Source organism: Cygnus atratus, chromosome 9 (assembly GCF_013377495.2).
Source record: "Cygnus atratus isolate AKBS03 ecotype Queensland, Australia chromosome 9, CAtr_DNAZoo_HiC_assembly, whole genome shotgun sequence".
In the NCBI taxonomy this organism is placed as follows: domain Eukaryota; kingdom Metazoa; phylum Chordata; class Aves; order Anseriformes; family Anatidae; genus Cygnus; species Cygnus atratus.
In genome coordinates this window covers 14,275,716-14,347,804 of record NC_066370.1, presented here as the reverse complement: position 1 = coordinate 14,347,804, position 72,089 = coordinate 14,275,716, and the positions used below count along the sequence as shown (strand labels likewise).

The 72,089-nt window shown below is 46.5% G+C and overlaps 1 protein-coding gene across 1 annotated transcript; it reads right to left on the bottom strand.

Annotated features, from left to right (window-relative positions):
* Positions 1–14,827: 14,827 nt before the first annotated feature.
* MB21D2 (Mab-21 domain containing 2) lies at positions 14,828–71,738 on the bottom strand. The gene is made up of 2 exons (XM_035545052.2): positions 71,528–71,738; positions 14,828–18,496 (listed from the first exon to the last, which is right to left on the bottom strand). The coding sequence occupies exons 1-2, from the start codon at positions 71,736–71,738 to the stop codon at positions 17,232–17,234; spliced, it is 1,476 nt and encodes a 491-aa protein (XP_035400945.1). The 3' UTR covers positions 14,828–17,231.
* Between the last annotated feature and the right edge of the window lie 351 nt (positions 71,739–72,089).

Genomic DNA, 72,089 nt, shown 5'->3' with positions numbered 1-72,089 from the left:
CAAATGAGATGTAAAGGGAGGAGAGGAAGGGCCCAGAGACAGGCTGATGTGGGACACTTGCACAAATTTAGATTGAAAAGGGCCAAAGCACAGCATCTTCCAGGGGACTTTGTGGAAGACAGTCTAGAGAGGGAAGGGAAGAGCTGAGGAGTGTCCCAGGCAGCACAAGTAGGACATCAGGAGACAGAAGGGCTGGCTCTGATGAAGGCATTTAGCAAGTCAAGGTGCAGAGACAGGCTGTATTTAGAGAAACATGTGGGGGCTTGAACAGCAAGCTTGTTTGGTAAGGAAGCGCTGCCAGAAGAGAGGGTGGGCTGAAGGGGAAGAATAACAGCATGGATAGGAATAGATACAGGGAGTCTGGGAAATGGGAGAGGGTGCCTGCGCTCATATCCAGGAGACAGGGAGGAGAAAGGAGAGCACATCATCTTGCATGTCTTAAAAGCAGAAGAGATTTTGGTCAGAAAAAGAAATGAAGGCAGAGGAAGGAGGTTTGGAGTGACTCAAGGTGGCAGGAAGCCAGCTGCAGCTGAATCCCATGCCAGCAAGCAAACTGGAGAAGGAAAACTATTTAGTCAGCAAGGTGGCAGAACTGGAAAAGTTTAGCGCATTTAGCATGGCAGTGGAGTTTGAAACCCTCTGAGTAACAGAAGCAGAGGAAGCCAAGGCTGGAATGAACCAGGACTGGGCTTCAACAGGCTCCACACTGCACTGGGGTGAGAAAGCGAGAGGGTCAGCGGGAAGGGTGACCAGCAGGAGCAACCAAGAGGACAGACAGCAAACAGAAGAGATGCAACATCAAGGCTGGGAGCAGCATAAACACTGAATGATGGCACATGCAGTAAACTGGCAGCAGAAAAAAAAAAAGTAGAAAGAGCAAGTGGGAAAGCAACAGGGTTGTTTTCCAGAGGGATGTTTTCCTGCCAGCACCAAGAAAGCACAAACTGGCAAACAGTTCCAAAACAAAAGCATTTGCTGGAAACACCTACTGCCCAATCCTGAAAATTGACTGTGTCATGAACATCCAAGCACCAGAAGTGCAGCAACACAGCACTCAGGGTGCCACCTCCTGGGGCCAGCAGCAGGCAGGGGTCACACTAAACTGAACCCCCCTGGCCCTGGTGCTTCAGGCTGCGAGGCAGCCCTGCAGGCTGGGAGCTGCAGCTAAAACACCTCCCCAGCTCCCGGCCGCAGCCTCCCACAGGCACCGTAATCCTGGCACCTGCACGCAGGCACCAGCCGTGCTCACCACATGGAGGAAAGCTCTCATCTCCCTGCCCAGCACCCAGCCGTGCCATCACCACCTGATACTCCTCTCCCTTCCTGCAGCACCCACCCTCTCCCTTGGTTTTTCATTCCTCCTTTTTTCAGGTTTTCTGCTCAGCCCTGCGCTGGAGCAGGCTCCCTCCCCAGACAAGGCTGAGCACTCGCCCTGTCTCGCTGGTGTCCCCTGCTTCCTCCAGCACCAAGGCACAGGGGGCACACACCGCCCCTGCTCAGCCGCCTGGAAGTGCCCACGAAATGCCATCACTCCGTGCCTGCAGCCTCCCGAGGCCACGCGAGGCTGTGTACGTACCTCTGCCCTCTCCTGGCTGGAACAAGAAATGGCGAGCTCGGTTTTTTCTCCGTCCCCTGCACTGCAAACCCTTCTCTGAAAGCCGACGTTCACACTGTAGGCTTACTTTAACCATCCCTGCAAAATTGTGGGCCTGTACAGGGTATATATTTTATGCCTCCAGGCATATTAGCATTGCCCAGATGCCTTCCTAACAGATCACATATGCACCGTGGTAAGAGCCCTACTTAAATTGTGACACAAGGAGTACAGAAAGCAGCTTGCACTCAGCTAGGCATGGAGCAGCTCCAAGTGCACCCATTATTCTCTAGCCAGCATTTTACAGCAAGCATCCCAAATCCTAAGGCACCACCGATCATTCTGGACTAAGACTATGCTCGACTGCTAGGGCCAGGCAGAGCATGAGAGCACACATGGAGAAAATTGCTTCTGCAGTCCCTTTAGTGGCTCTTATTCCCACATGCATATTTTCAGGTGGGCCACATAAGGTTTTAATCCATTTTGGGCTTGGGGAAGCTGGCTGCATTGGATACCTTTTTTTTTTCCCAGGACCTTAGCATGCCAGGTGCTCCAGGTGTGAAGCCATCCCAATCACTGTCTTTTGCAATTAAAAACCAGCACAAACAGTCTCTCTTCAGGCACTTCTACAAACATGTGCCTAAGCAGCTCCATTCCCAATCCCCACCAGGAGAACCTTGCCAGAACTGGGATCAGGACAGGGAGCACACCACCCAGCCCTCCCCCAGAAGGGGGTCTCCTTGCCTGCTGCTCTCTGACAGGCAGGTTAACACCATCCGCTCTTCTTGCTGGGTTGGATCATTCTCTGCTGTTCCAGTTCATTTAAACCAGCATCACATACTCATCCCCTCTCACGCACACTCGATGAGAACTCAGAAATCAGATACAGGAATCTGTCTCACCCGAGCCACTCCATAGCGGACTTCCCACCTATGAATGGTGAAAAAACAACAGGAGGCTCCAGCTGTGATGTCAGTGGCCACACAGGTACATTCACTTAAATGCATTACAGATATCACTGCAAACAGAGCCCCAAGTGCTACAGATGCACAAAGGGGACAATCACCCACTATTCCTGCCTGATCCTGGCCTCACAATCCCCATCCTGATTAAATTACTGAGGCCAGGATTATCAGCAAGATAATCAGATGCTCTGTCTAATCCAGATAACTCAGCCTTACTGGGTCTCACTGCACAGGATTTCACTGACCACCCAGCCAGGGCATCCCAAAGCATGACATCTCATTTCCACCACTTTGAGGACTCAGACATCCACAGGACTAGTGCATAAGGGAAGGCTAAGGAAAGAATTCCCAAATTCAGTCAAATGCTGTAGTTTGCTTAACTTCTGTGGCTCTGAGAGCTCCCTGGCCCAGCACAGTCAGGGCAGAATCTCCACTTTGTTTTTTTGATAAAGCCTCAAGATCTCAATGCATTTGCCAGGAGCAGGGAGGTGCAGCTTTGCCCATTCCAGACAGCATTTTTGGTCGAGATAACCCCCCTCTAAGGTTTCCATTTTCTTGGCCTTAACCTTGCCAAACAATGCTTGTGCTTATAGAAGCCATGAGACCACCTTGAGAGAAAGATCCTGGAGAGGGGACAAGATCTAGAAGTGAGGATTATTCTGCTCTTGGAGAACTTCAATGTCTGGACAAAGGCAAAAGACTTTCAAAATTCTATGCTCACCCCTGCCCCTCTTCAGCTGAGACCTTCCTTCCCATGTTTCTACAAGTTCATCACCCTGGAACAAGAGCTAGGAGCTCCGCGATGCTCTGAGAAGGAAGTCCAGCTTCAGGCACCTGAACCTCAGCTAGCAGCTGCATTGCACAGCAAGCAGGGCTTTGTTCGATAACAAAATGGCATGGATAGGGCGCAAAGACAGAAAATGTACCTGATCTTTCACCAAGCCCTGCATTGTCCTCAGACAGCATTAGAGGGTATTTTAAAATCTCTTCTGCAGACCTGCACAGACTGAACTCTGGCTCTGCTTGAAAAATGAATCACTTGGAGGCTTTCATCACCTTATCAAAGTCCCTAGCGGCCCCTGCCTGCCCTCCCATGAAGGGTTTGATCTCCTTTTAGGAGGAGGATAAAGCTGTCCTTGAGCAAAGCTGCTTTTCAGAGAGCCATTGTGCTGTTTTCATGAGAACATCAGACACCTCCAGGTGTCCCTCAAACACGTATCTATCAATAGTTGCAGCTCAGATTTTTTCCAAGCAGCTCACAGAAAATAGACCGTAGGCATCTGACTTCTGTGAATCGCATTTCTAATGTGCCCTTCAAACAGAATAGACGTCTAGATTACATTTCTGATGCTGCATAACTACGTGGGTCCAGCTTATCTCCAATTACAAGGGCGAACAGGAAGAAGAGGACTGGGAAGGAAGAAGTTGAGCTGAGAACAGATGAAAATGTTGCTGGCTGCCATCAGTTCGCACACACTGCCAAAAGCAAGGTCATGCAATACTATCTTTCTGCATTGTTAAAATCTCAAAGGCAAAATGGCACTATCATTGCAAGGGTATAAATGGCTGCATGAAACAATCTTATCTCCCACCAGAGACAATGGATTGTTACCTGAGATAACCAAATCCTTCAGCAGTGATGAAAATTCACCAGATCAAGAGCATCGATGCTGTTTTAGCCCATCTCCATGTGGAAATCAACAGCCTTCATTCACTAAGCTTCAGGGAAAGGAAATAGGAACAGCAGCTGGCTGGAGTCAGACACTGAGAACTGAGGTGTTCATTTTTGTAGTGAAACTGTTCATCGTGCATTTATACACAGTGGGTATAAAAAGATCATATCAAAAAGCATCCTTGTCATTAGATTTTCAGATTCATCCAGCAGCTGGAATCCAGAGCAGCTCCCTTTCTCTGACCTGTAACAGAACCTAGTAAGACATATCCATAAGGAAGGTTAAAAACTCACACAAAAGTGTCTAGATGCAGTTGCTAGAATCTGATAGGAAAAGGGGGACAGGAGGAAAAAGGGGTTAGCTTTTCTTTTCATACTCAGTCACGGAAACTTTGAAGTTGAGAGTTCTGATTTCTGCCTGTTTTCACTGATATGCTGCTAATCAGGCTGTGCAGAGAGCAACAAAAATGCATCTGCCACCTGTGGCGCAGAGACCTGCCTAAAATTCTTATTTCAGGACTGACAAAACCAGCCGCCTTAGCCCCTGGTGGATTTACTTCTTTGGGCTCAGTGAAGATAGATGGTGCAATCATATCCCTCAGCTATGTTCACAGGTGAGTGGAGATGGAACAACATAACAATGGGATGGAAATTGTGGTCTAAACACCTTCTCAAGAGCAGGACATTAGCTTAAAAATAATGACACAAGCTGGAAAAAATTGCTTTTCTAGGCTATTTTTCTTTCTTTGGAAAGGTGGAGAAATGACGTGGCATAGCACAGGAAGGAAGAAAGATATTAAAGTGCAATAAGCACAATCATTGTGTTGATACACTGGAGAACACCTTGTTGCACAGTTTATGCTTTTAACAAGCCAGAAACTTTGTGGAGGCAATGAGGACTTTGAAAACAGAGTCTGTGACACTCAGGTGTTAACATTAACAAAAACACAACACACCTGTGCTTTGCTGAGGACTCTCACACTGTTCAGGTCAATGAAATCATTACTGCAAGCATTTCAGGCAGGGATAATCCAGAAGGAACAGTCAGTGCCCAGCACACCGGGGCTCTGGAAACTTGGCATTTGCCATACAGCACGAGGTATCTCCCCCTCCCCCCCTTTGTCCCACCATGGGACAACATTAGTGGAGGTAAAGCAAAGACATTATTGTTAACTTGCACTGCTTTTGTGAGAGCTCATGAGACTGAACTCAGATGCCTCTGGACAATTGTGGGAAGACGAAAACATTTCTCCACTCATATCTAGCTCCATGTTTTATCACAGACCACAAATTACAGTATATTTCTTTTTAACTCACAATTTCAACAAGTGACCTGTTAGGGAACTAGTGACAGAAGCATCTCCCCTCCCTGCCAGCTGTGCTTAGCCAGGACAGCATCACAGCCCTCCCTGCAAGGTGCACGATGCACACAGCAGGGATAACCCTGCATACGCTGGCAGCCCAAAATGTGATCTGGTGGCAGAACTGTCAGTGCCATGAAGCATCCAAGCTGAACCAGCCTCCCTGTATTGCACCTCTGACACCTCACATCACACCATTCCCCACCACGCATCTACAGCATAGGTCTGCTGCTGCTGAGCAGCAATTGAGCTTGCTGAGAATAATTGTGAACTTAAAGATCCTGGACTGAAAAGAGATATTTCTCTTTGCAGGGGAAGGATAGTCTTCTGCTTAGCAGCTTAACTAATCTGTGCTTGGCTGTTCTTTGAGATTCAATGGCAAGTCCTCTCACAGTCCAGCAAGAAGAAACCTGGCATTATTCAGTGCTCATCTTTTTTTGTTGTTTGCTACAGCACATTTTTCTGCTCAGAGTCTTATTTGCAATTCTGCAGATGTCTCCAGGATCACGCACAAGGAGACCAACTCAGGTTCCCCCATCTTCACTTACTCAGGCATACACAGAGCTCAGCTCTGTTCTCACAAGCCCAGGCTCACCTGCCACCACCCACCAGCATGCAGACTACATGCTCCTGAGGTGAGGTTTAACTAAGCTGCTGCATTAGCTTGCTCAGGAGAGTTCAGCTGCTCTCCTGAGCAGGGCAACTGCCTGGCTTCACAGCAGGACCCCTTCAAGGCTTCCAGTGCTTCAGCCCACCACACCCAGCAACACAGCACGGGGGCTCTTCTGATGTACCCCTGTACCCAAGCTGGGTTCAGGTGAGCACCCCATGAGACAGATACAAAGCAGATGGTCTACAAGGCTCAGCAGGCTCATGCTCCTCAACTTCTAATGGAAATGAATGCCCTCTTCCTTGCAATTAATCACATAAGCCAAGGAACCATTTCTCCTTCCCTCCATGATGCTTTGCAAGGGTTTAAGACCACCAAGAAATACCTGCTGGTAACTCAGTTTGTTAGTAATAGTACCAAGTAAACTCAACAGTGGTCCAAGATATGTCCTTTCTTTACAGTCTGACCACATTCTTCCCCACAGATGAAGACGTGCAGTTGTTACTGGCTGAGGCACTATTATCACACAAGGAACAATCACCTTCAGACATCTTAAGCCCAGCAGCGTTTCCAAGGCTTCAACACCAAGCAAATCTCCCCTGCTGCTGATTTATTACGTTGGCCCTTTCACAGTGAAAGACCAGGCAGCAGCACACTTGCTACTTCCAATACCCCTAAGGCTGGCTCTGGCTCTCCAGGCCCACCAGCTCCAGGCACACACCAACAAGCTCTGGCCTTTCCTCATACTCGCTCACAAGTTTGCTTCCAGCTTTGTTAAAATCTCCTGTTGACAAAATAATTGAAGGGAAAGGGGAGAACGATCACCCACATCCTTTGAGATGACAATTTCCACCACATCACAGTTTGGGGTTCAGCCTTATCACGACCGCAGTGCCTACCCAAATCTCCTCAGGAGACCAGGCCCAGAATGCAGGGCCCACTCCTTATTTCGTACACAGATTCACATTAATCCCACTTTAAAGCCCACTTACTTCTCAGTCCATCGCTAGCTTTCCTCTACCTGCAGGACCCACTGTTCCTTGGAGCAGAAACCCAGCAGGGTAACCTTCATAGGGCATCCCTTCCTCCTTTATAACCTTGCGCCACCAAATGGCCGCTAACACAGATCCTCCTCACCTGGGCTGCTGCACCCAGGTGGCTGTGCCCCCGGTATGAACCTTCTGCAGCTGCTGCATGTGTGTGACGAAGGGTTACTGGGCAGAAGGGAATAAGACAGCTAAGGGATTTTCTCCTGTTCCACTTCTTTGTGCCTTATGGAGGGGAAGGAGCCAGTACTGCTGTGAAGCTCAGCCACTGCTGTCGTTACTCCAGCTTGCAGATGGAGTAAGAATGGATCCCAGACCCTTGGGGCCTGTCATAACATTGTTCTCCCTCTGTGCTTCAGCTGTGTGTTCAGAGCTAATGAATTGGCTTTTAACACGAGCAAATTCCAGGTCTGGCCACTGGTAACCCTGAGTTCACACAGGTCCTGTTAATCTGCTACGAGCAGCAGGTGCTCAGCTACTGGGGCAGGCAGGGCCCAGGTTCAGGATGAGCAGGGGGTCAGCAAGTTACAGTGTCAGGCTGAGCACGGGGTGCCCAGAAGCTATACAGAAGGATTTAATGCCCCTGCATGAGTCCAGCCCATGATTTGGATCAGGGCACATGTGCCTGCTCCAGTGCGTGTCAGGGTAGGAGTCGGTAAGCACTAAGCAGCTGGGGGTGACAACCCACTGGCTGTATCACAGTGTGCCCACCTGCACTTGGGAGTGTGCACAACCCACACTTGTCCCAAAAAGAGTGTTATTTTGCTAATTTGGCTGCTGCTACCATCTCCAGTTTCTGCAACTCTTTTTTTTTTTTTTTTCCTTAAGATATGCAAACCATGAGAAAACAACAGGAAATGCTGGCAATCATTTAGCAAATTGAGCAGTCAATCTTATTTCTTTGCTCACTTGAGCAGGCGTGCTCTCTGGTGAGTATTAGTGTTTGCATAAGGAACATTAGAGCTGCACTTAGCAGTTTCAGCCACTGCAGTTCCCGCTATTGATTGCTACCATTCAAGCCCAGCTCTAATGCATGTCAGCAGACATAAGCTAGGAGGCAGCTATGTCCCCACTGGGAGCAATGATATATTATCGCTCTCTTCAAATGAACCTGGAGAAATTCTATATATATTTAACAGAAATTCCTGGCTCTACCTGACTGCTAGGGAATTTCAGTGGCTGCAGTAGTACAAATCAACATAACGTGTGAGGAGAATGAAAATCGAGTACTAAAAGTGAGTTATGCATACAGGAGATTATTCTACAAACAAATTCATGAATTCTACCCCACCCACTCCCCCCATCCCCCTCTTCTTTGAATTCAGGCTGGCAAACGTGGACATTTGCTGAAGTCCTGTGTGTAAAAGCAGAAATCTTCCCTATCGTCACCCTGGCCATCGAAATGTTTGATCTTGCCAGGCACGTGAAAGGACAAGGCCACAGGCAGACAACAGCAGGCTATTTCCAGTAAGAACTGGGCGCCTGCAGCGCTGCTGTGAGGCTTTGTTCCTATTTAGATTTGTAAGCAGAGTGGATATTTCCAAGCTGGAGAATGTTGTGCAGTCGAGAGATACCTGAGCTGGCGCTAAAAGAGCTCTTCCCAGAAACAGAAGCTGCATGTGGTCTAATTAGTGCTGCTGAAGGGAAAAGCAGATCAGCGTGCATGGAGAGTGGCAGCAGCAGAGCCACCCTGGCTGCTGGTCCTGCATGGAGCTGTGCTGTGTGGGCACACCGGCTCTTTCTCCAGCAGGGACCGCGCTTGCTGGGAAGATGCACTCAGTGTTACTTGGGAGGCAGCTCGCTGGATGTGGTTAGCTGAGGTCTTCGTGATAAATAAATCCCACCCCCGGTCACAAATAAACTGCAGAAATTCATAACCCCCCGAGCTTTGTGCAAAGATATGTTTAGGACTTTAAGCCATGTGCAGCTGTATAGCCGGAGTTTTTCATGCCTGAAATAAAAGCAGTTGACAGGATTGGGCCACTGGGACAGCCAGGCTCCAAGCGGACACAATCACCCAGACGTCTCCTCTACTCTGCTCCCAGTGCCTCCAGGGCACAGCTGAGACCGTTCTGTGCATGCTGGTGCACAAAGACACGGCAGGGCAGGAAGGGCAAACCAGGCAGGACCTCCTCTACAGACACCATAAAGACCCCCTGGCACATCATATGGGAATTGCCTAACGTGCCTTGTCCTCGCACTGCTGCACTGCACTGTCTTCCTGGCTTTTTTAGGCGCAAGAACTGAGGTGGGAAACATCTCCTGCAGAGCTTCTCTAATCAGAACTTCCAAGACATTGATATAGCAAGAAACTGTAAGACTAAAAGCTTATGAAGTTCATTTTCCCTCTCAGCTTTGCCCTGTGGAAGGACTGTCCGCAATGCACTGGCTTTTAAATGGTTTGAGTTTTTCCAAGGGAAAGAAGGCATTTTTGAGATTGTATTTTTTTAAACATCCACAGCTGTGTGGGCTTATATCAGACTGCAGGCAAGAGACCTGCACTGTGTCTTGAGGGAGGAAGTGACAAGACCTGAGCTGATTCTCAGCCTTCAAGGCACAGCCTGTTTTCCGCGAAACCCAGCTGCTCCCATCTGTGCTGTGCAGCTCTCAGGATGATTGCAGGGATGGGCAAAATAATCCTCGTTACTCTGGTTTGCACCGTTCCAGCACTGCCCAGGCATGCGCAGGTCTGGGCTTCCTACAGTCTTTTGTCTCCTGCAATAGGGTCCAAACTCACACAGCTCCTCCAAGACAGAGCCATGGTGTCCCCACTGCAGTAAGAAGCAGAAGAGGAAAGCTCCGGGAACACAGGAGGGGTGTAAAGGTAACAGCTAGGAACCTGGCTGGACTTCATGTGTGGAGGAGCCTGTGTCTGCTCCACAGAGCTCTGCTTGCTCTCTTCCTGTACTGATTTCTTTTATTTATTAACAAATACACTTCTCTGGGCTAGGAAACAGCCCACGTGATAAGTCATGTTCCCCCGATGGGAATCCAGCCTGGACGAACACCCATGTCTGTAATGGCCCAGCACTGGGCATTATTCACCCATAAAGCAGCTCCCATCAGCATCCACTGTCCTACTCCTTTTCCCAGTGATTTCAGAGGAAGATGCAGATTCCTTTCAACCACAGAGCACTGAAGAGGAAAAACAGGCTGCTGGCTTATTTTGATCACACCTCTCTTTTCCAGAAAGCACCAAAACATTCTTCCCTCCACGCAGTTCCACTGCTGGGTTTCCACCTGCTGGGTGAGCTGCAAAGGGAACAGCCCAGAGGACTGACTGGGTTGTCCTCGTAGCTTGCTTTTCTTTTGAGAGCGTGATTTCTGTGTGTGCTGGACCAGCATGCCTGGCAGCCCTGCGCAGCGCTGTGCATCAGAAGAGCAAGCCAGCACCTCTGAATTATGAACTCACATGAACTTGTACTTCTCTTCCTTTTCTGCACAGTCACCATGACGCTCGCCACTCCATGAATAAGCTGGAGAGCCAGATGACACAGACGATGAGGTTGGTGTAGACGATTATAACAAAAAATGACAATGCATTTATCCAGCTCCTCTGAGCAGCATTTTATTTCCTTTTAATTCATTATTGTGTAGCAGAACACCTCTGGAGAGTCTATTTAAAGATGTTTTGAAGGGGAGCATGGGGCAGGCTGGGTGCAATAGGGAGGGACCAGTTGGGCAGCGTTTGCTTTCCATCCCTCCTTGATGGCTGGGTTTCACACTCTCTATATTCAGCGTGGATTTTGATGCTGAGTAGAGCTGTGCCTTGGGTAAAGAACAACTGAAGAACTAACCTCATACTACTGACCTGGTAACATACACCTTGGTGGACTTATGGGTCCTTTAGTCACAATGGGCTGATGGTGTTTCAGGACCCTGTGGTTCAGTTTCTACACTTCCCTTTAACTGATGGTCTTGTGCTTTTACTGGAGGCCTTCTGTAACAACTTCACACCATTGCTCCTTCCATTTCTGTTAGTAGCAGAGACAACATTTGTGGAGCTAGCTAAAATATTTAGCAATTTAACATCTAAATATACTCAGAGCTGTCCAGGGGTTAAAGACATCACTTACAGATGCCAGTTTTGCCACCAGTGGTTAACAAAATAATGTAATGAATATAACACTGTGCACATTGATCGAGAATAGACAAAAACATTGGCAAACAGAGGGAACCTCAGAGGAAAGCTAAAAGGAGGTTGCAGGTTTGGGCGTTTTTGCACATGTACTGCACAGCACGGGAGGCAGAGGGGAAACACAGCCCTCACAGAGACATTGTTCCTGGTCCTCGTTCCTCATTGCCCTGACTCTTGTGCATTAGCTCAGTGGCTGCTGTGTGACACTCACAAGCTCCTGGACACAAGCATGCCCTCCTGGCAGCACTGGTTGTGGAGTCTTCTCATGGTCACTACACAGGTCACGCTGCTGATGACAACGGTTAGATTTTGCAGTGGGCTCCCTCAAGGAAGGATCTCGTCTGTGCTTTTTCAGCATCTCTTGCAGTATCTCTTGACATGGGAGGTGCAGGATGCTGCCCCCCAGCCTGCCGTCATCTGCGGATTCAGACTCAGTGCACCCTGCAAGCACAACAGCTGCGTCTGCTCTGAGAGTGCTGACTTACCCTGCAAAAGAGGCACAAGGTCAGGAAGGGGAGCTGGCTGGCTTGCACAACAGCACCTTGGCCTTTCTTCTCTAATCAGCTGAAGCCGTTAGCAGTGGCTATTAACATACTGTGCGCACGAGCCTTGGCACACAGGAGGCAGGAGAAGGACACAAGGTCATTCGCCCCTCAGGAAAAAAAAAAAAAAAGTCCATTCCTTTCTTCTCACAGTTCTGTTGTGAATTGGTTGGACAGATCGTAAAATCCTCTCCCTGTCCTGCCAATGTCACGATGGGATGAAAAGTAGAAAGGAGCTTTGGAGATAAACAGATACGTTAATTAAAGTATCTAACAACCTAAGCTAAATCTAAGATTTGTACTCACTGGGGTAGACAAAATCAGCTCACCTCTTTCCTCACCACCTCCCAAACAGAAAGCTGAAACAAAGGGGTCAGAGGAGATGAAAATCAGGGACAGAAATATCTGCTTGGGTGCAACTTCCACCTTGCACTACAGCTTGCTTAACACTTGAGAATCATGCACATCTTCAAATGGCTTCTCTCTTCCAAGCAAGACCTCATCCATGCCTTGATTATTGATTATTCCTAACGCACAAAATCTGAGGAGGAGAGACAAGTCAACTTGAAGAGCCTGATGCCAAGTCAATTGAAGAGCCTGATGCCCCCTGCATGCACCCACATCTCTCTGCTTGGCAAACCAGGCTGTCTGGTGAACGAACGAGTGTGTGTTCCTCTACCACAGAAGGTCAGTAAGATAAAAATAACCCCCAAAAGCCCACATTCAGCTTGGAAGCACAGTGCTGAGCCAGGGACAATGATAATGGGAAGACACAATAGTTCCTCCCATCAGCCCTAAAATTATAGATTACAAATCGGCAACAGGGGAGGAGAAGGGATGGCGGACTATTTTGTCACTATTCTAAAAGCATTCAGAGGAAATAAATTGGGATCCATTTGACAGACAGTTCTCAAAATGTGCTAAATACAAAGCTGAATTTCCCTAAATACAAAACATGACAGCAAGAGACCAGCAACCTTCTGCTATATATACATATATATATTTTGCACCCTTACCCCCTCCACACTCTGCCCCCCTTGTTTAGCCTTTGCCCCATGATGGTTATTTTCCTTTCTGGAGAGCTTAATCAGGAGCTATTAGAGACAGTAACTCTCTAAGCTGTATAATGTTAAAAGTCCATTAGCTCACCCCAAGCAAGCTGGCAGGAGGGAGATGATGTACTTGCTGAAGTTGAACAAGCTATTTGCATGCTGAATATTTCTAATCACCAAGCAGTGCCAGGAGAATCTGAACATCACTGCACTCACTTGCCCAGTGACCTGTCAAATGCACTCGCTTTAATACAAAACCAAGTGGCAAAATGTATCCTGTGCTGAACCTGCGAAAAGGGATGTTTTTTTTTTATTTATTTTATTTAATCAATTCTAGGTTACAGCTATGCACATGCTAACAAAAATTGAAGAAATAATCATTAGCAAAGTCTATCTTCCCTTTCCCTCTGCCACATTCACTTGCACTATGCACGGTTGCTTGCATTACGCATAGGTTAATAAAAGATGACAGATGTCTGCTTACTTTTCACCTGATCACAATCAAGTTGATCCTGCAAAGAATACACACTCAGTTTCAAGCACATTTTCAAGTCCCAGTGGACTTGAATGGGATTTGAAATCTGTCCCACGACCCTCCAGTCCCAACTTTTGGGCTTCAGTTACTGACCTGTCTTTTTGTAGCAGACACAAGTCTGCCTCGCAATGTACTATCATCCTCCATAAGGACACCAAATGCAGAAGGGTGCAGAGCTCAGGTGCCCCTGCCAAGACCAGAACTGCCGTGGCTGCCAGAGCAAGGTTGCTCCCCGCTGGAACAAAGCAGTCAGGGAAAGCCCAAGAATTTAAATCAAAATTAGAGCTATTTCTCACAGTGACAGGAGGAAAATAGGAAAGGCAGACCTTCAAAGAATAGCTCTTTCTTCGCCTAGTGGATGGTTAAATTACCAGTATATTGCTGAACCTCCTGCAATGAGTGACTGATGCCCAGCTGTAGCTTTCTAGTTACAGCACTGACATTTCTGCAGGCGGGAGTAGTGGAAAACATGAAGAAACTGATTTATCACAGCCAGCCAGAAGTGACTGAGGCTTCACATAGCATGCTCGAAGGAACAGAGATTGCAGCCTTTCACAAAACTCTTGGGCTCTCTGTTGTCTCCCTATGCTCTGAGTACTCCCTGCCAAGCTGGTGCTTCTGCCAGCAGCTCAGGTATATAGCCTTGCACAGACAGTCTCCCCGAAGTGACAACTGGAACCAGTCAAATGAGCTGTTTCTCCCATCGTGCTACTGGCCAGAAGCCCTATGGAAACAGCAAAGGCAAAAGCTTGTTCCAGGAGTAGGACCACAGCCAGGATGCCCAGTGGGATGGAGTGCTCTAAAACGCTTGTGCGAAGCACTTTCAAGAACTCCCCAAATAGGAAAAGCACTGCAGTCCCCTCGAAACTTGCAGGAGGTAGTGAAGAATAATAGGTCTTTGCTATCTAAACTGCCTGAGTGCTCTAAATCCCACACAGAGACCTATACATTTTGCAAGTCTGCCCTGATGTGTACTAGGAGGCAAGAAGGGAGTAGGAGAGGGAGCAAACTGAGCCTCTGTCTGACAGACAGAGCACACAATGCCTCCCTGGGCTGACAACGTTCTTCATTAAGTAGAGCCGTAAGTTTGTGGAAAGGAGCAAATACTAGGCTGCGAATCAAAAGCACCTGGAGATTAGGATTCTGCCTCCTAGGAAGACAGACAACCCAGGCAGATGATACAATGCTTCCCCAGACCTACCTGGAAAACTGCTTTCCAGTCTGGTAAAAGGCCAAGTCTACACTCCCCCCACAAAAAAAACCACACACACCTTTTCCTCATAACGCATGAAGACAAAGATGGATACTTTTTAACATGTTTTTTAATTAAAACTGAAAAGAAAGGAGCACACACCAGAGCTTGACGTGGGCTAGCCAAACCACTGGTCATCGGGACGCTGAAGTGGCATGAGGAAGGCTGAGAGCTGTGTTCCTGCGCAACGCAGGAGCAGCGGCACAGGCGCTGGGGCTCCTGGGAAAGCACCCTGCCTGCCGGAGGGCTTTCTGCTGAGCAGATCTCTCACGTGGCGATGGGGAATTGCATCCTGGAGCCCAGCCTCTTTTCCCAACAGACAGAAAGAAGTCCTGGAGACAGGGGAAAAGACGGTTTCAATGAATCTGCATTTTCGAAGCACTTCTGGAGAGGATTCCCAGATGGTTCTTTGCCCCCGCTGGCAGGCTACACAGGTTTACAGAGACTCATCTTTGGCAGTAGCCGCGCTGGTAGGACCCAGTTCTGCTTCCACTGAAGTCAATTCACATCCTTCCCCGGCCATAACTGCAGCTGCACCGGGGCTCACCATCACCAGCCGATTGCGCTTTAAGGTTAAATCCTCATCGAACATCCATCTAGCCGACAGCTCCTGAGAGCTTCTTCATGCTCGTGTGTACCAGTGGATTCAGGTAAATGTGAAAATCTTGGCTGCAGCAATGAGATAAACTTTTCAAGCATGCCCAAGAGATGGAGGAGCCAAAAATTAATTTTAAGTTGTGACCTGGGCACTAGATACGGTATTGAAACCTCCCTGCTATCTAATAAAGCAATGCAGTTTCCAAAGCTGCTGGTGTGTTGCTCCACCAGCCTGGTTTCTTTACTGGACAGGCTGGGCAAAAGAAGTGACACATTTTTCACACACAATTTTTATCTGTTAGAATTTACTAGATACGCTCCTCATTTGTCTGCCACATATTTAAAAAATACTTCAACCTGCTCTAATAATGACATTTTAAAACATGCATCAAGTTTGGATCAGAACAGCTTCTCTGGGAAAATCAGTAAGCCCAAATTGCTGATTTAAGGCCTAAATATCAGTCACTGGCCAGCCAGCCACAAAAAGCCACTCTATCCTTGAACTTGGAATCCTTGGAATTATTTTTATGCTTGGAATTATTATCCTTGGTATGGTTATTATCCTTGGAATTTTTTTTTGGCTCAGACTAACCCTTGTTAGTGTTGCACTACAAGTTTATGTGCAAACAACTTCTGTAGACACGAGACCAAGGTAAGATCTCGTATGTCCCAGGGTAAGTCAGAAAAGTCCACAGGAGTCACGGGACTAGTAACTGCCGTAAGGGATCAGGCCTAATGCATGCATCAGAGAAGCAAGGTAGCTCCTTTGCTCGAGGTCTGGCTGATTCAGTTTGCACACACCACTGCTTTAGCATTAAGTCCTTATCTAATGGCAAATCTGTTTCAACAACATGCAATACATATCAATGCAATATGCACTGCAACACACAATACGCATCCAAAGAAATATGCCAATGCAAAAATCTGACTTCTCAAACATAGCAGGGCTAACAAGGAAGTCTTTTACAAAAGACAATCAAGAAATCACCTGAAACCATGAGACCCAAAGGGCCTCAAGCAACTGGTACCTAATAACAGATGCTAATTCATGAAAGAAACATAAACAGTGGGGCTGAGGTAATGGCAGAGATTTCATTAGTGCAATTAACATTTATAATGGTATGTTCTTTAATAGAATTTAAATAAGGCTTTGAATAATTACACACACTAAAACTAACATTCCATAACCTTATTCCACATGGAAAAGCAGCAGAAACAACCCTCTGGACTGTACAGGGTCCAATTATGAACAATTACATTCAAAAAGTAGATCAAAACAGAAACAACTCTTCCCCCCAAAAGCATCAACATCTCTAAAGTCAACTTCCTCCCCTAGCGTGAGAAATGTGAAAACAGATGAACTGGGCTTCAGCCCAGTAGATTTGGCCTCATCAAATTACCAGGAGTGCTTTCCAACCCAGAGTCTCTCTCATTTCTTTAGGGTCATGGAAGCTCAAGGAAAAAAAAACGTGAATTTCCTAAGGAGTGGAAGGTGAGTGCTCCCTTCTGGGGGCCCAACAGTGTCTATTAATTATGGAAGCTTGAAAAAAATTCTATATAACACTGGTATATGTGTTTATGGTGCCTGTCCTCCTTTAGAAACTACTCACAGACAACGGGGATGGGTGCGTGAAAAAAAATCAAAGCAGCATATGAAATACTAATATACTGTTTCAAAATCTGCACTGTCCTGCAGAACCAGGAATTATAATTTATTCAGATTGTTCTCAACAGATCCAATCTACGCTGGATATGTAAAAAACAAGAGTCTAAGTCATCAAGGAAAACCAACTGAAAAAAACTGCTCACTGTTTTGTTTTTAAAAAATGAAACAAAAGAAAAAATCCCAAGAAACATTGATGAAAGCTCAGAAAAATTTGTCGTCGATTCGGAAGTGGGGCCTTGTGACATCATCTGGGTTAATGAAGACAGAGATGGACTTCCCTGGGTTCTCAGTCACTAGCTGCTGCAACTTTTTGGCTAGTCGGTCATCGGGCTGGTTGGGGTCCCCTCCATCTGACTGCGGGGAGGGGATGCTGGTGGTGCTGCCTCGCCGCTGCAGCTCTAGCGTGAGCCGGTTGGCTGCTTTGACGTGCTCGATGGCAGTTCGAAGGTGTTCGGCAGGGTCTGAGCGGACCGAGGACAGCTTCCGCGCGTGCAGCATGACGGTTTCTTCAGAGAGGTGCTCCAGCATGTTGCACTGGGGGATGAAGTAGTTAGGGCACATCTTGTTGACCAAGCAGTGCTGGAGGTCATCAATGAGACCCAGGAGGAAGTGGGCGGCGTAATCCTCCTGGGCCAAGTAATTGGCCGGTAGCCTGTCACACGCCCACAGCATCATGCTCCGCAAGTGATATGGACTGATGGCTTTGGGGCGGGACAGCAACTTGATGATGATAGCTTTGCAGGCCTGATAGGCTTGCATGAGGCTGCTGGAGATGCACTTCTTCAGCTGCACTTCACTTCTGGCAAATGACAGCCTCCATTCATTGTCCTTCTTCCCCTTGTAGGAACATGCAGGCACTAAGTAAAATCCACTTATGACTTCCTCCTCTGTGATCTTCCCATCCCAGAAGTGGTTCTCCATCAGCCAGCTCTGGGCCACAGCTGGCCAGCCTTTGAAGGACACCACAGGAACAATGTCGTACAGCATGCGGCTGCTGCCCACTCCCAAAATGATGGATATGATAGTCCCATTCTTTTCTACCTTCTCCACCTTTGGCATCCCTCGCTGAGGCTTTTTCTGGATCTCAGAGAGGACAATGCTAATGGAGTCATAGAACCAGTCTGCGACTTTCGTTGGGGAGAAGAAGTAATTGGTAGCTCCGTTGATATGGTCCACGATCGTGCAGCAGTCCTTCCATTTGCTGATGGTTCCCTCGTCAAAGAGCCGCAGGCTCAGCCAGGAGTGGCACAACGCTGAGTGGCGCATGTCCAGCGTGACTGGTTGGTTGCGGTCATGCAGCTTCAGCGCGGGCACAAGCAGGGTGAAGTCCATGTCATAGTCTGTGCCTCGGGCATACACATTCAGCTCATCAAGGTCAATGTCCACTACACCTTCCCGCACACCGCCTGAGAGCAGCAGGTACTCATTGGCTACAGGCAGCTTCTGGTCAAGTTTCTGAACCATGCCTGCAAAAGAGAGAAAGAGGAATCCTTCCATGAGAAGGCAAACAGATTTGGGATACAGGATTTAAATAGGACTAAAACCCACCCCATGCTCAGCAGGAGAATAACCCCACCAGGGGTATCTATCACTGTTAATGCGACACAAACGTACATCAGGCCAACTTTTAGTCCACCCAACTCAAGGCAGGGCCATCCTGCACTCCTGGGAATGGCTGAAGTCCATCCTAAACATCATATCAGGAGCAATGGAAAAAAGCAAAAGCCTCTGTAAAAACACAGCAACACCGTTTTGAGGAATAAATTCAGAAGGGAAAACATCTTGTGGCAATATTTCGCGTTCCTGTCCAATGCTCCATGTGAAATTCCTTGTAAAATATACTTTACCTGTTTTATTGCTTCCAAGAGCACCGGACCCAGTTCATTTTCTGCCATGAACTGGGATGATTTTCCTGCCAGGCAGGTAAGGGCATAACCCTTTTCATTTCATGCAGCTCCAGAGGCTGCAAGAGAAGGAAATAGCTCTGGAGGAGTGCTAAGAAACTTTTCCTGCTAAGACCTGAGCTAATCCCATTTTGTGATCTTGCCACATGCTGCCACATGCTGCCCCATTCATCCTTAAAGGATAATAACCAAGAAAAGCTTCTGTCAACCTCAAAGACATTTTCTAAGGCTAAGATACACAGCGAATGACATTACCCTATGGAGCACAAAGCCTTGCGCAGGCCAAGTAAGTGGCAGTCACTCCTTCCTTGCACCCAGATGACTGGGATTTCTAAAGGGTACCTAAATCAATATGACTTCTGGAGACAGTACTGACACAGCTTCCAAACCCTAACGTTGAACCAGTGCAAGCAGTGCACTACTTTAGACCCTCATCGATCCTCGGTGCTGTATACCCCAGTCGCAAGTTGTGTTTGGGACCCAGAGGGTGGAGGCTGGGTCAATCACATCACAAGGACAGGGAGCTGTTGCTTTTTTCCAAGCATACAAGTCAGCACCAACCCTTACTGTGGGGCAGCACAGCTATTCAGGATTTGTGGTGTCCCAATGGCCCGTCCTGCCTCTACACTGATCCAGAATTTTTCACTCAGGACTGTGGTCTGTGGCACTCACCACACAGATCTGCAGATGTTCCTGAGCGAGACAGACAAGACATGACCATCCTATAGTATAAACTGTTCAAACCTACAAAATTCAATAAAGGATGCATTTTTTCTAAATATATATATATATTTTAATTTGAGGGATGAAAAACGTCCTGTGAAGTTCTGTAGTGTCCCCTTTGCATCAGAACTTCTATCCTATGTTACAGTCAGAACCTCTGACTGAAAAAGATCATATAATTTTCTGAAAGGTAGAGATTCTCCACTGGGGAATCTATGCTAGGATGAGTTGCTCTCCGTGACCAGAAGAGATCCTCCGTTCTTATTCAGAAACAATAAGGCTGATGAACTGACCTCATTCAATCAACAGCAAGTGAGACTGAAGTCTTGCCTTTTTAAACGCCCCAAGGTCATCTGCTGGGAAAACAATAATGAAGCTCCAGGACACGTATGATCTACCTCCAAAGCCACAAAAGAGCAGGAGCCACTCCTGCAATGTCAATTCTAACGCCAGCTTACAGTGCCCCTGACTTCATTGGCACAAAGCAGAGCTTGCACTGGACAAAGCCTGGGCAGCTGGCTCTACTGCCAGAGGGGCTGCAAAATGCCAGGTAGCAGAGAAGAGGCTTCTACTCCTGGTGAGTGGAAAACATTTTAGTAAGAACTATCCCACAGAGTTAGAGCCACAGCTGTCCAAGCACTGTCACGCAGACACTCCCACAGAAGAGACACTTCTCTTCCCTATAGGAGAGAAAGAAAAGGAGAACACCAATTTCAAACATCCTTGCAATAGGAAATGCTTTCTGCCCACAGAACGCTCTTCACACTTCCTCTAGAGAGAGGATGTTTGTTGTGCTCTTCATTAAGTCCAGTTTGCAAGGCTGAAGACTCCTGAAAGGGAAAGGTGCAGTACACTGCCAGTAAGTCACTTGCTTTTCTCTCTCCAGAACTCTAGACCTACCAACAAAGGAGGAACATAAAAAAATAATCAGGCAATGGCTACAGGAAATGATCCAATACATCATCAAAACCTCTCTACCTGGATGGCTGCAGAGTTTAAATCCAAATCCTTGAGCCATGCCTGTCACAAATTTTCCCCTTCAAGGCCTTGACCAGGAACATCTGCAGCTCTGCCACAGAGGTAGAGAAGGAATTTCTGCTAACAGGTCACGGCAGCATCGCTGATCCAATTAAAGGGGCGGAACAAGGGGTTGACATGAGGTCCCTTTGAGGAAAATATATTTAGAATAAGCATAGAGTGTTCTATAAATAGCTGGGACAGCCAAAATCAGGATTCAGTAAGACTTTTGGGGTTTGCTGTATGTTCAGACTGACCCCCTTACTCACAAATCTATTTGATATGTGAAAGGATTTCAAGGAATCCCGTTAGCCAGCACTGCATGGCATACACTACCCTGGCACAAAGCTTTCATCCCAAGTTCCAACAACCCAAAAGCAAGCTGCAAGAACCATGTGTATGCACAGCAGAAGCAGGTACTCCAGCTCAGCAAGCATGCAAGTGCAAGTATAGAGAAAAGTAATCAAGATTGGTACTTGACCCAAGTACTTAAGATAAGAGCACCAGAGAGCCATTGGGATTCTCATCTTCCTATCTTCGTACCATGAGCAGCCAGGAGGGGTTACAGATAACCTTGGGGAAGTTGTAGAAGCCCAATGGAGTTGTCTGTAAGGACTGAACCCAGAACTTGTAGGGTCAAACACAGGATTTTTATCTTAGCAGAAGCACCAGCTCTCATGGCATCAGAGGAGGTTCATAGCTATTTAAGAAGACTCTTGCTGCTACTAGGGAAAACAATTTGCAACCATACCTTGCATAATGTTCTTTTGAAAAGGTTGTTTGGCAAAGCTGGCATCTCGCTAAGAGATCTGTGTTCAGTTACCACTTCTGTCTGAAGTGCCTTAAAGAAGCTGTTTTCTTAGTCGTGTAACCAGTTTAAGACCTTCCCAAGATACAAAACTCAGCATCATAACAAGTAACTGAGTAACTAGGCTTACAAGCATGAGGAAAGCAGAGAATATGACAAAATAAGAAGGAGAAACTGTAGGCCAGGCTCGCTGGTTAGTTTTCTAAGCAGTCAATTCAGAGTGGTGCAGGTGAGCAAATGAGGTCTAGAGAGGTTTTCATTTCTTTGCTGTTCCTTCAGTGGCAGGAAAATAGGATTTATTTTTACTCCAAGTACTGAAATACAAGGAGAAGAAAAAAAAAGGACAGAGAAAAGAGATTTTAATTTTACATAACAACTAGATTTGGGATACATCCTTGAATGAACTGGGACTCTGATGCACATGACACAGAGACTGTTCTGTCCATTAAAAGAAAAAAAAAAAAAGAAAAAAAAAAGCAATTCAAAGATGTTCTCCAGCCACTACAGAATTTCAGATGAACTGATTTCACAGTCTTCACAGTGTGTGCTGGGATCTGCTGCTATTTCACGACCAGTTTTGTGTAAATAAGGAGGAACTTACAGACCTGTTTTAGAAGAAACTGACCACAAGAAAAAATTACACAAAAACTTATTTCTAACATATGCATTTCCTTATTTTGGGTTCCTTCTTGATGCCTTCCTTCCTGAGGCCTTATATATGCAGCTGTTACCATTAAAAGAAAATGTGAGCAGAAAATACCACTATGTTAGCCTGACCTAGTCTCATCAAACTGAGTGCGGAGATGTCCAGGGCAGTCACTGAATTAAGGGACACTTCTGCTGCATGTGAAATTGAGAGGTCAAAAAAGCACTGGGGTGCTCAGAAAGGCTCCACAAAAGAGGATCTTTCAGAACCTCGCATGCAGCAGAAACATATCACAGGAGTGCTTCTGGGAGCCGAGCCTGACCCAGGCACTAACTCTGCACTGCTCCCTGCTCCACCTTACACCCAAGTGCCTGCAGTTGCAGACATCTTGCTCACATTCCGCATCAGCCTGCTGGGGAGGAGACAGCCCAAACAGTGCACAGCCTCCGCTTTCCTCCTGCACAGCCTGTGGTGCTCCCTGCAAGCTGTGGGGACCCAGAGTTACTGTAACATCCCTGTCCTTGCAGGCTTTCTATGCCAGGAGAGGAGGTGTTTGCAAGCTTGCTCAGGAAGCTAACGTGGTCCCTCACATACCATCTTCAAATTCTTCAGACCACAGGTGTGTTCTATACATCAACAGCACAGGAAGCAACAAGAGGCTACTAAACCAGAAAGATACCAAGAAGGACCCCAGGTTAACGGCAAGGGGCTGCAGCCCGCAGGCAGCTGCACAAGGGAATTGAGCAAGTAAAAGCGATGGTAGCCAGCTGCCGCTCCTCATTGCCAAGCTTTCTCTGCTCACCTCTGGACTTTGCCATCTAATCTGATCTGAGAAGTTCTGCACAACGCCAGCTGTTACAAACAGCTGCAGCACAGAACAAACATGCCCAGTTCACGCCCTTAGGCCCCGCACCGGAGTTGGGAAGAAGCCAGTGGGTCCCCTGTCCAACCACACTCAGGCACAAAGCGCTGTGGATTCAGCCCAGGGACAGGGTGCAGCCCGTGAGGGATCGGAGGAACTTTGATACTCAGATGCTTTACATACTTAACACGCGTACATTGACAGAGGGCTGGGAAGGGAGGACTGGACAAAACTGGCAGCATCCTTCACCCAGCTCCTTTCTTTCACACACACCAGGAAAAAGCCTACAGAATTAAAACAGTGACTCTTGTGAACTCTTGTGAAAACCAACACCCAAGCTGGTATTCTCACCGATATGTTCTTGCCCCAGCTCTGTTTTACTTTGCAGGTAACTTGATTTCCACAAAGCAAGGGAGTCGGATGCTCATTTCCTCAATCAATAGCAATGATGTGGTGTTTTGGCACTAATCATTGGTTGACCTTGCCTTTAAAGCCTGCCCTCTCCAAACCATTAGCCTGCGCTCTAACAGAAGTCTCCTGTTACTTGCAGCCAGCATTGCGCAGACCTGCCTATTGTCTTAAGCAACATTTTTTAGCGATCGTATTGAAAGAGAAAGAAAGAGAGTATCAGACTACTGCAACTGCACCCCCAACACCTGGGAAGAAACATAGCTACCTCCCCCTCAAAAGAAATCAGCCTAAATCCCCCCTGACATCAACAGGGCTCTATGTTTACATTCTCCTGTAGAGCCACCCAGGGTAGACCCATCCAAGGTGCCAGGGACAAGTGAACTCCCACACCAGGAAGCTCTCCAGAGGGGTTCCAGGAAGGAACCACATTTCTGAGGAGACAGAAATGCTGGAAGCAGTTTTGATTCAACAGATCTCATTTGCCCTCAGTTGTTCAGCACTTGCAGCGAGAGTCCCATGCACAGAAGCCTGCTCTGTAGAACTGCATGCCCCAGCTCCAGGCGTGTTTTCTGAGACATGCAGAAATATCTAACAGGGAAACTAGCTATGCTTTATTGGGAAGAATAGCTGAGCCCACCTGTTGGCAGGAGCTGACTTACCAGCTGTCAAAAGCAGGGGTAGGGTCCATTCCTTCCACTAGGGTGGCCAAACAACACTATGCTGGGTGCCTGCCACCCTCATCCCCTGGCAGCCTAGGAAGCAGCCATGTAAAACGGATCATCCTTGTATAATGAACTCTTCTACAGGAAGGGCTAGGAATCACCCACATACACCACTTTGCCTCCCTTCTTTACCCTGGTTAATCTGTCCAAAGGACCCAGCGGAATCAGGGCTCTCGAGTCCATCCCAGTTGTACCCAGTTCGATGCTTAACCTTGGGTCTGTCTTTTTTCTTCTGTATAAAACCACTGCCCTCCTTAGCACCAAAAGCTAAAGAATTTTGACCTCCAGGATGCTCCAAAAGTTCTTGGAACTGCTCAGACAGCATTGAACGCACACCAGATGTTACCAGCAGAGAACCAATTTGTACACTCATGATAAATCTCAGGATCCCTCACTTCGGCCAGCAAATTCTTAACCTTGACTGCCGAAAGGAATCCTATGAAACCCCAAGCTAGTCAAAACCAAAAAGCTTTTGTCATTTTTAGTAAAGACACTAGATAGGCACTCTGCAGTTTCTGGACAATTCTCTTGCAAACAGCAGATCCTGTAGAAAAAGAACATTGTTCAAAGGCAAGCTCCCTGCAGAGGTCTCCCAGCTATGCCCAAGTGACGCGTGCTGAATGTGAGGGGCTTCTTTAAGACAGGGATGAGAGGCTAACTCTGGTGCAGCTGGCTTGCACCGATTCTTCTGTTTCTCCTGCTAATTGCAAATCTATTTATGAGTAGCACGAGTTGCTGTTACGTAGAACTGAAGGAGTCAGCTCTTTAGCAGTGTCTTGAGTTACGAAGCACTTTGTGAGATGACTCTTGGCGGAAGCAGGCAAGGGGTGGGAGGGGAGCGGGGAGACTGCACCGTGTGATACCATTTAGTCAAACATGGGAGGCGAGCGAGGGAAGCTGCTCTTTGCAGGCTGATACACCAGTGTCCTACTGATTTTGCTCCTTTTAGAAATCTTGTGATACAGTGACAGAACACACTGCAGGGGCCCAGCACCCCCTTCTAAAAGAAACCAGCTTCTTTTTCCAAAGTCTCATTTAAAAACAATCTTAAAAATAGTGTCCCACTTTTTGTGTTTTTTTTTTTTTTTTTGGCTCCCATGTGCACTAGTGGAAGTCACCCAGCTAGCTGAAATTCTGTATGCCAATGCAAAGGGGTATTTCATAGTGCATTGGGGAGGGGGGAAGGAAGGAGAGAGAAAAATGAAAAGAAAGAAAAAAAAGAGAAAAATTTTAAAAAGAGAAAAGTAAAGAGAAAAGAAAAAAAGAGGAAAAGAAAAAAAAAGAAAAGGAAAAAAAAAGAAAAGGAAGAAAAATAGAAAAGAAAAAAAAATATGTTGGGTTTCCTGCCTGCCAGTTGGCTTATCCAATGGACTTACAACTGAGTTACATTAGCCAAACTGCAATCAGAGTGTCTGAAAGCCTAGCAAAGAATATGAAGTGCAGGTGAAATAATTGTTTTAGGGTCTGAAGAATATGTGTGATGGTGACTGAGAGCAGCTGACAAGCAGAAGAAAAATGGGAAAGAAAGGATTTGGGTTTTCCCAAACTAGAGGAAGTATTTACAGCTTTGTCTTTAACAGCCCTGACAGACTTATCTGGGAATGTCTCGCTGCTTTCTAAATCATTCATGCTTTCAGCAGAGTCAGTGCCTTGCAGCACTGCCTCACAAGGTCCATGGTGCCAGAAAGCATTTCCTTTTGCTGGTGTGGTAGGAAATGGAGAAACTCACCTAACCGCAGCACCTTCCACAGATCACTCATGAGTTTTACAAGGCACAGCCAGTCAACTTTTCTCCACACTGGGAAAGCTAGCTTATTTAGGCTTTGTACGCCTGACTGTGACCCCTGGGATTGCTGGGCCCTACGTGAAATGAGGTGGCCAACCCTGCATGTTGCACAAAAAGTGACTTCTCTGTGGATGTCTTCACAGCCCTCTGGAAAATACCTCAACAGCCCTAGCTGCTAAAGTAGTTCCACTCCACTGCCAGGTTGTTCAATGCAATGGAGTTCTCCCCAGAATTTCATCTCACCTTCAGGATATTCCACCTGGAGAAGCCAACACTGATCTCACCACTTTACAAAGGGCACCTATGACACTGCAAAATAACTGCAAGCAGGACAGGGGAAGGCTTTGGAGACTGCACAGGAGAAAAAAGCCCTGATCCTCCTTCAAGCTCCCATCCAGACCTGGCTACTCAGCGCTAGATGCCTCTCACAGACGATGTGGCAGCACTCCAGCAGTGAGCAGAAGGAGAGCAAAGCCCTTCCCTTCCCTTCCCAACCCAGGAACTCCTCGTGCTGCAAGTCAGTCGGATGGGCACGTGTATGTGATGGGCAGAACGTGACTCCAAGGTTGCAAAAGCACTTTGGGCCCCTCTGGGATGGCTTTCTGTTCTTAGTTCCTGCCTACTCTCCATTTGCCTGTCCTGACAGGGCTCAGATGCTACAACACTTCAGGTGCCGGTGCCGGCCGTGAGCTATGCCCAGAGGAATGTCAGCACACCCTCACGTCCTGTAAGTAACGCAAGAGCCTTCATCATAAATGCACTGCGAGCTGTTCCTGGCAGGCTTCCTGCCTGCAGTTATCTAGCACACTGGGAATTTTCTCCCCAGCTGCCTAACCACCAGCCAGTTTTCTGTTCCTGTGGACCAGGTGCAAAGACAAGTCACAGCCCGAGCAAATCACAGCACTATTCCTTACGAACTGGGCCTGAACATACACTGCCCATCCTCAGTGCCTGCCTGTTCTGTAATAACAGCTCTGCCTTGTTGCAGAGCAGCACGTTTGTCCTTGACTGGAAAAACTGTCACTAAATTATACAGGAAAACTTCCTTGTGGGGTGTATATGGCTACAGGAAGCCATAAGAAAGCTGACGGATAACCACAATTGTAATTCAATTTGCTGTTCTGGATTGTGTCCTGAAATCCATCACGCATGGCTCCTGGGGTCAATGACATGATCAGAATGGCATCCCATTCAGTCACTATCAACCTCTTCATCTGCCTATGACTAAAATCTGTTTAGCTTTTTTTTTTTTTAATTATACCATGGGATAGGTTAGAAAAGGGGGAACAAAGGATGATTCCAAGAAACCAACCAACTCTCAAAAGAGCTCTGGACACAGGAAAGCTCCTTTCTCTAAATGCCAAAGGAAAGCACGTGTCTTCAGAAGCCCTTCTGAGGCATCTGGTGGAGAAGACATGATGCAAATCCTCTCCCCATCCCCTAGAATTCATTGGACTCTGTGCATACATCCCTGGCCTGGCCCCTCTGACAGATCCCATATCCAAAAACTGGGACAAGCCAAGACAAACAGGCCAAACACATCTGAGCCACCCAATGCCAGAACTACAAACCAGTCTGCTTTGTCCCTGCAGATCAGCACAGATTAGACTAGCAACACAAGGCAGGGAATGCAAATACTTGGTCAGAAAGTGCTGAATTCAAAACGGCTTAAACACTACCGTGCTGCCTGACACCATGAAGCTGACAGCAAGCTTCCCCGCAGTACTAACCAATTTCCCACTCACCACAGAGAACATTGCCAAAGCCACGTGGAACCTGATCGACTAAAATATCTATACAGAATTTATTTGTTAAGGCCCCAAGTACAGCATCAGCTGCACGAAAGAAAATTGCTGCTTGGTTTTGACATTCATGCATACACATTGCCAGAGGAAGACGTTATAGGCCAGATCTTCTGCTAGCAGAAAACATAGCAGCTCCCCTGAAGTGTGTGGGAACACTTGGCAGAAATTGCAGGGGCATTCCTCCTCCCTTTCCATGCGAGACAGACAGAGGAAAACCTTAGCTTTCCAAACCTGCTTGCACACGTCCCATTGCTCCTACCCTCCTGCCCCAGCCTCATCTTGCAGTGGTTGCATTTGACAGCCCACAAAAGCAAGCAGAAGGAAGGGAATGGATGATCTTTTTTCTAACAGTGACTGTCAGTCCCTAAATTCTCAGATTTTAGAGTCGCTTATGTGCGACTGAGCACTGTTATCTGCTAAAGAGCATAGCAGGAAGCACTGTGTGGATTCCAGCTCCATCGAGTGCCAAGCCCTCAGCCCTAGCAGCTGTCAAGGATCTCTTATCCCCGCAGCACAGGCAGAGGCCAGGAAGCAGAGAGCTGGGACAATTTCAGCAAGAGAGCAAAACAATCTCTGCTACAACACAGCAGAACCTGGGCCACCTTGAATGAATGCATGCGCAAAATTGTCACCGTCTGGCACAGGACTCCAAAGGTGCAGAGCACTGCGATTCAAGAAAGCAGCAGTGAGAAGTCACGTAGCCAGGTGGCCCTTCCTTCCTCTGCCAGGCGTGAAGTGTTTGGTGGGGAGGAGGAGCAGGGGGAGCTCTGGCAAGGGCTGGCAGCGCTCACAGCTACCTGACGCCCCGCAAACATCTGCGGTGAGACAAGGGATGTGGTTTTGGAGCAGTGCTCTGCTACCAGGAACAGGATTTGGAATGCTAGTGCCAGTCCAGGCGTGAGGCACTCACGGTCCTTTGCACAGAACTCTCACTCAGTTTTGCCTACTCTGCTCACTTGGGAGAAATTCCAGGATACCAGCCCCACATCTGTCACAAAGCCTCTTCATGCTCACCTGGTGTGAAACAGAGCCTCACAGAGGCATTTAGTTAGAGCAGGCCTGCTGATCTCCCAGCTCACCAGGACGACAGTTAAATTGTGAAGTGACGGACAGAAGGGAAAGCAAAATTGTTGCTGATCACATAGACAATTCACAAAATATGTTCCACAAAGACATTCTCTCTGAAGTCCTTTCTCATCTAAGAAACTAGTGGAGTGTGGACATAAGCAAGATTTGGGTCCAGAGAATTGTCAGAAAGTTATGCAGAACACCTCATGGAGCAGGAGGTGCTCGAGGCCAGGCTGGATGGGATTTGGGCAAGCTGGGCTGGTGGGAGGTGTCCCTGCCCATGGAACAGGGTTGGAATTAGACGATCCTTACAGGACTTCCAACCCACACCATTCTATGATTCTATGAAATTCCCTAATATTTCTGTAGCAATAATGAAAAATGCTGAAAAGCTTTGTTGACAAGTGCTGATAAAGAGAAGTTAGGCTTAGAAGAAGCAGGCACATGGAGGATGCAGAACTTTCACATGAAATCAGTAATCAGAAAACTCACTTATATTTTATAGATGTTGTTGTGAAAACAATTTACAAAATTTCCCCATGGACGTTCAGCTCCTGCAGGGCCTTGCCATTCTTTGTATGAAAACACTTCCCAGTCAGCACAACAGGAGCGAATGTTGTCAGAACACAGCCCTGCTACAAAGAAAGCAACAACTGCTAGTGTCCTCCCTATTTTCCCACTGACAGCTGGCCCCTCGCCCCATGATTAATGGACAAACAAAGAAGATTATAGACCTAAATTTGCTAACAGTTAATATAATTAATTGCACACGGTTGAAGCAGGAACATGTGGATGTGGGATGGCCCTATAACAAGGATGTTCGTTCCTGAAGTCAGACAAAGCTGATGTACAGCTCATGCCCCGAAGACATCTGAGCATAATCCTACTTATGTGTTCCTGGCTGCATTTGGGGAAGAGCCTGGCAGAGGCAGAAAGAGAGAAATACTGATTTTTAGCTGAAGCCAATGAGCAACAAAACTCAAGCCATACACTGAGCTGTACTGGCCTTCTGGATGGGAAAGACGCTGCTGTGACAGGCAGTTCCACTCACTAATCACCGGTCCTGCTCTGCGTGTGCAGCCCCAACATGTCACCCCGACGGGCAGATGGAGAGCTTTGCCACAGCATTGGGGCTACAAAGAGCACTAGAGCACAAACAGGCCCATGTGCAGGAAAGAAAAGGAGGCTAAAGTCTTGCCTGGCAAGGAATAATGGGGGATTTGCTTCCTTGCTGTTCTCATCCTGGGATTTTGTATACATCTCCAGATACCTGCTGTCCTCTGGACACCTCCAGACCTCAATTATGTAATCTCTTCTACTCAAACACACACTGCTCTGCTCTCCCTGCCTCACAAAACACCCACCAGGAGGAGCACTGTCATTAGGCAAAAAAAAAAAACATTTCAGATTTGCTTCTTCACCAGGGATGGAAGGTCTCATACTGAATAGAGCTTGGGGCATCTCCAAGCTACGCTCAGACATCAGCCAATCTTTACCCACAGGCATAGCCTACAAGAGGGCAAAAGCATGCCAATTCCCGAAGAGGCAATGTTTGCTTGCGCTCAGATATGGCACTGGTATTCCCTGCCTACAGACAGAAGCATCTTCTAGAAGGACCCTGTAAAGTAGAATTAGCTGCTAAACCACAACTTCCTGCCCAAAATTATATTCTGAGTAAGCAAAAACTATCCCACAGAGCTTTGGGTTTGAGAAAGAAACACTATTCTACCCCTTGGCAAAAAGATGGCTTATGAAATCACGATGCTAATAAACATCTCTTTGCTTTACTGAGACATCCTGCTTTGCTGCTGCCTCTTGAGAGAATAACATCGAGGTTCAAATCCCCATTCAGACTAGTTATCCAGCCACCTTAACAATAAGACAGGAAACATTCCCCCTTAGTATTGACACATTCATTCTTGTTCTATGTATGAAATCCCCACAGGAGTTGTAAATAAAAAAAAAAAAAATCCAGGAAAATCGGGACATGCAATCACCTCTTCCGTCAATAGATGGCACAAACGCATCAGTGTGCCCGGGCTGCAGAGCTCAGCACGCCTCTGGGATTTGAGCAGAGAGAAAAAGAATCAGTGAAAAACAAAAGGCGATAGTTTTCACACTGCAGCATGGGCAAGGGAGGAAGCCACATGAAGGCACACAAACATCTTTCCCTGCCACCTGCTAGGGTTTAAAATGAAGAGAAAGCCAGCTCTGACACAATTATCACTACAAGGGAGAAGATGAGACCTATAGTACCAGGCTATCTCCTACCAAACCACACTTGGTATACAATTTTCATCCACTGTATGGTAGAAGTCCTCTGGTAGCACACAGCGCATGGGGTGGGAGCAGGATGCAAGTCTAAGCACGGATAAGCCAGAAGACGGACAGCAAACCTGTCCACAAATCCTATTTAATGCCAGATTTCCAGCCTATGAGGACTGAAGGGAAAGGCCAGCCTTCTTCCCAAGCCATCTGTACAGGGAGCCTTTTGTGCCATTTCTCTGAGTATTTGTGCCGCTTTAGCAGCAGCATAACAGAGCCGGCAATGTGCACTGTGGCTTCAAAGCAGAACAATGGCTGGTTATAGAAGCACTGTTAACAATTTATTGCTAATGCATTTTAATAAGTTACGGAAAAAGCACTGCTCCAAATGAATCACAGGTAAATGTAGTTCAACATTTAGATTTTCTATTTCTCCACTGAAAAACAAGCAAACTCACAGCGAGCACCCATGCAGAGGCACAGCTCGTACGTTCGATGCCAGCAGGTACTTCATTTTAAGGAAGAGATCCCTTGGATGATTCTGACTAAACACTGAAAGATGAGACCAGCACTTAACTAGTCAGTTTCCCTTATTTATTCTCATCCTCAGAGCAGAGCGAATACAACAAAAGTAATCTAGGAGCACTCTAAATTAAATACAGACGGGGTCATCTACGAACGCGCATACATCCACACTATGTATTTGAGGAGCAGCACTGGGATTTTGGAGCTGTTTCAAGGCAATAAATTGAGAGCCTTCCCAGAGATGGTGGAGAGGAAGGGGAAGCATTAAGAAAAAAAACAACATTGTCCTTGTAAAGCAGCATTTGTATGTTTAAGACCAGTCTATAAAATTTCTGAACTAAATAAACTCGGGTCTCCTACAAACCCTTCTGAAGCTGCATTTACACAGCTATTGGTACACCCACATGTCAGGTTTAAGCAGCAGAAACCTTCGTGGGTGACACCAACATGTTTCTCCACGTACCCCAGGATGCTCCCCAATCTAGAACCACTGCTCAGAGGCTCTCATGGGAGATGCTGCTGGTATCTCTCTCCTGCTGGCTCAAGGCAAACATTACCACAGGTGACCTACACAACAAGCCCATTTCAAGGTCCAGAACCCATGGTACTGGAACATAACACCTGGACAGCTTGCCATGGGTTCACTGATGCTCCAGGGCAGAAGGGGCAGATCACTCACTGCTAGGAGGCTGGGTAGAAGGAGCAGTTCACAGCCGACAGGAGGAAATACTCTTGTTTGGGAGGTCAGGGTGGCAGGGACGTTAAAGGTCCCTGAGGGCAGGCACACAACTGCCAAGTAGCAGAGGAACCAGAAGATGCAAATGAAATGGCAAGAGCGAACTGAGCCCTCACATAGCCCCAGAACCTGCAGATTCCCTGAGGAGCAATTGTTGAACTCTGGGTTTAAAGCAAAATTGTGGCAACTCGGAAGAGTATTTCAGCTCACAAGCCTGAGACCAGAGCTTGTGTAAGAGAAGAAATAAATGTGGAAACAAGTGAAGCAAAGATCGCTTAAGGCAAGGAGGAAATACAGGAATCAGGCTTCAGGGGAGCCCGCACTGCGGAAGAGCAATCACTTGATTGCGTGAAGGACAAATGCTGGGTGATGGCTGACTCTTGCCCACTTGAGATGCTCGGCATGTAAACAGCTCTGGTTTAGCGAGCCCCCAGACCACAGCTGCATTCCCCATGTCAGCAGCTTAAGGGACAGCAGCCGCTCTCATCCCCCCCGCTCAGCTGAGCTGACCTGAATCCATGGCCATCACGCAAGCCCTGTGTTCCCTGCAAGCAGAGGCGCTCATCCTGCTTTTCCCAACGTGCAGCCAGCTAGATCAGAGGCAGCTCTACCAACTATTGTGTTCAAAGCCTGTAAGAGGAGCTCAGGTATGAACCTGGCCCATAGAAACACACAAGAAACTCGGGGTTTGTTGCTACCTTTGCCTCCAGGCTACAAGCTGCCAAACCGCGTTTCCAGACTTCCTTCCTCAGAAAAATAAAACTGGGATTCTCACAGCATCATCTACTGACTCCAGAAATTGAAGCTTTAATGAGAGCATAAAATTTAATATCACTCTTGATTAAAAACAGAAACAAAAACTGCAATTATGAGCTGGCAACACTGCATGGCACCCAACTGGTATTTTGCCCCCTGCACTGGAGAAAGACAGGAGCACGCCACAACTGCACCAGAATTGCACCAGCTCAGGTACAAATCACCTTGGCCCTTGAATACTCTGGGCAGAGTTGGTGTGTGATGGTGGAGAGCCTGCCCCTCTGCTGCTGCGACAGCAGCAGGGCATGCCAGCAGTCTCCAGAATAATAGGGAAGGCATTTTTACCTCCTCTCTGTTGCTGCAACTGCCTGCCTCCCCAATACTGATCCCACTCAACGCCCTGCAGTCCTCGTGCACACACTGCGAGGTCACACACGCACACACACAAGCCATCCAAGGCAAGGGCTGGGACAGAAAGCTGCACGCTGTGTGTTGCACGCATTTTCTTCCCGTTTTACTGTCTTTTAAAAGCTGTTAAGATGAAGGGGGGAAGAAAAAGAATCGATAGATGGAGGAGTTGCAATCTCTTGTGAGTATCTGGAGAGCCTGGCTCTCAGCTATTTTCAGCAAATTAGCGTGGGGCTCTTACACCCTTACTTCTGCTCCCTGCGAGGTGAAAGCAGGACCACCGCCAGCTCTGTGACTCACACAAACACAAGGAAGCAAACATTAAACAAACCGCCTGCTTGCTCTTTCCCAGGGCTTATTCACACCCTTCGCAACCATTTGATCTGCCTGCTCCAGCGCATCCCCAGTTGGTTCACACAGAACTGCTGGCAGAGTTCAAGCCAGATCTCAAACTTTCCAGTGAACAAAGGGGAAAAAAGAGAAACATCTGAACTTTTATGACGGTAGCTATCAACGGCCCCTGGCAGTTGGGCAATAATCATCATTATGTTCTGCTTCAAACCGTTTCTGGCTATGACACAGAAGACCCATTCTTATCCACCACCTCCACGTACTAACCTACCGGACACCTACAGACCTGTGCGTCCCAGAGATTTCAAATCTTGAGCCATCAATATGCGTGTGCATTGTGTTTGGGTCCTGTCACTAAGCAAAGACATGCTGGAGGTGCTTGACAAGTTTTCAACACTCAGCATTTGGTCATGTTACCAATTCCTACCAGCCTTCTGCATCTGTCCTTTTGCTGAAGACCCCAGTTTCTGAAGTCATAAGACTGTGCAAAAGTCTCAACTTAAATTTATGGAAAAAATGAGCAATTTCCATCCATCACAGCTGCAAATAACCAAAAATACCCTGAAGGAGATGAAGCTCAGAAAGATTAAAAAAAGCTGAAGAAAACAGAACAGAAGTAAAAATACATCAGGAGCTTTTATTTTTAGAGTCAAACTTACAGCTTCTGAGTGCCTCAGGTTTAGCAAACCAGCTCACTGCTCTTCCCTGTGAGGTTTCCCTTGGATGGCAGGCATCAGCTCTCTCTACACATTTACTTGGTAAAACAATGGCAAAGTAAAACTCACTGGGCAGAGAGGTGGCACTGCTAGAAAAGGGGCAGAAGGAATATCATTGATAGTTATCATTCCCTGGGGCAGTGATGCCCTGGGAAAACACACCAAAAGGGGATCTGTCTGCAGCCCTAGGGATGGCAAGAGCCTTGCATATGCCTCCCAGGACAGACAGCTTCCTTCTCTGGGGAGGAGTGATGCAGTGCATGCAGGCCTCTGCACACCTCCTAGGCTCCTCCACCTTCAGCTGAACACCCCAGCACATCCCCCGGGCCACTGACTAAAGGAAGGGGAGAAGACCATCAGCACCCGACTTGACTCAGCTCTCAGGGCTGGCAGACTCCTGCTGACACCACAGCACGGGAGCAGCAAACCTCTGTAATGCCACGCTCTGACGCCAACAGCTGCAGCCTTCAGCACTGCTTGGGGATTATACTCCTGTGACCCCCTCCAGCTCCGTTCTTTGATCTGCCCACCCGGCTCCACGGGCTGGCACAAGGCCAGGCTCCCCAGCCTCCCTTCCCCGTTACTCCATCTGGCCAAGTCCTGGCCTTTTTCAGCACGCAGCTGATGCAGCGGGCATAGGCATTCAGCCCCAGCGCCCAGTCCCTGCTCTCCCGTCCTTCAGACGCCCTTACAAAGGGCTCCTCCAAAGGTCTGAGAGGCTGTGACAAAAGGATGTTTTGGACACAAGGCTCCTTGCGATCACTCGTCTGTCTTTCCACGTGTCTAGGTGCACGCAGGGAGCCAAGAGGCTCCCTGCCTTGCTATTTCTGGATGCAGGCAGACCCTCCTCTGCCTGTGCCACTGAAGATGTCTGAAATAGCAGACAGGCCAGCTCCTGGCATTTGGTTACCTTCCAGGCTCTCTGTTTAGCTTCCATCCAGTGATAACGGATCCCTGCCAAGAAACTTAGTTGTCAAGGAGACACCTTTCAAACAACAGTTTGGTAGAAACTCTGTTATTGTCAAGGGTAGCACATCTCCGAGGTAGAACACTGAGGTTAACTGCCTGCTAGCTCAATTGCAGTTGGAAGAGATGGAAGAGAAAGCCAAAAAGGAGTTGGCAGCTGAGCCAAACCCTGGAGATTGTAATTTCACACACATACAGGATGCTTTGGAGGCAACTGCAGAGGTCACCAAACAGGCCTGTGCCCCTCCTGGCTGCCATGGCTCAGCCTCCCTCTCGCTCTCCCACACTCCAGAATGCAAAGAAACAGATCCCAGCCTTTAGCTGACACAGACTGTCTTTCCTCTGGGAACTGTCTAGGGCCTTGCATCCTACAGGTGGCAATATTTAACTTAGAAATAGATCTAAACAGGAGCACCCATTTGGAGAGAGCACAGGACCAGACAGGTAGGGATTAGTGCTCAGCAGACAGTTGGCAGGCGCTTCCTAATGAAAGACATAGCCAAAGGGTATGCAAAGAACATTCAATTCTCTAGCTCCTGCATGTTTGCTCCCAGTCCTAGCAGAGAACAGATCTTCAGGGCAATAAAAACTGCTTTCTCATTTGCCTGCCTTCAGCAATACCACTTTCTATTTCCTCTTCTATGTTCCCACCTTCAGAGGCTGGGTTAGCTAGGAGGGAGCAATGGAAGTCCCATTTGCCACTTCTAGCCCTCTAACTGCAAATAAAGCCACCTCACAGCAGCATCACTAGCTACCAAAAGCTTAACAAACAGTGAAAAAGCAGCCAGAAAACAGCAGCCAGAAACAAAGAACACACGTGGGCAACTGGGGAGAGTTACCCAAATGTAACCTTCAAAAACAGGCAGAAACGAAGCAGTCACAGGGAAGGAAGATATCTGCAAAACCACCAGGAGTCAGCTGACGCATTTCTAATTGTCTGAAATGACAGCTCCTGACAGCATAAAGCTAATCTTTTATCTCTTGAGAGGAGTTTCAAAGGTAGGAGACATTTCCTGGCATAAGGAAAAAGCTGAGCTGGGAATTCAGGTTATAAGGCACACAACAGAGAGGGAGCCATTTTAAAGTCCACAAGCACTTACTACAACACGTAGCTTTATTTGGTGCAGCCTCTTCCATATAAAACATGTAAAAATAGCAATTGGTAAGACATGAAAATCAGAGACAGCGGGCCTGTGCAGGGAATGATAATCTGATGTTACAGTTTCAAGTAGTGATTTAAGACTCCATAATTAATTATTTGCTCTATGCCAGCCATGAATGAGGAGGGAAGTACCAATGTTTATAGCTCCATTCTTGAGATAAAGCAAGCCTGAAAATTCAGTGGATGGTGATGAACAAAATTCATCAAAGAACTCAGTTTGTGAAGCTGAGAATTTCTTTCTTACATCAATTTTTTGCTCAGTCTCCCACCATCATACAGAGTTAGGCAGTTAAGCCTCTCATTGTCTGGTAGCTGCAATTTAGCACCAATTCTTCACATGGCAAGGTCTTCCTTGAAGAAACCTCTACTAAAGAAGAAGAAAGTATTAGCAGATAAATTGTTAAATACTTTTTACTGGATATATTTATTGAAGTCCAAGGGCTGAATTCAGCCTACAGGAGCAAATCAAGGAGTACAAGAAAATTTGATTTTTTTTTTCTTTTAGGAAAGACCAGTTGCTACACCTTCACACTTCCCTCCCAGTAACGTGAACTTAGGATCCCTGCCAAATTGTATAAACTCTACAAGTCATCACCCTAAGACCTGCTATCTTCTCAGCACCATGGTGAAAACATGGTGACACATCAACTCAAGTGACAACCTGGGAAAATGGGTTCACAACCATCCCCCAAAGCTACTATCTCCATTGGTAAGCCAATGGAGGCCTCAGAAGAATTAGTGCTCAGTGGAGGGATAAAGAAACCTCAGTGTGGAGAAAGGAACTTCAGAAATGTGACTCTAGTGAAACGGTGGGTCTTAGAAATAAATTGGAAATGAAAGGTAAAAATTGTGCTTCTCTATGTTAAATAAATATCAAACAAATCCACAGAGCTGTACAGATGATGAATACATTATGAGCAGGATTTAAACATTCCGAAAATTTGACTTCTTTTGGAGTTGAAACAAAGGCCAAAAACCTCTGAAATTATTCACAAAGGGAAGAATCTAAAAATATTTCAGATAGCTGGGTATAGGAAATAGAAAATATGCAAAATGCTTTTAAAACAACTTGAGTGCTCTGTTCCAGAAAAGAAATGTCAAGTCTTGTTATTTTTCCTTTCCAACGGAAACTGAGGCAAAGCAGTTTTGTGAGTTACTCTGTTCAGATGGAAAATGGTCAAATGTTTTTGTAACAGCTGTGTTTATCAGCTGTTTAAAACAAGGGAGCTGAATAGGATGCTCCCATGACTGAAAGGCTAAATGTTCAGCCGTGAGCAGCACGGGCAACCGTTTCCCTTTTGTAAAGCACTGAAGGACACGTGCATAGCTTCCTCTTCCCTCGCTTTTGCACACAAGAGAGGTAGTGCCCATGTGGATGGACAGAACTGGGATCCTGTCCAGCAATACCAGAAGCCTAGGCTTGGCTTGGCTACCAGGCTTGGCTGCCCCAACACACATGGGATAAAGGCGAACAAGCTGGAACCCAGCCTGGAGCACTTTGCCAAAGCTGTTTGCCAGGGGGAAATCCCAAAAGAGTATGGCCTGGATCCAAGGATGTGGGGAGAGAGAATTAAAGAAGTCCATCTGAAGTTGACCGAATTTCCTTCTCTTCCAACTGCTACGCAGTGTCCTCAGGACTGATGTGAAATAGCTGTGGATCTTTCTGTGAAACAGGTATCAGGATAAGGAGGAGACTTCACTGGAGAAACAAAGGAGAATGGAGCAGAAATATGTTTGTGAGCTTGTCCTACCCTCAGCACAAGCCACTCCTTGCACTCTTGCTGGAATGGCCCCACAAACCCCTGTCTCCATGTGAACACACAGGAGGTCAGCGTCTTGCACACCTAGGCAACATACGACGTGGGCAGGCAGCACCGGCACGGGACTTAAGCCAGACTCAGTGCCAAGACAGACACCAGACAGCTGGTTCAGAACCACAGAGCCAGTTGGATTGTCCCCAGAGCAGGAACGGGCCCATACCTTTCTAATCCTGGGAAATGCAACAAAATGAGAGTTTGGAATCCACAGCTCACACCACGGCTTGGCCCTCTCTGCTCAAAAAAAGCCCTGGAGAAAATCATTCAGAAAGAAATGAGATAGGGAGGCCAACCAAAAGTAATCAGCAGATGCCAGCCAGAAGGCAGAATTATCCTAGCCGTTAGTGGTGTGCTGAGTTTCAGCTGCAGATGAAGGCCGCAAACTTTGACAGTAGGGGAAAATCCGCTTCAGGGCCTCCGACAAGCCAATCCCAAACCACAAAGTTAGGTTTATTTAACAAACAAAACACATTACAACTAGCCTCTTCTCAGGCTTAACTTAGGATTTTCAGTTTATCTATTTATTTATTTATTTTGTCATTTTTTGGTGAATGTATAGCCTTCAGGAAGCTTGTCTCTCCCAGCCACAAGCCCTGGAGGAACTGAATATTCTTCACCCTTTAAGAACAAAGTTAATTGCGTTGGGCTGAACAAGCAAAATGACAATCAGGCAAACATCAGCATGTTCTCAAGGCTCAAAGATCCAGAGGGGTGGCAGTAGAAATGAAGAGCTGAAAAGGATGTGGTGTTTGCATCCCCAGCACTCAACAGATCACTTTCAAGAGATACCTCTGGCCCTTCTTTACATGACCAATTATCCCTGCTCATGCATGTGTGCGGGCAGATACCAACCCCCTTCCTCGGTATGAGAAGCAAGCAGCAGTCCCAAAATAGCTCTACCGATATCCAAGAGATTTCTCTCAGAGTCAGGTACAAGTCAGTGTGAGCAAGGACACTGAACATAGCCTGTAGCAAGCCTGTAGCTCTCCTTCCCTGGATCAATTTATTAATTTCTCCTGTGCTGGTGATTATGAAGAGGGGGAAGGGGATGGGGAGACAGAGACAAGGCCCTTGTGTGCCATGAAATTAAATGCATAGCAGCAGCCATCATTAATGATGCATTATGGAATAACAAAGGGAGCCTGGCTGATTGACAGTCCCTAACAAGTTGTGTATAATAAACGCTTCTCTCCAGACAGAACGTTCCTGATTATGGGATATGTTCCCCTCATGTTACTGGCAGATCCATTGTGATAGATGCGCCCCACTTCAAAGGGGAGAGACACCCAAAACAAAAGGAGGATTGACTGTGAGACGCTTGACTGGAGGAGGCAGGAGGCCACCTTGCTGAGATCTGTACTGAGCGAAATACATGAGGCCAAGAAGTTGTCCAGGAAAATAAATGGCTGTGAAGCAAGCATGAACATCAAGGTGAAATATCACCCCACAGTACCAAAGTAAATCCTCCAAATGCCACTACAATTGCTCTGGATTTAGCTTTCTCAGAGCAGGATCAGGAGTGTGCTTTTATGATCTCCTCTGACAGGGGGAGTATTAGCACAGCTCTACACCTGCATCCTAAGAGCAGCACCCCAGTGGAGGAGACAGACTCCCTGCCTTCCCTCAGCACCAGCCTGGTTTGGGATTGACAGATCTCCAAGCCTGGAGCCTTGGCACTGCGCAGGGCCTGCCCGCACCTCTCTAGTTACAGACCCAGATAGTTCGTGCTGACCGACATTCCCGGGCCCCAGTGTCTCAGCTGCCCTGAACAGCCCAAATCCCTCTCCCCTGACACCACTTAGTGCAACCACTGCTACCTCCTTCCCACACCCTTCTGGCAGTGCTCTCCTGCCCTCCCACTCGACCCCAAAGGCCAGAGGCTGCACAGAGCTCACACAGGTTGCTGCTGCCCAAGCTATGCCATAGCCCCTGAAGCAAGGAGTAAGCCGCACAGGCAGGGTCCATCAGCAGGGCAGTCCAAGCAGAGGCTGTAGGGTCCTCACAGGACTAGGACAGACACCACCACTCAAACTATGCAGAACTGCTCCAGTTCAGACTCCCCCAACCCCGTCCCACCAGCCCAGAAGGTATCTCCAGCAGGAACAGGCAATTCCTACACCAATTCCTCAGCTACTAGCATTAAGGCTACAGCTCAGCTTAGTTGGAGCAATTGTATTTCCTGGAGGGGACAAATTTCCTTAAGGGGAAAGGCAACATCACTGTGGGTTTTGAACATCTTGGACCTTGCTCCTCAGGACTGAATCCAAACTGACATGGGATGGAAGAACACAAGCTCAAGAGATGCAGAGGGAGCACTCCTAACCCTGTAAAGTTCATAATCAGAAAGGTGCCTGAGCAAACCCCCCTGACCAAGCCTATTTCCAGGTTGCCTGCAAGGCAGAGGTTAGGCCCTGTAGCACGTGATGAGGAAGTTTGCTGGCAGACATTGAGAAGAGGGCGTACACTCTGAGTTTCCTAGAGAGCAATTAAAAGGGAAAGGCAGGAAATTTGCCGCTCTGTAATTAATGCCCATGAGAAGTCAGAACGGAGGGTGACATCACTGCAGTTAATTACAACTAGGGGGAAGGGTAGGACTAATCGTTATCCTGACCCTGTGATCCATATCTGACTTACCGCAATCATGCTGCTGGCTGGATTTCACAGGGAGAACATGTTTCCCATGCTCAGAAGCATGCTCCCGATGGCTCTGCTCATGCCAAGCATGTGTGAAGCCAGCCCTCACGTATTTCACATGGATGTTAAAACAGGAGAGCAGCCAGTAGTGGGGTCTGGGGACAGACAACAGGGCTGCCCATGGGTGCTGCAGCAGGCCATGCACCCCCTTGAAGCTCCTGCTGTAAGATCCTGCAAGGCACTGAGGAGCAGCCAGGCCTGACCTTTCTTCCCCATCCAGCTCTTAACTGCCTAAATCCCTTTTTCCACATCCAGCCCAGATCTGGCATTCCTGCAGCAGCCAGAAATAAACAGACATCTGGCACCAAATGCAAGCGAAGCACTTCTGCACCCCTTGTGCCAAGACAATTCTCCCCAAGCTGTCACCATTGGTGCCCTGGAAGCTGCTATTTCCACTTCCACGCACAGGATGGATGGGAGCTCTCTGCAGCTCATTGCCATGGCTGGGTAGATGGGTCTCACAGAGCAACGAAAGCCAGAAAAAGCAGGAATTGCACAAGGAAGGTCTGCTCTCATCTGCCACCAAGGCCTGGGAACACACTATTGCCACGTCTTGTTTTCCTGATCAGCCCAAGGAAGGGACTCTGGTTCACTGTAGGAAAAACTCCAAGGTAGGTCCCTTTCTGAAAAATAATTGTCATCATGCTGCACAAGGTCACTAAGTCCGTGGGGTACCAGGTTTTCAGCCAAGGTCTTCAGCTGCCCCGTTCAGCCATTGCAGCCAATCCTTGGAATCTTTTCAGCCCCCTGGCTTGGTGGCATTTGGCTCTCCCACTGCCATGCAAAAGGATACAAGACTCTTGTCAAGCGGTCTGCAGAAACACAACACCACAGCAAAGAATCCTTCTGAAAAAGGAACTAAAACAAGGCGGATGGCACACTACCTTGTGCCCTCTGCCACCCTGGACAGACATGATCCTAGTGTGCAATGTGAAGGAAATGATTTGCAAAACTGTTTCAGAGAAACAGCGTATCGCTACCTAGAGCTGTCGGTTCCAAAGAAATCTGCATGAGGCTAAAAGTTACCCAGCTTTTACAGACAGAAAGAGAAAAGCCAGACCGTGAGGGAAGGGAAGGGGAAGTTGTATGTTTTTACTTTTATTAAGAAGATTGTTCTTCGCAGAGAGTGTGACGTTAGTATTCATAGCCACTATTTTGGCACTGCATGAAAGCAACAGGCTCAAAGCAGAAGCAGGGAAAGTAGCCACTCTCTGATGAGCTTTTCAAGTGCAGCAATGTGACAGCATAAAGAAAGAAAACCCACTGTCCTCTACTTTGTCTTGATACAGGAGGTGTTATTAACACAGAAAATTGATTTTTAAACTCCTTTTTAAAGTCTGTGTATATGCAGCACTCCACAGAACCTGCCAAAAATATTTAAGTATTGCATTGAAAGACTGTCAGAGACCCCACATATCTTTAAGTCAATGAAAACCTCCTGGTATTATTTAGATACGCTTCAATAATGCTACAAAGATTAAAAATATGATGCAAATCTACAGAATGACTTCAAAGTAAGACACCAGTTTATTCAGAAAGCCACACTAACAGGCCTGTAATAAATAACTGTTTGTCTGCAAAGGTTCATTACAAATTCTTTTTAAAATCTTTTTCACATTCTCCTCCCCTTTCCCTATTCTGGTTTGCAGAAGGACTGTAGGAATCCCTGGGATTAAGGGAGAACTCACAATCCAGTAGCATGCAATATTCAACCAGTCCTAAGGCTATTACAGCACAGTGCTCCCATGCAGAGATAAGCAATGGTTTAGAAAAATATGTTAGCAGTTCTAAACATCACGATGATTTCACACCCCAATGGAAAATATGCAGGCTAATATCGCAGCAGTCATTATGGCATTCAGCATTACAGCCATGCTAAAATCCACAGAAGAATACGGCTACATTCCTTCACACGCTAAGAAGACTGATCCAGAGACCACTGAAACCAATATGATTTTTTTCCCCTTAAGTGGGACCTGGACTGGAGCCTATAAAACATTAAAATCTGCAAGCTTCCACAAGACATGGAGGTGAAAAACAGCTGCATAGGCACTGCTGAGATACAGAAGCACAAGGGCAATTTGTAACACAAACTACAGTATGTGCTTATTTTCTTTCCTACTAGATGGGAAGAACTGAGTAGAGAATGGGGTCAGCAATAAGGTCACAGAGCTGGGCATTGCAAATAACTAATAAATATGAATAAATAACTGAACTCATGATTAACTAGGGAATGAAGCTAAAGTAAAACCAACCGCATCGCTTTTGCAAAGGCCAGAAAGGTCATACATGGAGCTTTTGAGAATGGAGTCAAATTTTAATGGGATGTTTTGAGAAGGGAGTTGAGGTGAAACTAGTAAGTAGTCCTAAACAAGTGCAATAGTTTTTCTTCATGAAAGAGCTTTAGGTTGCAAATTTTTGTAGCACAGACTAGCATTGTATTATTTCCAAGCACACAGGCTCCCTGAAGGTACAGAAACACAGTAATGTAACCTAACACACAGATATGACCTTAAAAATCAACCTAGCCATCTGCCTCACCTGCTGTTGGAGGAGGAGAGGCTGACCCAGCGTGTGTTTGAAACTTTCACCCAGAGCCCCAAGGTGGGTGATGAGCTGACAGGGAGCAGAGCGAGTGCTGGGGAAAAGAAAGGCACACCTATCGGAGGAAAACTGGAACAGAAACCCAGTCACATTGACGTGCTGTGTGAACAGTTTGTGCAGGAAGAAAAAAGCTCAGCAGTGAATGCCATCAGGATGCCTTTGCCTAGCAGTCCAGGGCAAAACTTGTCCAACGGCAGCAGCTAACTCTTCACAGACCAGCGCTCCCAACAGGGAAAGCCTCTTCCTTTGATGAAATTTTGCAGCAAGGACACAAAAACCTGAAGCTCCTCTAGGAAGAAGCCCTTTCACCAGAGATCCAAAGCATCTATTGACTGGTGGGTGACATTCCTGTCTACTAAGAAACAACAGATAAACTTGATGAAAAGCAATTAGCAGAGGGGATAGTGGTGGAGGAAAACCAACGAGAAGTTATCAAGCTGCAAAACACAACGGTGAGCACATCACAGAAGCTCACACAGGTATAAAAAGAAAAAAAAAAAAAAGAAAAAAACAGCTGATCTGTCTGCACAACTGAACTGCTGTGCCATTTATTTTTAAACACCCTTATTGCTCATGATACTTGTGTCTGCCTTTCCTCTTTCCTCTCTCACCTGTACCGGAGCAGCTGCCTTACTTGTGTGAAACCTGTAAGCTCCAGCACTCATTAGGACGATGCCTCACGCAAGCAGGCGCCGACTGGGATGTCTGCATGACACAGTCTGTGCAAAAGACAAAAGTGACAGGGGTGGGAGAGGGATCTTGACAAAGCAACGGTCAGTGTTCAACACCAGTGGAAAAACAATCCTGGGTCAGTTCATCTGCCGCAGACTGTCTGACTGTGGCAAGTAGGAGAAACGTCAGGGGAAGGTGTAAAGCAGCAGAGAAAACTTAGAGCAATACCTCCTCTGATACACCTTCCCCAGCTTCAGCCAGCGAGTGGCTTTAAGGTTTCGGCATGCAGACTTCTAAATACTAAATAGCTCCTGGCAGATAAATTCTCTCTGAATTTGCACAATTCCTTTTAAACCTGTTTATATTTTGTCCTTTACATGCCCAGGACAAAAAGCTCCATTCTGTAACCACAGGCCATAGGAATTGCGTGTATTTCGCTGGCCACCCAGTAAGTTTATTGGTGCCTGTCATTCCTCTGTGGTGCAGAAAACGGACAGAAGCCCTGTCATAGTCACCTTCTCCACACCACTCACTACCATTCCGGTCAGGGGACAAAGGAGGCTAGCACAAAGAAGAGACTCATCTTAAAACAGAGGAGCAAACACCACAGGTCAGGAGTTCATTATTTTAAGCTGCGGCTTTTCTAGAGAATTATCTCAATGGTTTGGGCCTCTCTACTGCTGCTTTAGAAGGAAGAGGGAGATTATATTTAGGCCCAGGCCTGGCGATCAGAAAGAATTGTCTCTCCCAGCCAATGCCAGGTCCAGGCAGAGTGCTTCTGTGAGCGATATCAGCATTATCAGCCCAGACAAATCCCATTGCATAACAGAGGATGGGGCAAAGGGAGGAAGACACCACGGCACACACATCCCTTCTAGCACTGCTGGCTAATTAGATCCTGCTCTAGGGGAAAGAACTGACAAACTTACTCTGTCTGGTCCATGCGCTGCTAAATTGAAGCTGATATTTGAGGGATTTGTAAGAAGAGCTGTAACAGAAGCATGCTGTCATGGCAAAAGGGATGATACAGGGATTTGTTAGCAAAAAACAGTTTCTTCGTCCAGCCCACCCTGCAGAGAGCTGGAAGAGGAAGAGGATGGGAGCCCATCCATGGTTAGGGCTTTAGTTGGTCTTGCTTTAAAGAATCTGGATGTCAGCAAAAATAAATTCCTACTTGGCCAACTCTAAGCTGTCTCAAAAGCTGGCTTGTTGTCCCGTACTCCCACGGGTGTATTCTACTCCCACCTGAAGAAAAATCTGTGGACAATAATCTCAGCCCTAATAAAAGCATTATTTTTTTCTTTTTTTTGTTGAAGCAGAATAATAGATCTAAGGTCTATTCCTCCAGGTGATTTGTTCCTTTCCTACATCCTGACCAAGTCTACCCACACAGTAGCACTTTCATTTAACAGCTCGGGTCAAGCAAGAAGAAGCAACTCCAGAAACAGCTCTAGACTAAACACAGCTCTGAAATAAGAAATAGCTAGCCAAATGGCAAGCAGGGTGCCAAGATGTTCCTCTGCTCATCACACACTGGCCAATGTGAACGGCAAAACTAACACCTGAGAGCACACCGAGCCATAACTGACAGTTTCACATCCAGCCTTCAGCCTGTCGGGCTACAGCAAGGCCAGGCAGCGGCTCTCAGGGCACCACTGCAACCCTTTGCTCTTCCCAGCAGCACCACAGCAGTGTGGACCAAACTGTCTTGAAAGGCAGAGTGAAGAGAGAGCACTGCTGCACAGAGATTTCATTTCCATAAAGCCAACAGCAGTGTGGGTATTAGAGGTGATTTTCCCATCCAGGACATTTCAGGCCCAAGGCTAGCACTTCAAGAAAGGGACAGAGAAGAGCAATACTTCACAGGTTTTGTTTCTCCAGCCTTTCCTTTCAAGTGTCCTCTAAGTCCCCAGCACGCAGTAGAGTCCATACTTAATGGTGGTGCATACAAATCTTAACTACAGACTCAGAACCAGCTGGGGATCGATAGAGAAAAGAACAAGCAAGCCTGGCTTGTTCCAAAACAAACTCAGCACAGATTGCATTCCTGGTGATCCTGTCAGCTTGGAAGACACCACATGACCCTAACCAAATCCATGGTGTCTATTCCTCTGTCCCTAGGACAGAACATAGTACATTGTATAACTATGCTGCACAATGTTCGTGTTGCCAAAAAACCTGCTTTAGTGAAAAAGAAAAAATATAATAATTTCTTCAAGGTACTTTGCAGTATAAAAACTTCTCTTTTCCACAAAGGTGACTGGGTAGTATTATCATCTCTACTAGGCAGTGTCATAACCTCCTCCAAATACACCTGTAACGTCTGCTCCCATCTAGTTTTCTTGTTTAGGTTTACTCCAGCTAAGCAATATTTTTCAAGAAAGAGGAGAGCTCCTGATGGTAGTACATATAATCAAGCCTTTTCCAGACTGCCCATTACAGTCTATCAGCCTGGACTCCTACCCACTGGGTAGACAAGAGTAACCTATTTTACCTGTGTTTTTTTCTCTCCCCATTAATACTAAAACTAAACCAGCCTCTGGAATGTGCTGCAACCTAGCACTGAGGGACCTGCCACTCACGTGTACCCACCTTTATTCATTTAATATAAGTAAACTTTGACCTTCATTCCCTTCCTTCTTGTCTTTGCTTATAGCTTTGCCCTGAAGCTAAGCAAACACAGTGCATAAGTGGTACAGTAGCCATCCACATAATAAGAGCAGCTTGTAGTAATATCACGTATTTAATGACAGAACAGCTTCATCCCTGACCTCAGGAAGTTTCCTGGTAGCATCATTCTCCGGCTCAGCTGCTCACTTCGCCCACAGACTTTTACATGCATGCTGCTTTTGACGGCTGCCTCCATCAGTTATACCCTTGGCTTTGCGTTCCTCTCCCTTGATGAGCTCTTGCAGATATTAAACCCTTTTGTGCTGGCTTCAAGCAGCCCTCTGTTGTTTATAGGCACTTGTTGCCTCCTCTGGAGCTTTGAGATACATCAGTGTGCTGGGTTTTCCCTCCCATTCCTCTTGCTAAGGCTGAACCTGTCTCCATAGGTCCTTCAAAGCACCTCAGGATGCTCCATGACATGAGAGAGAAGGGGGATAAAAACAGAGGATGGAGAAACGCAGGTTTTTTCTATTTTTTTTTCTCTCAGTCTGCACTCAGAGGGTCCTCCACAAGGTATGGGACGATTGTGCCTACCAGGGAAATTAAGTTTAGCTACTTAATGGTCTCCCCTGCTCAATATTTCAAGTGTTTAATTCAGGAACAAACTCCTATTTAGCTCATAAGATTAACTCAGCTCCAGCCTCTCTTGCTCTTTGCTTTATCAGCCTCACTTGCCCCTCTTCTAACAGTGTTTGGCTGTCACACTTCTTGCTGGCACTGCCGCAGCTTAGCCCTGCCGGCTTGCTCAACTTCACAGACCAGGCTATTTGTAACGTTACTTTGTAGAGCCATCTCTTCCCTCCAGGTTATGCCACTTGTTACAATTTATGAAGGTGTTTGGTGGCTCCTATACTCCTTCCTCACCTCTATCATGTAATAATATGCCTATCCCCAAATCAGAAAATCCCATCAGTTTTAGTCACATCATCATGCTCCAGTCCCACCTACACTAAGAAGGTCCCCATTTCTCCTCCACTGGGTGATTTCATCCAGACTTGCACCTTGGGAGAGAAACTGAAAGGCCAGTGAGATTCCCGACTGGTTCTATGAGGCTATATGAGAAATTTTTCAGGGACTGTGTATCTGCTGCTTCCAGCTGTGCTGCGAGCCGTAATCACTAGGGGCGCATGCACAAAAACCTTGGCCATCTCATTCAATTCACTCTGGAATTTCTCTTTCATCTTGAAAGCCTCTGCTTGGCTCCATCCCATTCACTCACACAGAGACACCTTTGTGTCTGTTACACCCCAAGCAGACTTTTCCTGTCCAACTCGGTCAGTTCTGCAAATACCCACTGGCAGGCTCACATCACCGCACAAGGCCATGTGTCTTCTCTCCCACAGCTGCCTGCTTGCTACCTCTGGTTAAGGCAGAGCCATTCCCATCCTGAACAAACATCCCAGGTTTATAGACCTCATACTGTCTCCCAGATGGTCATTTCTCTGACAGCTCCTCCCTAGCTAAGGGAGGATATCAAGGAGGAATACACAGGAGACTCCAAATCCACAACATAAGAATGCCTCCCAACCACCTCATCAGTGCAGGTGGGTGCTACAGCCATAGGATTATGCCTTAAGACACTTCTAAGGGCCTGGGAAAACTCTCAGGGTGCCACCTGCCTCTGCACTCTGCAGCTGAGCTCTTGAAAGGGTCTGAGATCAATGGTTCCCCTTGGCATTTTTGCCATGCTGTTTACCAGACAGCTTTTGTTTCCAGATATGATACTTAGAGGGAAACCTAATATTCATGCGTGCACCTGCTGACACAACAGGAAGACTGTGAAGCAGTAGACGTGTGCAACCTGATCTCCTGCATCAACTGGCCCAGGCTGAGCACGAAGCTGGGCCGCTTAAATCCATTAGAGGGGTCTTCGCTGTGACTAAGCAGCACAATGAGATTAGACAGGAGGAGTGGGGGCCAAGGAGAGGGCCCCGCAGCCCTGGGCTTATGGCCACAAGATATTAGGCACTACGCATAAGAAAAGCAAAATGCACATGGGAGGTAGGGCAGGCTTTGGGTCCAGATGACAAGGTAATTTTTTTTCTGCAGAAGTCGTGTTCGGTTTGCTGCAGCCCAGAGCGTGGTTGTATATGGGTAGAAGAAGACTCGTGCAGCAGAGGAGAGTGCAGCATCGGGGTCAGAATGGCAGAGGCACCTACCCTGAGGCAGAGAGGGGAGCGTGGCTACCAGGGAGATTTGCCTCCTCTCCAAAAGGGGCCCAAGGGGATTCTGAGGCTTCTGGATTTAAATCCTGGCAGGGGTCAGTGCCAGCTTCTTTTCAATATCCCCTAAGAAGGTCAACATGATAAAAGCTCACCCCCTCAGTGCTCAACAATCAGCAATTACCAACCACTTGAACAGCAGCAATAGGTTCTCCTCCTCTCCCTGAGTTTTATTACCCTGCAAGTCTGTGAGTGGGTTCAAAGGAACAGATGTCTTCATTGTGCCTTCCCCCTCCTTTTGCTCACAGGAAGAGGTGGGGCAGGGAGAAATGAATTTTCTCCAAATTACGTCCTGAGCCCACTGCATCCTCTCCACTATTCAATGGTCACAGAGCTAGGAAGGGAACTGCAAACTCCTGGTACTGCTGCAAGTTATTCAGAGCACAAGTGACTGGAAACTTTCACACTGACTACACAAACAGCCTCTTTATCCAAACAGCACCCACGCTTCCATTTTAAATCTTGGTGGTGAAAGTAAACACAAGCTTGGTAAATACATTTTACTTCATCTTTACATCCACCCAGGCTTGGGTTTTGTGCTAACTGGGTGGTTTTTAACCTACCAGTTCACACCTCAGCCTGCAATATGCAGCATTACACTGTTTAGCATCAAAGTGTGCACGCTGTTCTGAATGACATTAAAGGGACCGCAAAGTACTCCATCATTTAAGAGAATTTGGTAGCAACTCAGAAGTAAGGTCTTCTGCCAGCACAGCCAAAAGGTACAAGAGATGTGTGTGATTCATGATTAACAGAGCTTTGCCAGTTAAACACTCACCGTGTAAGCCCAGTCAATTTGCCACTTGGTGCCACCTTTTGCTTAGACACAGGTGAAGGTAGGAAAGAGCCTTCCTGGCATAAACTGTGAGCAGCTTCGCAAGATTTTGCTGACAGTGCCTGGCCTTACTGACCTGAAAGAAGAGCAAGCTTCCTGCTGTGAAAGCACCAGCCCCTGCACTTTAAGCAGAAGGAAAGTCTTTAGTGGCTGGGTAGAGAACATCAGACACAACATCAAACACTGAAGAAATGAGAGAGGCGCAGCTGGGACCCCAAGAACCTTATTTAATGATTACATAGAAAGTGGCAAGCCAGACCATGCAAACACTGCTCCCCGAGCTGTCGGGGTCTACAGGCATAGAGCTGAGGGAGCACCACACGCTGCTTAAAGGACCACCGTCTCCCACAAGACACCAAGACTGCACCCAGCGGTCTGTGGCAGCCCAATGCTTTGTCTCTCCCAGTTTACCGGGAGAGGTACCAAGGGCATTGAGCAGAGAGCGCTGTGTCAGGTGCTCTGCTCACTGGCACCGCAGATCTGGTTTACAGTCTACAGTCCAAACCCGAGGAACAATAGGAAGAAATCCTAATTTGTAGTGAAGGCAGGCAGCGCTGCTGAACCATGGAGAAAGCTCCAACAGAGACAGACACAGAGAGGAACCGTTGTGTCAAGGTGCAAACAGCTTTCCCACGGGAACACAATGACAACTCTGCACTTCTCATCTCCACCCCTTCCTGACTCAGCAGTCACAGAAACAAACCACAGCTCTTCCTACAGTTCCCTTTATTAAGGGCAGAATATGGTATGGATTTCAGCAGAAGACTTGACAGAACTGGAGCTCTTCTTGGACTAAGAAGGGGAGACAAGCCCTACCACCACCACCTGTACTTCTCTTTGATGCGTCTATGCGCCAGGCTACTAGCACCCGGTGCTCTGGATGATGGAGGCAGCTGGTGGTACCCTGCAAAAGTTTTGCATAAATGGGACTTCTGACCATCACAGACACAAAAATGTAGAACCCCCATTCCCCAGTGCCAAGATTTGCTACTCTGCATACACCAGAAACTCCCTCTGTGCAGTAAAACATGTCTGGTTCAGTTGTTCATCAGTCGAACTTAACACTTCCTTATTATGGGTTGCCAAACCACCAGTTTCCACTCTTTGGGACTCCCCAGGCACCAAGAGCAGCACACAGGTCCTTGGACTTAACCCCTGAATAAAAGCTTAAACTGGTTTGGAGTTGAAATGCCCCAATTTACAACATCAACACTATAGTCCAAAGAGCTACCTGCTAAGATATGGACTAAATGTGACTAAGCACTTGTCATTTCCTGCACTTCTCAGTCTCTATATAAGCAAGTCTTAAACAAACAAATATGCAGTTACAGTGCAAGACTTCAGGCAGCTGCCCAGTCCCATCTTTGGCATGAGTCTGTATATATGTATAGCTTCCCCCCCCCCCTCCAAAAAAAAAACAAAACAAAACAAAAAAACCAAACTTATTCCAGCAGCTCTCTGGGAGGCTGCCAAATATGACTACAAAGAGAAAAATAGGTGAGCTAAATCACACATCTATTTATGAAAACAGAATTTCCTCCATCTCAGCAGAAGGTGGAAGGAAATACAGTTGGCCAATAAGACCCCAGTGATCTCTATGCTGACAGTATTTGACAATAAAGTAACACCTGGAAGGGGAGAAACTGTTAATTTGGGCACAGACTGTCAGTAAGTATCTCCATGTACTAACCAGGACTATTGCAAGACATCTGTGTGCATCTCTCATCCCACCATTCTCCTAGACCTTTGCTAAATCAAAAGGAACTGTACCTGCCGTGGCTGTAGTTACAGACGCAGCCCAGCCATTTGATCAAGTTATTACCCTTCTAAACTCGAAAGCCAGCTGAGAGTTCTGGAAGATGTTTTGGCACCACTTTTAGCTGAATCATGTAGTAATATAAACCACATCTGTTCCACACACGTGATCTGGAAAGCATCTTTTCTTCAACAATTTCACAGGAGGAGAAGGTAAAATTGATAGCAGCTTGGCTTGTGGCCTTGAGCACACAGCAGACTGAGGGAATCAGCTTTTCTAGTCCAGGCTGCGAAAGAGAAATCAATCTAGTTTATTCTCCGTAACTCACTAAACCACCTCAATTATCGCTGCAGACAGTGAGCACAGCCCTGCCAAGCTCCTCAGCAGAACTTCCAGGAACAAGTAGGACAACCTCCAAATGACGATCAGCAGGGATTTTTGCTCAGGTATGAAGAAAAGCAACCAAAGAAACAGTCAAAGGCAACAGCTGAGTCAATGGTTAAAACAAACCAATGAAAGCAAAAGTTAACAAAGGATCACAAGCTGCCGGGCTGCTTAAAATGCCACTGCTACTTATACCCTAAGGACATGCTTCAAAGCAAAGGAAACTGTGTCCTACTAATTGTTGCACAGACTTGAGTACTAGAGGGCTCTGTCCCCAACCAAGACTACTGATTGTTGCTGGCAATATAAAATAAAAGCCTCTGATTTTCAACATGATATGCTAGTTCAAGCACTCCTGCCAAACATTAACTTGACACTTTTGGGATGGCATTACTGGATGTGTATCAGATGAACCCATATTGCTGGCTCATTTTCGGCCAAGACCCCACTGGAGAGCGTGGGTGCTCCTCTGACTGCAGCACCAGGAGCTACGTGAAGATGTCTGTCAGCAGAACATTCTTCTGGGGCAGAAATCTTGGGTAGCAAAGCCAGCTATCGTGTCGTCTCTTTTTTGAAGCCTGACATTTGGAAATCTGGCATGTACAGCATCACCTGTGGTAAAGATAAGGTGTATGCATCTGTCCTCCAGAAGAAAAGTCTAAGAGATGGAAGAGCCCGAGCTCCTTGCAGAGTACTCAGTACCACCAGGCACGGTACACCATTTCAGGTCCCTCAGCTCTTCAAAATGCAGATTAAAATTCCTCGTTGCATTGTCACGGAAAGAAAAACAAAGAAAAAAAGAGAGATTAAAAATCTTTTCTCACTCACAGGCCTCCTTAAAGAAAAGCAGCAAAGAGTAAAGTAAAGACTGACCACAGCTTAAGTTTCGTCCTCATCAACCTTGGCTGCATGCTTTCAATACCAATGAAGACAAGAGTTAGAAACAGAAGAAAAATAAAGTAAGAACAGGCAGATAAGGGGATTTCACAATGATCTAAGCCAAGAGATGCTGTCCTATGCTGTCCTTGAAACAAAAAGTGAGAGATCTTTTCAGAGACATCACTAGAAGCATGAAATTGATCTGTCTAGGAGCATTTTAGGTTGAAAAAACATTATAAACTGAATAATATTATTAATAATAAAAATAATAATAAATCTTCTTTTCCTCTTGCATTTGGCACTGAAAACAAAGCAAGCTTGCAAAAAACGAGTTAACCCTTCCAGTGAACCACAAAGAAGTTTGTTTTTTTTTCTTTTTTTTTTTTCAAGGGCATCTTTTTATTATAAAGCGCTATGGTATAGAGAAAACTGAGCCAGTCTGCACAGCAAGCAGTATGTGTCTCAAACTACAGTGGACAGAGTGATCAAGGAATGAATGCCGTTCAAAATGACTTCAAGAATGGCCTTATAAGCAATATGGGGGGGGGGGGGGGGGGAAGGATCAAACACCTTTCTCTGCATCTTAACAGGACATGCCACCATTTGTTTCAGTTAAGCTGCAAAACACCTGTGAAAGGACACAAATGCATTTCTGTCACAAATTGGAGCTTCCCAATACTGCTTTACAAGACAGATTTGTTTCCCTTACAGAAGCAACAACCAGGAATCCCTGAAAAGCCCAGCCCAGTTAAAAGGATGTTAAGTAAACTCTCAGTCTGTCTGTCTTTGCATAATGCACTGCACATGGTTACTCCTACGTAACTTGCCCAGTTAAATAGCACAACCAATCTGAAGCAATCAAATTCAAAAGATCAAATTCAAATGCTGACATTATTTATTAATTTGATTTCACTTTCAAACTACCTGAACTAAATTAGCTGTTTAAGCCAAAAGCAAGAGCTGCTCCATATTAATCTGGGAAAAAATGCATGTTGCCTGGAACAAGACTCCGGGTTGTTAACCCACTGTACACAAAGCACGTGCATCCTGGCTGCTATGCCATCAATTTCAACCATCCAGTGTTTATAGTGAGACTTCCTGCACCACAGAAATGACCCCTAGCCTACCCGTGTCTTTGGTATTCAGATCTAACTAACCATCCTGATGGGCAGCTGAAGAATGAAGGACACACTTGGAATTGCCAACCTAAAACATGGAAAAACTCTGAGCTCCCTCCTTATTCCCAAATAAATCTCCCCTTTTTGAGTGTCTACTGTTGTTAGTTCAAGATTCTCTACATAATGGGAAGGGCTGGAAATTCATTTTAATTTTTCTTAAACGTACAAGAAACAATGAACCTCCCCCAAAGCCTCCAAGCATGCACACTGGGATGGCTGTGTGCAGCACCTTCCTTTCTAATATGGGAAGAAGCCATACGGCAGCACTGTTAAAATGGTCTGCTCAAACTTTACAGGTGTGAGAACAAGCAGAGAAAAAGACAGTCTCCATTTCTCTCGAGATGGGCAGACCCACTCAGGGAAAGCATTCTTGCTGAGAGTGGTTTTCCTTCAACCCCTGGTTCAGCATCTTTTCCCAGCATTTTTTCAGCATTTTTTCCCAGATTAATATGGAGCAGCTCTTGCTTTTGGCTTAAACAGCTAATTTAGTTCAGGTAGTTTGAAAGTGAAATCAAATTAATAAATAATGTCAGCATTTGAATTTGATCTTTTGAATTTGATTGCTTCAGATTGGTTGTGCTATTTAACTGGGCAAGTTATCCTCTTTCCAGGAATTAGGAATTTGTATAAAAGTATTCTTGACCTGCCAGAACAGCAGTTTGGAAGAATGCTACATAGCAGCAAAGAAATGGCAGACGGCAAAAAGTCTGTTTGCACATTATATGCTTTACGATACAGTGCCATGTACATGCCATGAATCACAGGCCGCCAAATGCCTTCATTACTTGGCTCGTGTATTCGTATCCAACCAAAGCACATCAATTAGCTCTCCTTTCCAAACAGCTAAACACATAATAGTTATTTATGGCTAGAGACATTTTGTTTCAAAATAGCCCAATGCAAAATTTGCAGCATTGAAGCTAAACAATAAGATACTAGTTTGCAAGTAATCCTGCTGGCCTAGAAGATCAGAATTCCTGAATTGTTATCTTTTTATTATTGGAAAGGAAAGAAATTTGCTTTTACAGGAAACAATGAGCACGTAGTTTGGACGGACAGCGATCACACCTCCAGATGGATGGAGAAAAAGAGGGTGGGAGGCAGGGTGAAGACACAACCCCTCCCGCCTATGAGATGGAAATAACCCGCGCTGTTTGCAAACAGCCTTTACATCAGGAGGCTGAGGATGGACAAGTGAACGTACATCTCCTTGGTCTGTGCAGACAGATGCCACTGGGGCAGATGAAGCTCTCCCTGTGTGGCAGAACATGCTTGTGCTGTGTCAGTCTGGTGGCTCTGTCAGATGTAAGTGCACTTCAGGTGTCCACAGCACTTCAGTATCAAGTCACACTGTAGTCTGGGTGAGCACTGCATGTACACATCATTTAGGAGTGCTTTTGGCAATTTGCAGGTGAGGAAAATACGGGTGCTGGCAAAAGCAGCTCATAAATAAACAAGACTATTTAAATATAAAATAAAATGCAATGAAATGCACTCTGTGGCCACAGCAAGTCACTTAGGAATTACGAGACGCTTCCTGACAGATTGCTGGTAAGCACAGACTATTTCACCCTCCTTTAGACAGCTAACAGGATCCAGCCCTTCCCACCACTTAAAATTCAATACTGTCAGAGACTGCCGACTCCTCTGTACATCGGAAGCAATGGGGGAAGCGAACAAAGCTGCTTTACTTTCCTCTAATCTTTCTCCCTTGTGTGGCTGCACCAGATGGTGCCGAGCTGCAGGTTGGAGGGAGATAATAAGCCCAGAGGAAACAAAATGGTAATATTAGGTTATAAAACAGCTGACCTTCAAATATGACGTCAGCTTGTGTTTAATTGATGGGACAGGTCCAGACAGACAGACGCATGCACACTGGGATGGCTGTGTGCAGCACCCTCCTTTCTAATATGGGAAGAAGCCATACGGCAGCACTGTTAAAATGGTCTGCTCAAACTTTACAGGTGTGAGAACAAGCAGAGAAAAAGACAGTCTCCATTTCTCTCGAGATGGGCAGACCCACTCAGGGAAAGCATTCTTGCTGAGAGTGGTTTTCCTTCAACCCCTGGTTCAGCATCTCCATTCTCTGCCGTCGCCTGCCTCTCCCACTGCAAGCAAAGTAAAATAACCCTACAGTTAGAGAGCACTGATCTTCTGTAAGAGGAAAATTATCAAATACAAGACAGTTTTAAGCTTCTGGCTACTCTGGCCCAGAGCTTTACTTCCAGCTGCCATCACTGCAAACACTGCTAGTGGTTTTATACACCTCGTTGAGGGCTGGGGATATCTTGCTTTGGCCAAGCACTGGCTCGGGACAACTCTGCCACAGCATGCAGTAAATTCTGCAGCCTTGTTTGGTAGCTGGCCTCAAGCACTTCCCACCAGGCTAATGCTGAATGATGACTTTGTGTGATGCTCAGCTTTAGGATAAAGAAAGCAAACCACACTACACACGGACACTGGCCCAGCCACCCATCCAATAGCACACGGGTCCCCCACCAAACCTTCTTGTCCCACGAACAGCCCTGTAACTCCTCGTTGTCCTCAGAAACCAAGAGTTGTCACAGGCTGCTGGCAGGGGAAATGCCTTCCCAGGAACTCGGGAGTTTTGCACAGAGCTTGGAACTGGGACAGCAGTGATTTAACATCTACCATTAAAAGCAGTTTAAAATTTAATGGTCAGAGCATAATAAATCCTATCCTTACATTTTCAGCTTGCAAGCCAGGCCACTGGTAGGACAGAAATAGCTTTGCTGCAAGGCAATCAAGAACAATTTCAAGAACAAAAGTATTTTACAGAGAACACAAACCTTGGATTGTCTCAAACCATGGCCTTCTCCAGCACCTTTGATGCTAAGACACAGAGTCAGGAAAGGAGGTACTCAAGCAACCAGTAGTTGCCAGTTAGATTAGGTACAGACAAGCAATGAGGAATCAATCCTGAACCGTAGTGCAAAACTGGAGCACTGTCCTCCTTGGTGCAGAACAGAATAGCAACAACCCTAAAAATAACCTTACATTTTACTTCAGGGGTCTCATTTGGGTCTAGTCTACTTCTCATTCTGTTCTTAGCATCTCAGACAGCTGGAATCACTGCCAGGTTACTAAGCAGGGCACGTAACACCTGCACGTACAGGCGCTGCAAGCTCACAGTTTGGGCGGCACTCCCAGATCACTGCTGGAGGGATGCTGGCCACACGGTTGTTCTGCTGCGCTGAGGACACAAACTGTTTTGCCTTCCTGTGTCAGCAGGTTTCCAAAGCCAACAGGAGGAGGAACCTTTCACCCATCCACCAGACGTACAGACCCATTCCTTCACCCCCTGCTGCCATACCTGTAGCTGTAAAACAAAACCACAGACTCGCGCCACCTTGCTGTGCAAGGCACCAAAAAGGCAAAGACACACAACACAGAGCTGTGGACAAAGCCAAGCAAGTGGTGGGGTTTGTGTGACCAGCTTAGCTCCTGACCTTTTCACGTCCTTCAACAGGAAGAATTCACGTGGCTGGATGCTAAAGATGAGGCTGCTTTAGCACAGAGGGGACATCAAAAAGAGGTTTCAAAAGCAATACCACCTCCATCCTACGCACACACTTTCTCCTCTTACCTCCTTAGGTCAATTGCCCCTGTAATTTAGAGCGATACACCACTAACTACAGCCTCTTTAATATCCCAGTCACTAAAGTTTTAATGCCTTAAAAACAAAGGGATTGGGAGAGGGGGTGGTGAAGGGAGTGGTGTGAAGCTGTGCTGTGCCAGGGAAGAGAAGAGGCCTCTCTGCAGCGTTTTGATGTAGGCTCCCTGCTGTTCTAATGGAACCTTACCCAGGAAAATAAATCTTTAATTAAAGAAGGCTGCAAACAAATCACAATGGGGCTTTTTCGTGGCGATACGAACCCTACTGCAGTTTCTAAAGCTCTTGGTTGAACAGAGGGCGAGCAGCAGCAGCCCCACATGGTGCTGAAGTCCGCATTCCTAAAATTCCCCGGCACAGGCAGGCATGCTCAGAGAAGGCTGCTCGGTGGCTCATGGGTTATTAGCTGAGAGTTCAGGTTCAGATGTGCCACGGGACAGAGGTCAGGGCTCCTTGTCCCTCCAGGGCTTGCTTTTGGAAGTCTTCAAGTATTCTCAGCCTGGCACCCTCAGTGTCCTTTCCTCACCCACTATTGCACAAAGCAGTTTCTGCTTGCATTCCTCCAGCCGTTACAGCCCGAGCAAGTGCTGTAAGGTCTCTGGGGCCAAAGTGCAGGAGATCTGGACTGCAGCAGCCTCCTGGGAGGTCTCATGAAAACAGCAGCAAGCAGCTTCCACCCTACTCCCCCCCCATAACCACTACATCAGCGTGAGGGAGGAGGATCGTGTTAATGCAGCAGGAATCAACAAGCCCGCTTGTTTCTCATTCCAAAGCGAAGACAAAGGTGGGGTTTGTTCAGCTAGGCGATACAGCCAAGGCTTGCAAGGAAGGCAGGAAAATATGTGGGCATTTTAAATTTTGTTTTGGACCTCGTCCCTTCAAATGGAATTTGCAGGGGACTATTTTATGGAAAAAAGCACGGAGAAAAAATGGAAATGCAGACGAAAAATACCTGGAAGTGCTCTACACCTGTTCAGTAACACTGCTCCTCTAGAGAGAAAGGAGAGTGAGAGGAAGGGACAAAGCAGAAAACAAAATCCAGTGCTTTAAGCTTACTTTATCCTAACTTCAGAATGGGAAGGAGTCAATAAAACCTTCAGAGTTTTAGAGAAGAGAAATGGAAATAAACATTTTATTTCCGGGCACATTTTAGAAAAAATATGGCACACTAACGCTGGAAAAAACAGAGCTGAAATGTAGCAGGGAAGCCTGGCTGTAAAATAATAAGATATGAGTGAATGAAGGTCCTTAAATTCCCCATGCTTCCAGCAGAGGAACACAAACAGCAAGTGGAGAAAATAAACTGCAAAGGTAGAGATTTAATTTCTATTATTTGGTAGAAGTTCCCTGACAAATCAGCTTTGACAAATGTGCTAGTCAAATTGCACAATCCTTGTTTTTAAGCTATTCATATGCAGTGTTTAACAGGAACATTTTCAGCCATAGACTCTGAGCTGTATTTGGTAGCTACAGTGCTAATAATAAACTGTTAAAATATCTTGCTCATTCAGCTGACCAACTCCCTTAAAACGTCTTGTGGAAGAAGCCAATGTGCTGTTTGACCAGGAAATGGGTTGTCTTGGAGATATCTTCACAGTCAACAAAAGCTCAGTCAGTCACTTTGAGTGATGCTACCTAGCAATCTGCACATTAACTTCAAAGAGAAAATGAGGATATCAAAGCCACTGAAAGAGAAATCAACACCTCAAAGAAACATGCTGCTTGTCTCCCATGCACTGCTAGCTGAAGGAAAAGCTGCAGCAAGAGGAGAGCTTTGATCTCAAAATGTGCTGCCACCTCCCAGCGTAATTAGGTCACAAGGAGGCTAATGGTGTTCCTGCACATATAGCCATTTAGGTGAAAACTACAATCTATGCTGTTCTTTCAGAACCAGTTTCAGGTCAGACTTGCAGCCATCACTCCTTAAAAAGAAAGTTACCACAAGGTTAGACAAAGAGGCAATCCAGAAGTGCCACCTAGTTATGGCTAAACTGCAAGAATTAGGAAGATTTTATTACTACAAAGCATGCAGCAGCTCTACAGCACTGGGAATCATTTTACAGACTACCAAATATTTGTTTCCAAAATAAATCCCTAAAAGCAGGTTATTATGTAACCAGATAAGAAAAGATGCTTATATGCTAGACCTTTAATGGGATGCTAAAAAGAGATGCCATTCTCCCAAATAAAAAGTGGAGCCAGTCCTGCCCAGCTCAAAGATGCATCAAACTCCCCATCACCAGCACTAGACACAGAGACAAAATGTCAGGACAGAAAGTAAGTTCAAAGCCAGCGAGATTAGATTCATGCTAATGCAAATATTACCCCCTGCTTGGAATTCAGGATTGTGAACGATGGGCATGAGGTCTCTAATCTCCCCCCAAATGCCTTACTATGCAACAGGCCTTCTGTTGGGCTTTCTCCTCCCCCAAAAGACAGATTGGTGCACTAGCAGGTGCTGGATCTAGAGAAACATGGACCAACACCATCCACAAAGCATCCTAAATTCATTTAGCACATGCTCTGATGATCCAGCATAGTCAGAACTGATGGATGTTTATTCCCCTCCTGAGCTGCTGCGAGGCCATTGGCACAGGCAGCCTTGAGGTCCACCGGAGATGGTGTTCCCCCAAGGCCTTATGCAAGCACAGAGATGCACTTAATGGATCAACATCTCTGCTAACTCAATAGCGTCTGAAACCACGAATCCATTAACTGTGGGCCTGCATATTTGTAGCACAGAACTGCTGCATAATTTTCTTAATAGTGCCACATATGACTTGGGAGTAGGCCAGTTCCTAGGCAAACGGGGATGTATGCAAATGCTTAGAAACGTCAGGAAGAAAGACACAGTCCCTGTATAGAGCATTCCTGTCATCAGCTCCAGTTAAGGGGAAAAAGAAAAGCCTTGTCCCAGCTGTAATGAAAGGTCCCCCTGGTAGCAAGAAAAGTGGCTTTGCTCAGAGAATATTTGCATCTCAGCTGAATTAGTTAATGTGTGTTGAACACTCTGAAAATTGTGAAGTAGTATATAAATGCTAAGGATTGTTATTTATTATTGTTTTGGTGCACAACAGTGGAAAGCAGTACCATTTACAGACGCAAATTAAGAACAACAGGAGGTCTATGGACACGCTGTGGGTCTGGGGATTTTGTTCATTTGTCTCTCCCCATTCCTATAGAAGCCTCTTCTATAGGACTGCTGCAAGCCTCATCAAGCAGGGCTGTGTGCCACAGTGGAACAGCTTTGCCGAGATGGGACAAGCCCTCCACCTGCAAACCTCAGTGGCACCATCTCTCAACACACACCTCTCTCCTACACTCCAAAGCACTGTCATCAATGCCCTTGATTACCAGAATGTTGTCACCTAAATTATTTGGTTTGGGCAAAGTAAGAAATGCATACGTACATACATAAAGACACGTACACATTCCCAGGGTAACGAAAGGGTTAGTCACAAAGAGCTGAGAGCTCTGAGTGACACGTACTGGCACATTAGAGTGAGGTGATTCATACACACAAGTGATGTCTGACAAGACCGGTCTCAGCATAAGAGCAAATTTTTAGACATCAATTTCTTTACCTGCATTGTTAAGAAGCAGCTTAGATACAAAGATGATTCTAAACCTCCTGTCTGCGGCTTTGGTGAGGGAGTAAGAGGGACTGTCTGGCTTTTAAAGCAACTCAGGAGTGCTCTATGTTTCCAGAGCCAGGATTTATATTTAAGAAGATCAAAATCACTTTTTTCCCTTTAATTTTCCAGACTAACTTGTAGCTTTAATGTCTCCAGCTCTGACTCAGAGAATGCTGTGCTTAAATAGCACATACGACCCACCCCTTCCCCAAGATAATTAAAATAACCGCAGAGATATTGTCATTCTTTGGTGTTGCAAGTCTGCCAAAGTGGCTGTTTTCAGATAACGCTTCTGCCCCACCTGCATGCTTTACACATTCACAAAGTTCAGAGGGTATTGGGGAAACCTGGGAGTACAGGGTCAAGCTTTTACAGACAAGTTAGCACATAAAACAAATCTCTCTGACAGAGGCTCAGGCAAATTCTAGTATCTCCTTTTTCTTAATACTGCACTTAGATGTGCATTACAGGTTGCACACAGGAGGAAAAAAAAAAACCAACGCCAGGCATTTAATTCAAACGGTGCAGCTTGTTCAGAGAGATATTGCATTTGCAGAGAGTTGCATTTTCCTTAAGCTAGTGATTGCTTACTTGGTTGCCCTACTGTCTATAATATACAGACATTTCGGCAACTTAAGCTTGGAGGGCCAAATATCAAGGGGCCGATATCAATACCTGATCTGCCATTCACCATACTTTATGCAACTTCCAAAAGGCAAATTGCAGAGGCAGAAGGCAACAGAGCCCCTGAAGAGTTGTTACAGCAACATTCCCTCCTCTATTTGCAGAGCTGAAAATTGTTTTATGAATACCATTCAACCCAAAGATTAAAATAAACAATAATTCACTGTCCATGCTGGAACAGAAGCAAGCTGTGCTGGTTGTATGACAGGGACTGACCACGGGAGAATAGCTGTACAGCTATCCCTGTGTACGGATCCGCATCCATACCCAGGCTTCAGAATCATATATAACAGAACAGTGAGCTAAGGCACCTCTGAATCAATAAAACCACACCACTCTGAATGCTGGCAAAGGAAGAAGCGTATTTGGAAGCAGATTAGGATATCTATCTCCTCCCTTCTCCCAAGACAAGCCTTATTTCATCTGAATGAAATCGGTTAGCTCCTGTGCTTGCACTCAGCTCCAGATTCCTCAGTGCACCAGGCAGTGCTGGACAACCACATTCAAGAGTGGCAACATACAAAAAGAGTTCACACGAATCAGTCACAAAGTATGTACAAGAGCTCACAAGCTCCTGCAGAATGTCCTCTAGCGCAGGTTCCTGTCACACTGAGCTAGGGACAGAGATTAGAGTTATCAGCTTTGACACTCAGCAGGACTGTGTCACAAAGGATTAAATCATTATATCATGAGGTGTCAGCAGACGTAGCTTTCCTGCTGCTACACCACTAAGTTATACATTAATTAGTGAGGTACAAAACAAACATGAAGTATCTCCAAGCACCTGCCCCATGGATCAGGCCCAGCCAGAGCTATTAGCACAGGATTCCTTTCCAAGAGGAGGTTCCACTGGGTCCCAGGATCACCCAAAGCATCACCAAGAGAGACATTAAAATGCAAATGTAGAAGCCTGAAGGGAAAAACACTGAAGTTGATTGCATTATTTGTCTTAATATTTTTGAGAGTTCTGTAATGCAATTCCTTCCTCACAGTCTCAGCATCTGATTTTCTAAACCAGGTCATATATGCACCAGTGAATAAAAACATCCTTTCTTGAGAGAGGTGTGCAACAGCATCAAAAGACCCTACAACATGAGCAGGAGAGCTGAAATAAGTAATTGTAGAACAGAAAAATCACATGGCCTAACTGTTTTTGCAACAGAGCAAGAACCAACTTACCTATTTCTGGATGCAACTGCTGAGAAATGTTCCCTAGCTACTCAGCAATTCAGGACCAAATCATTTATGAACCCTCACTCCATCAGTGGGTGGAGGAAATTCCACATGGTCTGACTGAAAGCCACAGTAGAGAAGATCTAAGAAGACCAACAACATCCCACACATAAACCTCTACTTTTCATCTAAATCATGACCTAAGAAAGGTGTCATAGGACAAAATAAATGATTCTGTCCCAATTTCTTACAGCTACCTCAGCAGCATTTCTAGCTTCAGCTCTGTCTGGCATTTTCCCCTTGCCTGGCATTGCCAGATTCTGCCAAATTACATCAGCATACAGCCTGTACCCAGGTTGTATTCTTTAAACTAATTTATCAGAGTTTTTGGATCCCTTCAGAATAAAATGAGATTACTTGCTACAACTGCCTAACCCAGTCAGGTTGTAATGTCTCTCCCAGAAGCTGAGCTGTACTTGATCCCAAAGCCACCACTAGATCAACACATGATGGCAGAGCAACTACCTGTCGTCACTATTGGAAGACTCCCTGAAGCTCTCAAAAGCAGACTTCCATTTCCAGCTGTAGTCTCAGAGGGTTGCACCGTTAAAGTACTCTAAGATGAAGAACAGCAACACCACAGCGTTCCCCACCTTTCACCAACTGCTGAAGCACAGGAGACAGGGGAAGCTTTGTAGTAGCACTGAGGTCTCACAATATTAGACTCAGAAAGTTGCTGTGTGAACTGGGGGACAGCTCAAAATGGAACATAGTTCTAGGGTGTCTGGAGTCAGTATTTAAGAGTGATTTTCTTTGGGTGAAATGGATACCACCCACCTCCTGTTCTATGAGCTGAAACCACCCAGAGCAGTGCAGACCTCTGCCCAGAGCCCTAAACACGAGCGGGCGGGAGCAGCTGCCAGTGCTGTCTCAAAGGCGAGGATGTTAGGAACCTTAAAGGAATGAATTCCCCCCATTCGGTGCTGTGCAAATTGTACTTTTTACAACAGCACGCTCACAACAAAATGCATTAACCACCTTCTAATTAAATACTTTCAATTAGATTAAAATTATACTGTCCGACAGATTAAATATAATGCATTAACAGGATTGTAATAACTTCCTTAGCATCAAGTGTTTATTAAAAGGTCAAAAGTCAAATATGCGGGGGGGGGGGCGGGGAACTAATCTTCCTCAAACTGAATACTACAGCAGATGTTAATTCCAGAAAGTCACTGAAATGGTGCTTTGAAAGAGCTAAAGGAAGTCTATCTGACGAGGGTGTACATGATTCAGGAACCTGCCAGGATGGCTGAAGTACTAATCCACTGGGTCCAGGACAATTCCTCTTGCAATAAAAGGGAATATAGCAAAATGGTAGAAATGAAAGCAGACAGCAGAGTTCTCCGCAATAAAAAGAAAGGAAAATCCATAGCAGCATCTGTCAATTGGAACGTCAGCTGCTGCTGAAAGATTTATTCTGAATGTCTCATAATCTGCCTTCCAGTTGCATTAACAAAAGAAAGAAGCCAAATCCTATATTTTTCACAGATAGACAGGAAGACAGGGTTGTGCTAACAGAAGTCATAAAACTTCGCCAGATATAAAATCCATAGGTAGGATGGGGAACCTATGAAGTATAGCTGCAGCTTCCAATAGAGCTTCACTATAGCCTGCTGAACTCACACCCCATTACTAGTGATCTGAACAAGACTTGGGCAAAGAACTAGAGATATTTATCTAAAGGTCATTTTTCAGCTCTCTCACCCTTGCTCCCATGCATGAACACTTCTCTTTTCTCAATAAGGGAAGTTCTACAAGTGCAGCATCCAAAGCAGCCTTCTGCTTTATCTCCCATGGCAGATTGTCTGCTTTTCCTAAGAAAACCAGGGGAGATACCCTTTCCCTACCCACAGCTCCATCTACTCTAGTGCTTGTGTCATACCCTACAGATTGGCAAATTAAAGAAACCTCTACATGTAATATAGTACATTCTGTGATGAATGGACTGTTGGTCTCAGGAAATTTTAAATCCTCTTTCAGAGGCTATCTCACCAAGATACCAATGGACAGAACTGATGGTTTTATTTTAGCATACAGAACTTAACCCAGCCCAGCTCTCAGTTGCTAAAGGAAAACCCAGCTCAGGAGGGATGTCACCCTGCATAATGCATTCAATTCTTAAAGCTCACTTTTCATAGCAAATAAGCTACAGCTCTTGCTTTCCAAGTTAGCACCTACATAGTCCAACGATCAGGTTCATACACTAGCATCACCTAGACATAAGTAATGGATTCAGTGGCAGACTATTTTTCTTAGACTCCAAGAGAATCGAGAGGTCCATGCCAGGACCTCTACCTGCAGCTGCCACCGCAGGGTCTCACAAAGACATTCCTGGAGCTCCGCTGTCACCTCAGTCACTGTTCAGAGCATCATGCTGAGGCAACCCGGGCGATTTGAAGCCCCCTCGACTGGAAGTGAGAGCTCATCTCTCTGTCTAAACCACATTTCTTTCTAGACTGTTCCCATCTAACTCACCTTGCAGAGTACAGACATGGAGGGTCTGTGTGGACAGAGAAAAGAGAACAGGGATGGGTTTCAGAGACGCGCCTGGGAAAACTGTCTTTGCAGCCAGAGGATTGGCTGCACAGGGGCAAGACTGTATGGAACAAGGCCTGAGAAAAGATGCAAAAGTTTTGTCTGTACAAGATGTTGTTAAAGTCATCAGAAACCTGGTTTTTGACAAATCAAAATGAAGAAAGACAACCCCCGCTATCCAAAAAACTTGCACAGTTTAGGGGCTCCCTTTGAGAAGACCAGGCCGAACTAGCACCTAGCCTCCTCCAGGCTGGACTGTGCCTGCAGGCTGCTCTGCCTCTCTGACTACTCATCTGTCTTGTAAATCACCAAAGCTACAGAAAAACATGCCCTCCAGCCCTCCTGAGCAGTGCTGTATGTGCCTTTATTTAGCTTCACCTATAATCAGCTGCCAAAAAGAAAGTTGAACAACTGGTTTCTGACTAGAGCTGCTCCAAATGTTCCAGCATTCGTGCAAAGTCATGTAGAAGAAAAAAGGAAAAGTCAAAAACCCAACAACTCGTGTATCCTGGTTACCATCCTCCACTATAATTATAAAATTGCCCTTAAAACATAATTACATAATTGGGCTTGGCAAGCATTCACCCAAATCTTTTACAAATATTTCCCCAGACTGAAGGAACAGGCGGTGGGCAGCCTGACAAGCCTGCCATGCGAATTTGTGCCCTTAGGACATGTTCCTAGCTATTACACTAAATACTTTGCATTACAGCCTAATGTTTCAAAACAGTAGTTGAGCAAGTGAAGTACTGGCGTGTTAAAATAAATTGAGAGAAAATGTTCAAGCTATTTTCACCGCACATGGCGAGCGACCCCTTCGAACAAAGAGACAGAAGAGGCTAGCGGTCCTTTTTAACTGGTAACAGAGACAGAATCCCCAGGGGAGGTGAAATTGGTTGGCTTCTGATAGCTACAGCCAACTGGAAGCTATCGACGCCTTGCTAGGGTTATACTGCCAGCGTAGCACCCTGTCCCTTAAAATAAAACAAAGAAAAGAAAACACGACCTCAAATGCAAGCAGAGAAACCTGTGGTCTGCAGGGAGTGGGGACCCACCAGAAGCCAGAAATGAAATCTGCAGTACAGTAGGGCTGGTTTTAGCAGCTGTGCATTATGCATTCAGCAGCACGGGGAATGCCAGCAGGGAGCCTTTATTAACATAGGCCTCCGAGTATACAGTGTGCTCCTGTCATGATTGGCCTCTCTTGAGAAAAGGTGCACACATACAAAAGACTTAACCCCAGAGAGATCACACCAATCCTGTTGCTATTTCATCAGCCCGACGCCACAACAGAAACAAGAGAATTTCTGTGATTTATCATAGATGAACAGGCAACAGTTCCAACAATGCCTGAAATCTAGACTATAATGGAAGGTTTCATCAGCAAGTTATACCAAGTAGGGAATGGGAAAAAACGCCACACAAACCCACACAGAGTCACACTACCAGCGTTGTCCTGATATACAGACCTCCAGCACAAGGGAGGCCACGAAATGCTTCTCTTGCAGAAGATGTTAATAAAAGCAAGCTGTTGTTAGGACACCAGTGTCCTCAGCACAGCAATCTGCACCTCCACCACATGTTTTAGAGGCCCTGCAGTCCAAGAAGCAGCTGGAAGCCCTGCTGCAGATGCAGGGGCCAGCAGGGTAACTCGCTCCATGTGGGAAGCGGGTACCGGTAGCAGAAGGCTTTTGCTGGCACCAGCTCTGCCTCTGCCACGACTTGCCTCCGTCGCAAACACTTGCTGGCACACCCAGCTCAGCACCGGGAAAACACCCCAGAAAAGAGGAATCATCAAACCTCAGTACCAGGAAATGCTCCGAGCATAGGCCCTCCACCTCTCCCGTATCAGGTGCTGATACAGACTCTCTTGAGGTCTTGTCAGCAGCTCGGAGTGGCAGCTGGCTGTCAGTCCCTGACATGCAGCCTGTCAGCAGCCCAGGCCCGGCACTGGGGTGTGCAGCTCCTGTCCTGTCCCACACAAGTGAGGTGCAGCCGCTGGTGCGCCAAAAGAGCGGCACCAATTGGAACCAGTCCTTTCCCCGATTCGGGGGGGGAGAGAGCAACAAGAGCAAAGGGAAGGGCATGAAACGCCCTGAGCATCCCCGTTCTGACTCTACAGAGCAGAAAAGGTCTCATGATAGGAAATAGAAACAAAATGCCAGCCTGAAGAGCTCAAGAACTGCTCTAGACAACTGAATGCTAGTGCGTGCCTAGAGTGGAGGAACGGTCTGTATCTGTTCATAACTCCTTGCTCTATTATTTTTGTCTCCTCTTGTTAATAAGTAAAACCTGAGAGTCAGTATCCCTAACAGCATGAGCTGCTGTGAGACAGCAACAGCACTGGAAATTTCAAGAGGCTGTTTAATATACAATGTTCTAGTTCCCAAGAGCATAATATATGTTTTCCCCCCCCTTTTTTTTTTTTTTTTAAGCCTAGCACATCTGTGCTTTACAATGCTTTTTTATTTAGGTGCTGAGCAGAAAGAGACAGGTAGTCTTTATTTAATAAGTTTCCAGGAAGTACTTGTACTGCAGGAACAATGCTCTCAAGGTTAGGTACCCCTAAAAGGTTTTGCAATATTAATGCTGTGCTCTCATCACAATTGCAGCAAGTGCTTTAAAAATCAAAATAGCATAATCTGTAACATTATCACTCAATAAAAATAACCCTTTATCACTCCTTAAGCACAAAAAACCACCAGAGTCACGGACAGAATAAGTAATCAGCTCTTTTTGCGACTGGCAGGCAGAGACTTGGTCTGCCAGTCAATCCCAGCCAGCCCATCATCTACTACACAAGACTCTCCTCCACTCCTTTTCTTGATTAATGCAGCCTCCCCTCCCTTGAGGCTCAGTTATACCTGTGTTGGAGACAAGTAATTATCAGGCACAGATCAGCATGAGTACGGGAGGTTACCCAGCACAGGCACGAAAAGCCACCTGTTGTTTCAGGGCAGGGTGCTGGCAGGACCATATAGTTGGTTTTGGTGATTAAGTATGGGATGCCCACGGATAGTCTACATGCAGAAAATAATTCCCCCAACCAATAGCCAGGTCATTTACAGCCCTATTCTAATGCTTGGGGCACAACATTTTGGACAAAGGTACGGCAAGCAGCACCTCTTCCTAATTTTATCATAGCACAGCTCTTGAGATCTCCCATAGTTCAGTCATTAATAGCTGTGCAAGACAGCACACAGAAGAAAATGAGTTAATATAAACAGAAAGCCAAGATCTGAGCGAGAGGGCAAGCCACATAGAGTACAAACATCTGAGAATCTGTGCAAAGTCTGCTCGCCTATCAGTCATCCATGAATTACGGACCAATGTAATTAAATCAGAAAAGCTACGTTTAATTTTCCTATCATCACCCGATGAGATAAGAGCAGTACGTATGGGAGGGATCAGGCACAGGGGAAAGAGCCATTTATTAATAAGCTAAATCATTTTAGATTTAAGAGCCTCTCTGGCTAAGAAAGGTCTGATCTACAAATGTAACTTCTGGGTCTAAGGCAGATGACTCAGATACCCCGTCTCTATTTCTGTCCTGGGCTTGGTCCTGAGGTCTTGTCTTTTTACAGAAACACGTCTCATTGCTAACTGTGAGATGTAACTTCGATAGAAATATAGCTTCTGTTTAAACCCATTTTTAGTCTATACATTGAAAATTGAAGAATGCTTATCTCCCACCAGTTACATTAACAGACAGCCACGTTAATCTATGCTATTTCTAAACAACCCAAAGCTGTTTTCATGAACAGCAAGCCCTTAGGGTGCACCCGCAGAAATACAAGGTACACCACAACCTATTCTTTCTTCTATTGCCTATTCCTGCCAGTGAGACAGGAAAAAATGCCGTGGTCCCTGTCCCCTGCAAAGACAAGCAATGGTTTAACACAATCACATCAAGCTTTCTCTACCTACCAGCCAAACACTGAGAACTGCTGTTCTCACTGTTTTCTGTCCTCTCTGCTTCATCTCGTCAAGCCCTTCTTCCTCAGCCAGTTATTTAATGCCCTGATAGAAAAATGTATCACATCATAATAGTGGACGACTTCCATGGGATCAGGTTTTCAATAACAAAAATCTTACAGACTGTTGCAACCAAGGCTTTACCATGTAACTTTTTTTAAACAGGAAGAGAAAAACATTTATAACAGCAACTATAAATATACATGCTACTGACTTTTCAACTTGTTGTCCTTGTTCTCAAGCTAAATTTAGTCTGTTATATCCTGTCCAGCCCTTGGTGAAAAAGCAATAAACAAAATAGTCTGTGCAAATCCCAGAGCAGACAATTATACTTATCCGGGTACTTTATAAGATAACTAGCCGAACAGGTAAATGGTCATTTGGTGAGCGTAGGTATGTTCATGGCTACAGAGAAAGCGGTCTATTTCTGGGATAGGATACCCCCACGATACAGAAAATAATTATGATCACAGTGGGATAGCTCTGTGCTGCTGAATGAGAAAAGTGATGTAGGTTATTCACTGTGTACACACAGACCATACATCTGGCTTGTGCCACATATGCTTCAAGGGTCTACGTGCACCTCTGAGCCACAAAGAACCATTCCCTGGCCACACCTGCTGATTACCCGTGTTATTTTACACCCAGAAACTGCTGGGATATCGATTCAAATCCAGAAGACTGATTTAAACTCTAACCTGCAAGCGAAGAGCATCCTTTTGTATCTCAAGGGCTCTCATTCCTATGAGTTATCTCTTAGTCAAAATAAGGTAAATATTTATCGGGAAATTAATGCCTACAGAACCAGAGTTGTTCATCATTCCGCTGCTAATCTTAATAAGCCTTAGTCATGCCAGAGCCCAGGTGATTTCTGCAAGGGCCAACGCGTCTCACCCCGGTTTCAGGATCCCTGCCCGCGATTCAAAGTTTCGTGCAGACAAGGACTCCCCCCGCCACAATCTGACTTGCTCCACTCGCAGCAAGTTTTGCAACCCAGGCAAGAACCGCAGCTCAGAGGATGCTCCTGCTCAGGCATCAGCCGGTCTAATAACCAAAACGAGTGGAAAAAAAATAAATAAAAATAAAAATCTGTGTTTCCTACAGCTTGGATAGCTGGGGGGAAAAACAATACAGGCTCGGGCTCGCCTCGCCTGCAGCCCTGCTGGCTCGGCGTACTCCTCCAGCACCGGCCGGCTCTGCCACCCTGCTTTTCCTCTCTGCTTGTACACACAGCACTGCCGAAGGGGAGGTGGAAGGGCCAGGAAAAAACAGTTTGCTGGCGGTGAGAGCGGCTCCGCGGCCGGAGAGCCCGCAGCGGGGGAAGGCTCTGCCGGTGCTGTACGGCCGGGAGCCCTGCCCCGAGGTCCCCGAGGTCCCCGAGGTCCCCGAGGTCCCCGAGGTCCCCGAGGTCCCCGAGCGGCACCGCCACCGCCCTCGGTCCCTGCCCTACCCAGCATGGAGAAGATGAAGTCCTTCGCCGTGTGGATCTCCAGGGCTCTCTGGTCGTCGTACTCCCTCTGGTCGTGCTTGGTGAATTCCTGGATGAGTTTATTCAATTCCTCCACCCTCGCTCCCGATCGGAAATCCAGCTCCGGGAAGGGAGGCTTGCTGGTAGTGCCGGCGGACCCTGCCTTGCTGGCGAGAGGCGCCGCCATCTTCATGCAAAAAAAAAAAAAAAAAAAAAAAAAAAAGAAAGGGAAGGGGGGACGGAAAAAAAAACCACACACGCACACGGGAGGGGTTTGCAATGGTGCAATGGAAGAACGCGGGCGGGCAGCCCGGGCGCGGAGGCTGCGTGCGCGGGGAGGTGCGGAGCGGGGCCGGGCACGGCGCTCAACAAGCGGCCGCGCTGCCCCCGCCCGCCCGCGGCCCCGCCGAGCCGCCCGCCGGGCTGGGGGCCGGCCTGAGCCGTGCCGAGCCGTGCCGGGCCGGGCTGAGCCGTGCCGGGCCGGGCTGAGCCGTGCCGGGCCGGGCTGAGCCGTGCCGGGTCGGCGTGGGGGTCGCCTGCTGCC

Bases quoted from the DNA above. Each gene is read 5' to 3' on its own strand.
- MB21D2 (XM_035545052.2), bottom strand. From the start codon at position 71,738: ATGAAGATGGCGGCGCCTCTCGCCAGCAAGGCAGGGTCCGCCGGCACT. The intron at 18,497-71,527 runs GTAGGGCAGGGA...TCTCTTTTGCAG, and splicing joins CTTCATCTTCTCCATGCTGG to GCATGGTTCAGAAACTTGAC.